Consider the following 72,089-nt stretch of genomic DNA (forward strand, 5'->3'; position numbering starts at 1 on the left):
GAATTCTACCAAACATTTAAAGAAGAATTAATACCTTGTTCCAAAAAATAGAAATGGAAGGAAAACTTCTTTATATGAGGCCGCCATTACCTTGATCCCAAACCAGACAAAGACCCCATCCAAAAGGAGAATTACAGACCAATATCCTTAATGAACATGGATGCAAACATTCTCAACAAAATACTAGCCAATAAGATCTAACAGTACATTAAAAGGATTATTCACCATGACCAAGTGGGATTTATCCCTGGGCTGTAAGGTTGGTTCAATATCCGCAAATCAATCAATGTGATACCGTACATTAATAAAAGAAAGAACAAGAACCATATGATCCTCTCAATAGATGCAGAAAAAGCATCTGACAAAGTACAGCATCCTTTCTTGTTCAAAACCCTTCAGAGTATAGGGCTAGAGGGTACATACCTCAATATCCTAAAAGCCAACTATGAAAGCCCACAGTGAATATCATTCTCAATGGGGAAAAACTGAGATCTTTCCCCCTAAGGTCAGGAACACGGCAGGGATGTCCACTATCACCACTGCTATTCAACATAGGATTAGAAGTCCTAGACAGAGCAATCAGACAACAAAAAGAAATAAAAGGCATGTGAATCGTCAAAGAAGTCAAACTCTCACTCTTTGCAGATGATATGCTACTTTATGTGGAAAACTCAAAAGACTCCACCCCAAAACTGCTAGAACTTATACAGGAATTCAGTAAAGTGGCAGGATATAAAAATCAATGCACAGAAATCTGTGGCATTCCTATACACCAACAACAAAACAGAAGAAGGAGAAATTAAGGATTTGATCCCATTCACGGTTGGACCCAAAACTATAAGATACCTAGGAATAAATCTAACCAAAGAGGCAGAGAGGGCGCCTGGGTGGCTCAGATGGTTAAGCGTCTGCCTTCAGCTCAGGTCATGATCCCAGGATCCTGGGATCGAGTCCCGCATCGGGCTCCCTGCTCCTTGGGAGCCTGCTTCTCCCTCTGCCTCTCTCTCTCTCGCTCTGTCTCTCATGAATAAATAAATAAAATCTTTAAAAAAAAAAAAAGAGGCAGAGAATCTGTACTCAGAAAACTATAAAATACTCATGAAAGATATTGAGGAAGACACAAAGAAATGGAAAAATGTTCCATGCTCATGGAGTGGAAGAACAAACATTGTGAAGATGTCAATGCTACCTAGAGCAATCTACACATTCAATACAATCCCTATCAAAATACCATCCACTTTTTTCAAAGAAATGGAAAAAATAATCCTAAAATTTGTATGGAGCCAAAAAGAACCCTGAATAGACAGAAGAATGTTGAAAAAGAAAAGCCAAGCTGGCGGCATCACAATTCCGGACTTCCAGCTCTATTACAAAGCTGTCATCATCAAGACTGTGTGGTACTGGCACAAAAACAGACACATAGATCAATGGAACAGAATCGAGAGCCCAGAAATGGACCCTCAACTCTATGGTCAACTTATCTTTGACAAAGCAGGAAAGAATGTCCAGTGGCTGGGGGTGGGGCGGGGAAAGACAGTCTCTTCAACAAATGGTGTTGGGAAAATTGGACAACCACATGCAGAAGAATGAAACTGGACCATTTCCTTACACCACACACAAAAATAGACTCCAAATGGTTGAAAGACCTCAACGTGAGACAGGAGTCCATCAAAATCCTAAAGGAGAACACAACAGTAACCTCTTCAACCTCAGCCACAGCAACTTCTTCCTAGAAACATCGCCAAGGGCAAGGGAAGCAAGGGCAAAAATGAACTTTTGGGACTTCATCAAGATAAAAAGCTTTTGCACAGCAAAGGAAACAGTCAACAAAACCAAAAGACAACTGACAGAATGGGAGAAGATATTTGCAAATGACATAGCAGATAAAGGGCTAGTATCCAAAATCTATAAAGAACTTATGAAACTCAACACCCAAAGAACAAATGATCCAATCAACAAATGAGCAGAAGACATGAACAGACATTTTTCCAAAGAAGACATCCAAATGGCCAGCAGACACATGAAAAAGTGTTCAACATCGCTCGGCATCAGGGAAATCTAAATCAAAACCTCAATGAGATACCACCTCACACCATTCAGAATGGCTAAAATTAACAAGTCAGGAAACGACAGATGTTGGCAGGGATGCGGAGAAAGGGGAACCCTCCTACACTGTTGTTGGGAATTTAAGCCGGTGTAGCCACTCTGGAAAACAGTATGGAGGTTCCTCAAAAAGCTGAAAATAGAGCTACCATATGACCCAGCAATTGCACTACTGGGTATTTACCCCAAAGATACAAATGTAGGGATCCAAAGGGGTATGTGCACCCCGATATTTATAGCAGCAATGTCCATAATAGCCAAACTATGGAAAGAGCCAAGATGTCCATCAACAGAGGAATGGATAAAGAAGATGTTGTATATATATATATAATGGAATATTATGCAGCCATCAAAAGGAATGAAATCTTGTCATTTGCAACAACATGGATAGAACTGGAGTGTATTATGCTGAGCGAAGTAAGTCAATCAGAGAAAGACACGTATCATATGACCTCACTGATATGAGGAATTCTTAATCTCAGGAAACAAACTGAGGGTTGCTGGATTGGTGGGGAGCGGGAGGGATGGGGTGGTTGGGTGATAGACATTGGGGAGGGTATGTGCTATGGTAAGCACTGTGAATTGTGTAAGACTGTTGAACCACAGACCTGTACCTCTGAAACAAATAATACATTATATGTTAAAAAAAAAAGATAGCAGGAAGTGAAAAATGAAGTGAGGGAAATCGGAGGCGGAGACGAACCATGAGAGACTATGGACTCTGAGAAACAAACTTAGGGTTCTAGAAGAGAGGGGGTGAGGGGATGGGTTAGTCTCATGAGGGGTATTAAAGAGGGCACGTACTGCATGGAGCACTGGGTGTTATACACAAACAATGAATCATGGAACACTACATCGAAAACAAATGATATAATGTATGGTGGTTAACATAACATAATAAAAAAAAATAAAATCACATGATAAAAAAAGATATATAAATACCTGATCAGAGAAGTCATCCGACAAGGCACCTTGCCACAGCCTTAGTGATAAAGGAAGAGGTTTTATGAAGCAGATATGCAGTAGTAACAAAGGTAAGCTTTCGATTTAAAAGTCCACATTTTCATGGGCTTTTTCTAATGAAAATGATTGGTCATTTTAACACATACGTCAAGGGAAAGTGCTCAAGTGAGCAATAATTTGTTGTGGTATTATTGTTACTATATAAAAATATAGTGCTGAAATATAATGCATGGCTGAAAGAAGTGAGTTTTCTAAATTATAATGAACAAATTATGTTGCTTTGGTGACTATGATGCAAATGTGGATGTTATACAGTTATAATACATGCTCAAGAAGAACATATTTTAAATGTTTGCACTTATTGAAGGAGAGAATATTCTGAAGTTAAAAGAATGGAGTCAGAGTTCTCCTACTTAACTTCCCAAAGCAGAATTTGGGTACCAGTTAATACCGGCCTCACAAAATTGTAAAAATCCAATGAGATTGTGTATTTACAAGCATTTCCAAAGCCTCAAAAATCACTAAAATTTATTATCCATATCAATGGTTTTTGCAACGTCAGAGTGGTTTTATGTGATGACGCACAAGTAAAAGTTTTACAGATTTTATCTTTGTCCTTGCCTTTCAAGTAAAGCACAAACTAGAATTCCTCTAATGTAAAAACTGTGCAATTTTGAAGTATTTACACATTGTTTGGTTCCCTTTTAAATGCTTCTACCTAACTCTCTGGAGCCACATTACTTTGTGAAAACAAACTATATCACTTTAGCATCTAGGACTATTTTTCTCAACTTAAAAAAAAATATTATTATTAACATCCCCTAGGAGATTTTTCAGACATTTTTTTTTCCTAATTGATCCCCATGAAATTTCAATACCACAGATATACTGTGGTATCTGTGCTTTGCACATGAAAAGAGTAAAACCTTCTACCTTTTCCCCCAACAACCAGTTTTTACCCCTTTGGAGGCAATATCTCCCCCTTCCCCATTACAAATACATGGCCTATGAGAAATTCCATTTTAAACGTATGTTTTTCCATAAATTTCCATAAATTTCAGTAATCACTCAAGTTTTAAATTTCTAGCAGTATTTGTCTAAATATGTTCATAGTGGGGAACCCAGTTGTGAAATCAAAACTCATCACACAGACAAAAAATATGGAACACTTCACAAATTTGTGCACCATCCTTGCTAACCAGCCAAGATAATCTCCTCTGTATTGCTCTAATATTAGTATATGTGCTGCCAAAGCCAGTACTCCTCCTGTCTCTTGTTTATTTGTTTGTATGTTTGTTTTTGTGTAGTAAGAACACTTAAAGGGAGATCTAAACTCAACAAATTTTTGAGTGCACAACACAGAATTGTTGACTCTAGACACTGTGCTGTACAGCAGATTTCTTGAACTCGTTCATCTTGTGTAACTGAAACTTTCTACCAACTGAGCACATTCCCATTTCTCTCCCCTCCCCACCCCCCGTCCCTGGCAACCACCCTTCCACTCTTCCACTCTCTGCTTCTATGAGTTTGACTATTTTAGGTGACTCATGTAAGTGGAATCACACAGTAATGGTCCTTCTGTGACTGATTTAATTCACTCAGGATAATGTTCTCCAGGTTCTTTCGTGTTGTTCCAAATGGCAGAACTGCTATTCTTATAACCCCAAAACCAGTTGTTTGTCATTATGTAGACACCATCTAGGCACATCTAAACACCTGCTTATGAACTAGCAGAATTTAACTAACTGGAGTTGGTTGAGACAGTATGGGCCACAGGTCCCTGTCTGGAGGGAAAGATATGTCATGTAGTATAATATTAGCAATCGAGAACTAAGCTCATGATGAATATGGAAATAAAAACTCACCTTAAAATTACAGTGACAATCCATGTGACAAAACTCATTCATTGTATTTGTGAAGGAAGTCCCAGGTTCTTCTTTAGGTTCTCCTTACTCATCCTTTTACCATGATCTAACATGCTGTGATCTCAGGAAGTAGGTTGTAAGTGGAGTGACCAACTGCCCCAATATCCCAGACCTAAGGGTTTCCCAGGATATGGGCATCCAGTACTAAAACCAGGAAACCAGGGGAAACTGAAGTCAGTCACTCGGTTCTCAGCCATTCTCAGTACCAGCAGGAGATGGAGGGTGGGTAGAGGTCGAGGAAGCATCAGCATGAGCTGAAAGAAGCCAACACAGGTAAAAGGCTAGACATGATCCTTGCCAGCACAGCAAACGGGGGCCATGTGGTACAGGGGAAGATAGGCTTTCCCTCTTTACATCCTGGAGGATGTCCTAAACTACAGCAGAGCACAAATATTGATAGCGTTTTAGTCAACAATGTAGGGAAATACTAAATTCATTTATAAAGTGTCCATTCAAATAATTAACCAAGTTTAGTTGTTGTATTGAAAGGATCGCTTTCAGTGGTTTGCAAAATTGTCACATCAAAAAGCACATTTTCCAGGGATGTTAGATAAATGAGGTGCAACTGTCACATTATATGCTAGGGGTCACCTGCCACCAAACTGTTATTCCATGCTTTGGGGACACTTGCAATTCTTCCAGGCTTCCACTCGTGTGGGATAACTTATTAAATAATATCTTTGTAGTGACAAAAGAAAAAAAAAAAGTTTTCTTCTCCTTCAAGAGTGCCCTATTGACCACATCAGGTTCATTTACTCAGCAGTAAAATCTGCTCTTGCACATGATTTAAAAGCGAGCAATGGTAATCCCATCTGGTAGAAAACTGGCACACACCTTGTCAGTCAGAACATACATGGTGTGGGCTCTAAGAATAGCGCAAGGAGTCTAATTTGATACTTATCCTATTTTTAAATTTTAAAAATAAACCCATTTATGTCCAAAAATTTTTTTAAATGCTCAAATAAAGCCTTTAGAATATTTGGAATAAAATATTTTCAGCTCTGTTGATAATTTTATTTTTGGTAATGACATATTTTAATGGCAATTTATTATTTAAAAGACACCTCATATACTTTACTTCAATCCCCATCATTCTATGATAGATGTTTATTTTATAATGCAGGCAATCATTCTTGAAAGAGAGATAAATTATTTAGTTCCTAGTGCATTTAACAAGCTACTATTTTATTTAATCCTTCTAATAACCTGAGGAGGCAGAAATCACTAATGCTATTTATAAATGAGAAAACTGAGATATAGGAAATTCCATTCCTGACCTTTCAAAATTCAAAATCCATATTTCCCCTGTACTTTCCTCTCCTTCTGAATAACTTGTCAGGGAGGACTTGACAGGTCAGTGAATTTCAAACAGATACATTACTAAGCCCACGGATTAATTTAGCTGTTAAACTATTAATTTTCTAATGATAATGAGCATGCTTGACTTGCAATTACAAAAATTTTGTTTAAAAAAAACACAAATTTGGTTTTCCGCAGTGAAACATACATAAAAAATGAACTGGTTTGGCAAACTGTCAATTATTACATAACAAGCACAGTTTAGCAGAATAGCCTGGTTTCTCAGATACATCACCCTTAAATCTGTCATCATGGTCATTAGAATTACACTTGATCTGTTTTGTCTTATAATAATATGTAATTATGCATTTTATCCCCTTAACAAATATTTATTGAGTACCAACTATGTGTTGGGTTTACCCTAGAATTCAGCTTCAAAGGTGAGGGAAACCCTGAGTCCCAGACCCAGGGCTCTCACAGTCTAGGTGGGTGTGGTTCCAAATTGTTGGCTCCTCCTTGTGTTTATGTTGAGAATCCCTGAGTTTAAAATCTGACAGTATAAGCAGCCAGCCAGGGTTACCTGGGGATGACAAGGCAATGGAGGGAATCAGGTCTACCATCTGGAGACACTCACTGCCAAGAGTTTTAGCTAGAGCCATTGTTTTGTTTTGTTTTGTTTTGTTTCAAATCCTTGCCATGCTTACCTTCCCTCCCCAACTAGAGCCATTTTTATGTGAAAAAACAAAAATAAAAGAGAAAGATGGCTGGGGTGATAATTCTGTTGGGCACTGTATTTATCATTTCATGGTCACACACCTGTGAGAGACATATTATTACCACCATGTTACAAGATAGGGAGATGGTATAGATGGTAAGTAGTGGAAATAAGATTCGAGGGACAGACATTAACAATGGATTATTATAGTACATGGGGAGAAGTTTTGCAATAGAGCTACACAGAGATTGTTATGGGAGCTTAGAATTTGGAAAATATGATTAATTCGACAAAAGCTGATTTCCAGGAGCCTTATACTGCCTACAGTAGAGACTAGGTCTTACTCAGGTAGAAGGACAAATGTGGAAACATGTCAGTGTGTAAATGAGCATAACCATTGTTAAATGAATAGATGGCTGATTCATAAAGTTATCTGTTGTAATGCAAACTTTAAAGTTTGAGGAGATCTATCTGCAGTGTAACTGATTAATATTTTCGATCTGGATTTGATCCCAAGAGGCAAACCAGGAGTACATTAAACAATAATTATGCACAGTCCTCAGGCCTAGAGAACTATGTTTTGATGACCCTGGCTAATATCAAAGATTGATTTTATTCCTGTTGCAATCAAGTCAGTGCTAATAGTATAACCAGTTTTAAATAGTTCTGAAGGATATTTTGAGTATAGGAAAGCTCATTCTAACCATCCCAGAAATTATACAAGCTCATTGGAACCTGGACCATATAAATTAATGCTCAAGTTGATAAATTGATGTCCTTTACTAGGAGAACTGTGTTTTGCTAATAAAGTGCAGCTGCATAGTGGATGCTTGATAACATCAGGCAAATGAATACAAGCTGCCACCGCTCCTGCTACCACAGTATTGAAACCAGGATAAATTCTTCTAGCACCTTGAGCCTTTCTTTGTGAAATACTCATGATTTGTCAACTACTTTCCATCGTATAAAATATGTAAATTCGAGAAGGATAGGAACTTGTATGCATGGTCAACACCTGTATTGCTAATACTTAGAATGAGGAAGTCACTCAGTTAATATTTGTGTTATGAATGAATGATTCTTTCACACACGTCTTTCTTGGAATTGTCCATAATTTTGTGAAGATGGATTGGAAATGATATTTTTTCTCTTACAAATGCAAAAGCTTAAGTCAAGAAAGTATACACATTCGTCCCAAAGCATGCAGAAAGTGAATGTAAAATCCAGACTTTTCCCAGGCATGACAATCACCCTCAGATGAGGGGCAACTTGCACCATGCATATAATAGATGTCCCATCAATGTTTGCTAAATGCATCTCTGTGTGTTCTTGGCATGCATTCTCATCAACTTATAAATCTGGGCCAGCTGGAATTTTTTCTTTCTTTTTAAAAAATTTCCCCTTCTTACTAATTCTATCCAAGGCACAGGCAGAAAACTGTGTTAATGTTCATTTCATGAATTCATTCAGCATAAAGGCTAGAACTTCTTTCAGATGATTTTAATCAGCACTATGTTTGTTCTTTAAAATGACAATTTTGTTTTCACAATTTAAGTGAAATTTCTTTCCACATTGAGTGTAATATATGGATGAAACATTCTTGAAGGGATGGGAATAAAGCATTTTCTGGAACTGAGGTTGATTACTTTACATTTATTATTTTAATGGTTTCTCATACTAGCCAGGACATTTAGGCTTTGTTAGCGCCATTTTACAGAAGAAAAATGTGAGATTAAATGTCTTGCTCCAAGTAGTTGGTGAAATTGGTGGAAAAGCTATTTGGGCTCAATTTGGCTTAAATGTCCTTTGCATTGTGTTTCCACTCATCCTAGAAATGGCATTGTGTTAAAAAAAAAAAAGCAATGAAAAAGAAAGTAGGTATAAATAGGATTTGCCTTGATCTTGAGTATTTACTGTGTGCTGGGAGCTCAGCTAAGTGCTGGTGGTACATCAATGAAGAGAACAGACAAAATCTGTGCTCTTTAAATCAAGTCATGGGGGAGACAAGTTTAAAATCTAGTGCTGGAGATAGAAGATGCATTAAGTAGAGAGGGAGACAAACCCTAAGAGACTCTTAACTCTAGGAAACAAACAGGGTTGCTGAAGGGGAGGTGGGGCTAACTGGGTGATGAGGATTAAGGAGGGCACTTGATGTAATGAGCACTGGTGTGATAGGCAGCTGATGAATTACTGAACTCCACATCTGAAACTAGTGATACACTATATGTTAACTAATTGAATTTAAATAAAATAATTAAAAAAGAGAAGATACATAAGTAAATGCATAAATGAACACACCATTAACCTTGGGCCAATCACTCTGAAGGACATGACTGGAATGCAAGGACAGAAAACAACAGTGGGATTGCTCAGACAGAGAAGCCATTGACATAAACCTGTGCATAATTTGAACAAACAAAATGTTAACTTTCCCCATTGTATTCACTCTCTGGTCACTAGTCAGACTTTGAGAAAATTATCTAAAATTTTTCAGATTCATTTTCCTCATCACACTTTCTTCACTTTCATAAATATTTTAAGAGTTAGATAATTTTGGTAGTAAAAATGCAGCACATTCTAGACACATATTAAGCTTTTAACTTCACTTAGTAAAGTGTTTACACATGTATACATTCAATGAGCGTTTATTGAACACTTACTAGATCCAGAAACTGAGGCAAAGTGCTCAAAATACAAAGATGAATGTCACAATCCCTGAGCTTGAAATTCATTCACTAGAGGATTAAAAAAAGCCATAATTGGAAGATTATATTACGCTGTGATAAATGAAATAGACACAGAAGAGGAACATCTAACTCAGCAAGTCTTCCTGAATGATAGGACATTTTTCCAAGGTGTCAAAACCTTCCTGGTAGAGGAAACGATGCAGAAGAGAAGATGGCAATGGGATGCATGATGTGTTTCTGGAAGGTGAAGGGTGGCCCTGAGCTGGAGCCTGGATGAACTGAAAAGGGATGGATAAAGGATGGCTCTGTGTGCTCACTATTGTCACTTTCATCTCCTCCATCAAGGAGACTGAGACAAGTTTGACATATTATCATGGCTCTTTTACAAATTAGAAAACTATTTAACAATGAAAAAACCCCTGGATTCAAAGAAGATAGGACTGAACATTTTGGATTAGAGGATAGACACCTGTGAGTGAGGTGAGTGTTGCAGAGGAAACAAGCAGAAGAATCCCAGAATGGTGATCACAGTGCAGAAAGGAGAGAGACTGGGGCAACTGACAGATGCACGATCAAGGGAGAGGCTTTTCTTTCTTTCTTTCTTTTTTTTCTTTCTTTCTTTCTTTCTTTCTTTCTTTTTCTTTCTTTCTTTCTTTCTTTCTTTCTTTCTTTCTTTCTTTCTTTCTTTCTTTCTTTCTTTCTTTCTTTCTTTCTTTCTCTCTTTCTCTCTTTCTTTCTTTTTCTTTCTTTCTTTCTTTTCTTTCTTTCTTTTTTCTTTCTTTTTTTTAATGTTCAGTTAGCCTGCATGTAGTACATCATTAATTTTTGATGTAGTGTTCAATGATTCATTAGTTGCTAATAACACCCTGTGCTCATCACAACAAGTGCCCTCCTTAATGCACATCACCTGGTTACCCCCTCCCCCCAGCCCCTCCCTTCTGAAACCCTCAGTTTGTTTCCCAGGGTCCATGGTCTCTCATGGTTCATCTTCCCCTCTGATTTCTCCCCTTTCAGATTTCCCTCCCTTCTCCTATGGTCCTCCGTGCTATTGCTTATGTTCCACAAATAAGTGAAACCATATGATAATTGTCTTTCTCTGCCTGACTTATTTCATTTAGCATAATCCCCTCCAGTTCCATCCATGTCGATGCAAAATGGTGGGTATTCATCCTTTCTGATGACTGAGTAATATTCCATTGTATATATGGACCACATCTTCTTTACTCATTTGTCTGTTGAAGGGCATCTCAGTTCCTTCCACAGTTTGGCTATTGTGGACAGTGCTGCTGTGAACATTAGGTTCATGTGCCCCTTCTTTTCACTATGTCTATATCTTTGGGGTAAATACCTAGTAGTGCAATTGCTGAGTCATAGGGAAGCTCTATTTCATCAAGGCAAATGATGATTTAGGAGAAAAGAACCCAGAAAATAAAAATATCAGGAAACAGATGAAGGATTAGTCTTAATAACAATAACAATAAAGCTAACATGGGTTTACTACTTATTATGGGAGCCTGTTGTAAGTACATTAGACTTATTGTACAGTTAACCTTCCCAGTATGTCTATCGGGTATCATCAGCACCACCATTTTATAGAAAAGCATACAGAGATACTGAAAATTAATTTGCCTAAGATTACTGAGCTGGTAAGTGCAATAAATGGGACGTATACCCACCACTAAGCTTTGTAAAAGTACAAACAGGTAAAATATTCCTCAGCTGGTGGTTTGTGACATTCTTATGATACCACCTGATAAGTTATGTTTCTTCATGAGTTCTAGATGTCCATGTGACATAGTTTAGATCTAATTAACAAAGGTGTATTGAAAGCAAAATTTCAATCCCTGAAGTACAACTGCTATTTTTTTCCTAGTAAAATGAAACACAAGATTAGCTCAGGTGACTTTTAAAAGCACTTAATTTTTTTCCTAGATAACATATGACATATTCCTTATATATTATATATAACATAGCTCCACAGGTCCTATGAAAAAGTTGAAAAATATTTTCAAATTTCAGGACACAAATTCAACAAGAGGTTGTATTTTCTTTTCTTTTTTTTAAGATTATTTTTTTTTTTTAGAGAGAGAAAGTGAGAGAGCACAAGAGTGAGGGAAGGAGCAGAGGGAGAGGGAGAGAGAGTCTTAACGCAGACTCCCTGCTGAATGCAGGGGCCAAGGGGGGCTCCATCTCATGACCCTGAGAACATGACCTGAGCCGAAACCAAGAGGCAGATGCTTAACCAACTGAGCCACTCAGGAAACCCAAGAAGTTATATTCTATTTTCTAGGAGCATGTGTCTTTTGAAAAAAAAATTTCTTCGTGATTGTTTCTGATGCTGCTTTTACTGAAAATCGGCTTTTTATATGAATAAAATGGTTGGTTTCTTTAGACTCAAGAACTGTATTATAATGTTCTTGTGCTCTCATCTCACAATGATGACTCTTGCTAATTTGAGTCCATCAGAATATTTTGAGACTGAAGTTCTCTATTAATGTACTGAATTAGTTTCAGGAGAATGTTGAATTGAATTATTTAGTAAATCTGGTATTGTGGTATTAACTAACTATCCCATTATAGTATTCACCCAATACTTGCCATTTTATTGGTGGCTTTCAGTCATTCATTTACCACCAATAATATCATCATCAAACTGTTTTGCACAAGTGGGGTAAATTGAAAAATATAGGAGCTATTTTCTTTCCTGGCCATAATGGAATAACAGAGTCCAAATTATTCTTTTGACACTTAGTGCTAGAAAACTAGATAAAATACATGAAACAATTATTTTCAGACATTGGAAACAAGGCAGCAAGTGTCTGGGGTTCTTAAGAGAAGAACAGTCAGATGTAACCATCCTGGCATTTCATCTGGAGGCATATGTCAGACCATGAAGCTGGGAGGAATAGTGCAAGCATAAAATATTGGTCTCATTGAATTTAGGTGACAAAAATTGTAGTTCAAGGAGGCTGAAGTAAATGAATTCTGCAGAGTTTCATGAAGGGGGGAGCTAAACAGGAAAGAAGAAAGAGAAAGAAAGAAAGAAAAGAAAGAAAGAAAGAAAGAAAGAAAGAAAGAAAGAAAGAAAGAAAGAAAGAAAGAAAGAAAGAAAGAAAGAAAGAAAGAAAGAAAGAAAGAAAGAAAGAAAGAAAGAAAGAAAGAAAGAAAGAAAGAAAGAAAGAAAGAAAGAAAGAAAGAGAAAGAAAGAAGATAGAGAGAGAGAAAGAGAGAGAGAGAAAGGGAGAAAGAAAGAAAGAGATAGAAAGGGAGAAAGAGAGAGAGAGAAAGGAAGGGGTGAGGGAGAGAGGAAAGGAAGGAAGGAAGGAAGGAAGGAAGGAAAGAAGGAAGGAAGGAAGGGGAAAGGAAAAAGGAAAGGAAAGGAAAGGAAAGGAAAGGAAAGGAAAGGAAAGGAAAGGAAAGGAAAGGAAAGGACTCCAGAAATCTGTATAGGGATGCTCACTTGCTAAACACCAAGACACACAAGCATAGGGTGAGACTCCATGAAGAAGGGCAAGGAATACAGGTATCAAATGGTTCCATAGTACTAAGTACTGATCGGTACTAAGTACTGCTCGCTCAGGGCATTCAAGAGAAAACCCAGAAGGGCTACACATCTTATTAGTGTGAGTAAACAGTCCCTAAAATAAAGACTAATTCAGATCTGTCCTAACTATGGTTAAAGGCAAGCCTAGGAACTCACACTGAACTGGAAATAATTAACAGTTTTCAAGGACAAAACCCAACATTCAGTAAATAAAAATAATAAATCCCAGACAATTTACAATGAAACATCACAGTATTCAGAATCTGGTCAAAATTACCAGACATGCAAAAGAGCAAGAATAAATAAACCACAACCAGGAGAAAAAGCAGTCAATGGAAGCAGACAAATGAAAGAGACAATGGAATTAGCAGAGAAACAGGTTAAAGGGACCAGTATATAACTATATAAGATTATTTAAATGCAGACAAGGGAAGATATAGAAGATAAAAATAAACAGATAGAACTGTCAGAAATGAAAATATATGAAATGTGAAATTAATAGTAGGATGAAAAAATGGGATGGGATTAATGTGGGATCAGGCATGGCAGAAGAAAATATTAGTGAACTTGGAAAATAGCAATATAAATTATGCTAAAAAGGAAGGAAGAGCAAATAAAAGACTAAAGAAAAAAATCAGCTGGGCATCAGTAAATTACAGAACAATATCCCACATCCTAACATACAATGTAACCACAATACCAAAAGGAGAAATTGATGGAAAAAAATTTTTTTTGAAGAAATAGCCAAAGATTTTCCTAATTTGATAACATTTATTATCCAAGAAACTCAGTGAATATCAAGTGAGATAAATACAAAGAAAATAATACCAAAATGTGCCATAATCAAATTGCAGAATATGATTCATAGGAAAAAAATCTCATATCAAGCCAAACACATAAGCTATATTTAAATAAAGATACAAATGAGCAGTCATCAGAAACTGCAAGCCAGAACTAATGCAAAGATATTTTTTAAGTACTGCAAAAAACTCTCAGAATTCTTCATCCAGTGGTAATATTCTTCAGTAATAAAGATGAAATAAAGAATTTGTCAGAGAAACAAAAGCTGAGATAATTCATTCCTAGGAGACCTACACTATAAGAGGTGTTAACAGGATTTTTTTCAGGGTGTAAGAAAATAATACCAAATGAAATTTTGGATGAACACAAAGGAATGAAGAACACTGGAATATTTGGTTCAATACAAAAAAACTTTTCATTCTCATTTTTTAATTCCTTTGAAAGGTAATTAACTGGTGTAAGAATAATAGCAAGGTAGTATGGGGTTTACAGAATATATGAAGTAAAATACATGAAACAATTTTCTGAATGACAGGAGGAGGAAAAAGAAGTATATCTTAATAAAACTTTTACTGTATTTGCAGTTAAACTTTGGCAGGTTAAATGCTAGAAAAATCACTAAATAACACAAATAAATATAGCCAATAAGGTTAGTAATGGAGATAAAATTAAACACTAAAGAAATAATCAACTCATTCAAGAAAAACCTAAGAAAGAGAAAACAAGGAAAACAGAGTAGATGAATCAAAGTAAAAAAAAATGAGATAGTAGATCTAAACAATATCACAATTATATCAAATTTAAATTATCTAACAACAACAAAAAAAAACCTCCCGAAACAGACTTTTAACTATAGAAAACAAACTGGTGGTTGTCAGAGGGAGGCAGGTGGGGGATAAGTGAAATAGGTGATGGGGGTTAAGAGTACAGTTATCAAGATGAGCACTGAGTAATGTACAGAATTGTTGAACCACAATATTGTACACCTGAAACTAATACAACTCTATATTAATTATACTTCAATTATTAAAAAAGAAAAAATATTGAAAAAATTTATTATTATGTTCAATTAGCCAACATATAGTACATCATTAGTTTTTGATGCAGGGTTCAATGATTCATGAGTTGCGTGTAGCACCCGGTGCTCATCACAACACGTACCCTCCTTAATACCCATCACCCAGTTACCCCATCCCCCTATCCCCTTCCCTTTTGAAACTCTCAGTTTGTTTCCCAGAGTCCAGAGTCTGTCACGAAAAGTTTTTTTTTTTTTTTTTTTTTCTTCTAAGTAGATTATCAGGGCGCCTGGGTGGATCAGACAGCTAATTGTCTGACTCTTGATTTCAGCTTAGGTCATGATCTCGGGGGGTGGTGAGATCAAGCCCCACATGGGGCTCTACACTTAGCCACCAAGTCCGCTTCAGATTCTCTCTCCCCTCTCTCTGCCCCCATTTGCACACGTGCATGCATGCACACACTCTCTTTCTAAAATAAATAAATATATAAAACCTTTAAGAAAATAAAATTAAATTAAAATAAAAAGTAAATGATCTATACATTTCAATTAAAAGACAGAGATTGCCTGACTGGATAAAAGAGCAATGCCAAAATATATTTGTCTTTAAGAATCCTTTTTAACTATAATGTCATAAATAATTTTTAAAGGTAAAAAAAATTGGAAAAAATACAAACCATCAAACATTAATCTTCAGAAAGTCTCACTAGCTATATTAATACCAGATAAAAGAGATTTCAGAATAAAAAATGTTCCCAGAGTCAAAAAGGTGTATTTCAAAATGATAAAAAGGTGAATTTATAAAGTATAACTAATATTCATAAATGTGTATGCACTTGATAAAATGCTTCAAGTTATATGAAGCAAAAACTGATGGAAGCAAAAGTAGAAATAGATCAAATCACAATTATGATTGGAAATTTCTCTCAGTAATCAATAAATCAAGTAGGAAGAAACTTGCAGAGACACAGCAGTTTTGAACAAGACTATCAACCAGCTTGAACTAATTGTCTTTTGCAGGAAGTTAACCTGACTACAGAAAAATAAATATTTGTTGCAAGCACAAAATGAACATTCCTTAAGAGACCATATACCTGACTATGAAACTAGTAGTAATACATTTCAAAAGATTTTGTAAGTTTTCAATAGAGTGAGTCAATTTTCTGACCACAATTGAATTGCGTTATCATATGGTTTCACTTATTTGTGGAACATAAGGAATAGCAGGGAGGACATTAGGAGAAGGTAAACATAAAGGGGGGACGTTGGAGTGGAGACGAACCATAAGAGACTATGGACTCCAGGAAACAAACTCAGGGTTTCAGAGGGGAGGGGGGTGGGGATGGGTTAGCCTGGTGATGGGTATTAAGGAGGGCATGTATTGCATGGAGCACTGGGTGTTACACGAAAACAATGAATTATGGATCACTACATCAAAAATTAATGATGTACTGTATGGTGACTAACATAACATAATAAAATTAAATTAAATTAAAAAATAAATAATTTTTTAAAAAATCTAGGAAATAGCTAATATTGGGAAATTAAACAACACACTTCTAAATAGCTCTTGAATCAAAGGAGAAATCAAAGAGAATTCAAATAAGGCTTGGAAACTGTAAAAAAATTTTAAAAACCTATATTATATGCATGAAAGCAGTGTTAAAAATGAAAGTCACAGCTTGAAATGCACATACAAGATAATAATAAAGGTGTAAAATCAGCTACCAAAGTACTATGATAGGGAACTAGAAATGTAGAGGGAAGGGGATAAAAAGTAGGTAGCAGGAAGGAAATAATAAAAATAAGTACAAAAGTCAATGAAACAGTAAGCTAACAAATAATGGAGAAAATCAATGAAACCAAAATTTGATCTATTGGAAAGACCAATACATGATTAAATTCTGGCTAGACTCTCTGGCTAATGAAGGAAAAATAAAGGAAGAAGAAACCAATTGCCAATATCAGAAATGAAAAGGAAATCACTATAGTTCTTTCAAAATCAAAGTGATCATAAAGGAATAAAAAGAAGAAAGTGATATCAGTTATTTAGTATTAACAAACAAAACATTCTTTGAAAGACACAAATTCCCCTAACTGATCCAAGAAAAAAATAGAAAATCTGAATATCCCTATTACTATTAACAGCATTGAATTCGTAATATTAAAAATTCCTACACAAAGGAAACCTCAGTCCCAGATAGCTTCATAGGTAAATTCTATACAAACCTCTCAGAAAATAGAGGACAAAAGAATCTTTCCAACTTAGTTTGTGACACCATCATTAACTTAATGCCAAGATACCAATACCTGCCAAAATCATTGTAAGAAGAAAAACTGCAGATCTGCATCCCTCAACATAGACTCAAACTTCTGGATATGTATTCCAAAGGAATCGGGATTTCAAAGAGATACCTGTGCTCCCACATCCACAGCAGTATTATTCACAACAGCCAAAATGAGGAAACAGTCTGTTGACAGTTGAAACTAAGTGTCTGTTGACAATTGAATAAAGGAGAGGTGGTGTGTGCAAGTGTGTGCGTGTAATGTGTATAATATATATATGTATATATATATATATATATATACACACATTTTAGATAGATGATAGAGATGATAGATGATAGATAATGAAATATTACTTAGCCTTAAAAAGAAGGAAATTCTGCCATTTGTGACAACATGGATGACTTGGAAGAAATTATATATATTAAGTGAAATAAGCCAGACAAAGACAATCACGGCATGATCTCAATTAAATGTAGAATCTAAAAGGGTCAAAGTCATAGACGCAGAGGGTGGGATGGTGATTGCCAGGGGCTGTAGGGAGGGGGAAATGAGGTTATGTTGGCCAAAGGGAACAGAGTTTCAGTTATAAAAGATCAATAAACTCTGGAGATCTAATGTATAGCATGGTTACTGTAGTGAACAATCCTGTACTGTATACTTGAAATTTGCTGATCTTAAAGATCTTCACTGTTCTCATCACAAAAAGAAAAGCAAAGAAAAAAAGAAAAGAAAAGATAAAGGTAATTATGGGAGCTGATGATCGTATTAATTAGCTTGATTGTGGTAATCATTTCACAACACAAATGTGTATATCAAATATCAAATTTTATAGCTTAAATATACACAATTTTTATTTCTTAATTATACCTCAATAAAGCTATTACAAAAATATTTTTAACAAAAGTATTAGGATATAAATCTGGCAATAAATAAAAGCATAATAAAGCATTATCAAGTTTGGTTTATTCTGTGAATACAAGGTTAATGTCACATTTCAAAAAATTAACTTAATTCACAACATTAACAGAATGAAGGAGAAAATAATACGATCATCTAAACCTTCGCAGAAAAAAAAAGATGGATGAAATTCCACACCTTACAAGACTAAAATGAAAGAAACAAACCATAAAAGACTCAATCTCAGGAAACAAACTGAGGGCTGCTGGAGAGGGGGTGGGTGGGTGGGAGGGATGGGGTGGCTGGGTGATGGACATTGGGGAGGCTGTGTGCTACGGTGAGCGCTGTGAATTGTGTAAGACTGATGAATCACAGACCTGTATCCCTGAAACAAATAATACCTTATATGTTAATTAAAAAAAAAGAAACAAACAAGAAAACCAAAAATACAAAAAACACTCAGTGCGTTAGGAATAAAAAGGAACTTCCTCATTCCAATAAATGGCATCTACCAGAGAACCTCTAGCTAACATTATGCGTAATGTTGAAAGACTAAATGCTTTCCCTTTAAAATCAATAACAAGGCAGTATGTTTATTCTCATCATCTTTCTTCAACATGTATTGGGGGAAAATAAAAGGCACAACAATCAGAAAAGAAGAAGCTAAATAGTCTACAGAAGACTTAACCATCTATGTAGAAAATCTAAAGGGAGCTACAAGAGCTACTAGAAGTGACAAGGGATTTTAGCAATGTCGTTTAATCTAATTGATAATGTCTTGATTAATAATGATTAATTTTGTTTTTATAAATTGGCAGTGAAAATTTATAATTTAAAATAAAAACACAGTATATTTTAAAAAGCATACAAAATGTGAAACTAACAAAATAGGTTTAGGTCTATGTACTGATGATTGTTTTAAAAAATGCTGAGAAAAACTGAAGACATAAAAAATGGAGAGAAGTAGATATTCCAGAAATAACTCATATCAATATTGTCAGTTGATTTTCTACCAAAAAAATACCAAATAGAAACACCAATAAGAATACATAAATACATGGTTCTGGAACAACTAAATATCCACACGGTGAGGAAGGGTGATCCATCTCCGTGTAAAAAACCTCAAGAAATACTGGCTTCATTTTTCCTGCCATGTACAATTAGTATAACCATGTCAGGTCTACTGATCCCTGGAACTTACACGGTAGCAGGCAGGATGCCAGTAAGAGGAAATATCTGAAATTGTAATTGTCGTGAGTCAGTAAAGATGGAGAGATGGTTGTTTATGGAATGAATATTGGAAATGTTATTGTAGTGCGGTTTCGTTTTGTTTGTTTGTAATTTAGGAAGGAAAAGTATCGATCCACTTTTAGCTCAGAATGCAAGCAAGAAGCGAGTCTTTGTATCAAAATGATTTTAAAGTGCCCCTCTCTGCTGGAGTGAGCAGAGAATGCTGAGTGCACCAGCAGAAGATAGTCAACGGAGAGAACAAAATGGTGGGGGAGAGTCTGGTTCAGAAAGAGGGCTTGCTGAAATACGCTGTCATTTTGGTTCGGCAGTGAAGCCAGCAAGCAACATGCTACAGCACATGTTGAAATAAGACAAAGTCTTCCCCAGAAATAAATATTCTGGTCTTCAGGATTTGTTTTGAACAAAGGCCTAAGGAAGAGTGAAATTTTTATTTGATACGTAATGTGCATGTGCATATGCGTGCTTAGGTTTTGCCAGGACACTGGAGGACAAAAAAAAGGCAGTATGAAACACTCTGAGGGTCAACCTAAAAAATACGAAATAAGAATGATTTTGTTATGTCTATTACGACATCTGAAACATCACTTTTTCAAACTTTTTCCGCGTGGACGTTGTATACCTACCACAGTGTCTGGAAGCCTCAGTTTCCATGTTAGCAGAAGAAATCCATTAGATCAAAGGATCTCTTTAGCTCGTTTCAGCTTTACCAGTCTCTGTAGCATCCGCTTCCCTCTGAAAGAACGCGCTCTCTTCTTTGGGAAACCGCAACCTAAGCTTTACACTACCCTTCACAGAACAATGTTGTATGGGCCTCTTTTCACTTAAAAAAATTAAATACTACTATTACTACTATTAGTAATGTAATAGTAGTTAGAAATAATAATAATAATAATAAAATTTGCTTAGTATGGGAAAATGTTTACAGTCTATCGGGTGATGATCACGAGAGAAGAAATTTTTTTTTTTTTTAAAGATTTTTATTTTGTTAAAGATTTTATTTATTTATTTGAGAGAGAGAGAGAGAATGAGAGATAGAGAGCACGAGAGGGAAGAGGGTCAGAGGGAGAAGCAGACTCCCTGCTGAACGGGGAGCCCGATGCGGGACTCGATCCCGGGACTCCAGGATCATGACCTGAGCCGAAGGCAGTCGCTTAACCAACTGAGCCACCCAGGCGCCCCACGAGAGAAGAAATTTTATAACCTCCCTTAGAGAACTCTTAATGGTCTCCATAGCCACCCGTCTAAAATACTCTGAAACACATCTGCCAGATGTTTCCCATGACTCTGGATTTCATACAAATAGAGTGAAGCCACATGAGCCAGATGTCAACCCCATCTAATCTGCTGAGATATAAATCCATCCCAATAAGGGTATTAGAAGAAGGGAGAAAACAGGTTTTTATGGTCTGTAGAGAAGTAATAGTTCAGGAAATTACTTGAAATGGACTCAGGGTTATGGGTGGTCCCTGGAGAGCTGGAAGTTCCTCATAAACTTCACTCAGTCTTTAGTCTTCTTTAAAGTGTCCTATGAGTCACTAGAAATGCCACTCCTTTTTTTTTTTCTTTTTTTTTTTTCATAACTATTAATACTACTACTTTGTTTCGTTTGGTTTTAGGGCTTTTATACATGTATATAAAAGTCTGTCACAGTTGTTCATATGGGAATACTGAAGATCTTAGGTCCAATTGAAATTGGTTTATCACTAGCTAATAGTAACACTTGTTCATCAAAAAGGGCACCCTTTACTTTGCGGGTCTGTATGTGTTTGTATCAGTGACCCATCCTCAGGAGCAAAATGCCCTGGTTACAAGAGCTAGCTCAGTAGGTTTAGAATCATCTGCTTCTGACCACATCAATAAGTCCTTCTGCATTCTTTGCAGTGCCTTCTACACCGGCTTGGATTCTTCTGCCTTTAAATCTGATCAGATCTCTCTCTCTCCTTCTATTTTTTTTAAAGATTTTATTTATTCATTTGACAGAGACAGAGACAGCGAGAGAGGGAACACAAGCAGGGGGAGTGGGAGAGGGAGAAGCAGGCCTCCCACTGAGCAGGGAGCCCAAAGTGAGACTCGATCCCAGGACCCTGGGATCATGACCTGAGCCGAAGGCAGATGCTTAACAACTGACAGCCAGGGGCCCCTCTCTCTCTCCTTCTAATAAGTGTAGTGATAATATTTCATTAACAGAATTACCCTATGGAATATTATTCTCAAGGAAAATCACCCTGCCCCTTCACCACTATTTGTACATATGTTGTACACTTAGGTTAACAGACTATTTGTTATTAGCCTCAATGGACAAGAAAAACACAGAGACATCTTAAGAGAAAGGTAGGGGAGGAGGGATAGTCTCTTAGCCCTGTTTCGGTGCTGACCTTGGGACTGCGCGTGTGTACATAAGCCAAGAGCTTCTACATGGAGAACAGAAAGACTAAAAGGTAGTTCAGAGGTCACCATTCCAACTGAGCCACAGTCAAATGAAACACCGTCTAGGAATCAGGGTTAGGGCCAAGCATTGAGGGAAAGCCAAATTCTAGGTGTCTGGGCATGAAGTGCAAAGAATCTAGGGCAGAAGATAGAAGTTGGAGTCATGGATGAGAACTGAGGGTCAAATCTGGTAATAGAAAGAAATAAAAAAGTAGGAATCAGGCCTGGGATGATGAGATCTGGCCTAACTTCAGGAAAAGAGCTCCTGTTGGCAAGGGATTTCCATAAAGGGCCAGACACCCAGATTCATGAAAAAGCAACATTCAATCTCCCGAAGGTGCTATCTGGTAGCCAAAACTAGGCTTTTCCCAATGCTTGCTTTCGGAGTCACTACCTTCCCCTCATTAGGGTGTTTCCCTGACTCATGACTCAGCTGCATACAGCTTGTCTTACCCAGCCATTTTGCAAAATGAGCAGCCATCACTACATGGTTCCTACTTTACTGACTAATATAATTGCAGTCCTATCTGGAAATGGTCCGGTGGTTCACATATCAGTGTGTTTTGAGGATTTCTCTAACTCAGAGATTTTTTTTAATGGTTACTGAAATCCAAAATTTCTAGACATAAAAATGGTTATAGAGACACACAATTTCTATAGATAGAAAACAAAATTTTGTTACCTTCACTTTTACCAGGAGAATTGCTTAGAGTACAGTTATCTTCACATTCCTCATGGCTGCCTCAGCATGCCTTTCAAGGGTGCTTGAGATCCTCTTCTCTCCCAGTTCTGTGCTTTGTCATGATCAGAGATAGTAAAAAACATTTTCCCTTAGACCAAACTCCTGGGCCCCTCACCCTCACAGTGAAGTGAAACAGGATGTCTTTCCTCTCTAGGAATTACAGAGATTTTAGTGAGAGGTCTTTTGTTTCTAAGACCTCTTCTTCTCACATCCAAAGTCTCTGGAATGTGGGCATGGTGGGGGGCAGGTAGAAGGCCAATGGGGGTGGATAAGAATCCTGTGACTCCCCCATCCTTCTTTGTCCATTCACCTCCTTCTACTTTAAAATTCTGGCTCCCTATTCCTTTAGGATAAGTTCTGTCTATGGATGTCTCAGACCCCAACTTATTGCAGAGTCCTTTAACTTCCCATCAAGGCAGAGGTTCCTGAATCCTAGAATAAATGGATTTCTATGGCAAGGCATGAAACACTGTGGCAATAGAAGCAATGGTGGTCTCCAGTGTTGAGGTAGACACGTGGATCCAAACACACCTTAAGGCTTTAAGGATGCTTTCAAAATGCACTTAGAGTTTTTAATCACAATCTCAATGCATGAAATAAGCAACACTAGACCTTGAGGCCATCTGGAACACAGGTGTTTTTCCTAAGCCCTGTATCCCTCTCCATTAACCAGTGAGAACTTAAAAAACTTCAACTCAGTCATGACATTCTCCTGAAGATCATCAAGAATCATGAAGTATCACCTTATATATTTCATGAAGACTTAGTCATCTTTCTTCCAGTGAATTTTCAGCTATCACCTATTTATCTGAACCTTATCTTTTTATCTACCTATCATCCATATGAATATTACTACCACCATTTTGCTCAGAAAGGTTCAACAATTTGTTTAGGGTCAGACAGCTATCAAGAGACAGAGGCTGACTTTGAACCCAGATTTATCTCCAAAGCTAATGCTCTTTTCTTTGCTCACACTGCCATTCACTTCTCTGAGCCTCCCTTTTTCTCTTTCCTTGGTGCAAATAATGCTGATCTCTGGGGACAGCTGTATAGATTAATTATACAATGTGAAAGCACCTGACACAATGTCGTAGGTACACCCAGGGGCCTAAAATACTATTTTTACTTGAATTCATCCCTTTGTTTTTAGAATTTCTCATTCCTTTTCAACAAAAACCACTCAATCAAGGTCTGCAGGGAGCTAATCCTTTAGAAGTGCTTAGTATACTATGGACAAGAGAAAGGAATTCTTCCCTGGAGCAGTCAGGGAGACGCTAAGGGTGAGCAGACAAGAAGGCGGGATCCTGACGGAAGGACTAAAGAGAAGTTTGTGAATGAGACTGAGAAATATGAGCAAAAATAAGAGGAAAACCAAGAGGACAAGATTTTCTAAAGGCCAAAGAAGCAAATATTTTTGAGATGTTAAACCATGTCAAGGTGATAGGTCATGTGTAATTATAATAGCTAAGCTTATATAACTCTTTATGTGCCGGTACTATCTTGTGTTCCATATGTTATTATTGCATTGTTCACAGCAATACCCCAGGATGAATACTACTGTCATTTCTATTTTGTGGCACAGGGAGCCAAGGCATAGAAATGTTGGCTCCCAAAGTCACTGTATTAGTTTCCTATGCTGTATAATGATAATACTACAAATGTAGCAGCTCAAAACAAACAAACAAAACAAAACAAACAAACAAAAAAAACCCACGTATTTATTATCTCAGTTTTGTGGGTAAGAAGTCCAGCCACAGCTTGCTTGGGTCCTTTGCTTAGAACTTCACAAAGTTGCAACCAAATTTTGGCTGGGCTGTGTTATCTGTAGGCTCAAAGAGGGAAGATTCTGCTCCCAAGCTCACTCAGTTCTTTGCTGGCTGTTGGCAAGAGGCTTCATGCAATTTCCAGAGGCTACCTCCAGTTCTTTACCATGTGACTTTCCTCAGTGTAGCCGTTTACCTCATGTAGTCTGCAAGAAGAATCTCTAGAATGAGTCTTCTAGCAAGACATAGTCTTATGTAATGTAATGCAATCATGACCACCCATAACTTTAGTCATATTTCATTGATTAGAAGCAAGTCACAGGTTCCACCTGCAGCCAAGGGGGAGAGATTATAGGGGGGTGTCATTTAGGGTCTGTCTATCACAATCACCCAGCTGTTTGGCGTCAAACAGGCAGTCTGACTCTAGGGACTCCTCTTAAGCACTTTGCCATTGAGTTTGTCAACATGGGTATCAACAGAGACTCGAGAGAACAGTTTTACAGGGGTGATGAGTATAAACCCCATTGCTAGGGCAACAGGCTTGTTCCATTCTTATATCCTTGATTCTTTTGTTCTCTCCTTGATTTGTTTTCTTTTTTCTATTTTTACTTCTCCTCCTCTTCTTCTTTTCTTTCCTCTTCCTTCCCTTCTTCCAATTCCTTCATCTCTCTCTTAAACAACCAATTGCTGATATTATACTCAGTCACAGATAGAATGATCCAAAGCCCAATGTTTACCAACCAGATGGCCGGTGAAGGGGCAGGGGTGCTAATGTTTAATGGGGGAGAGCCAAAAGAATACCTTGTAAATAGGACTACCCTTTGTTGAGCTCTTGCTATGAGCCAAGGATCCTACCTTTTTCAAACCCCAGCAGCACACCATGAAGAACAGGGTTCCAGCCCCTCACATGAAGCTCCTGGAGCTTGTAGAAGTTTATGGCTCTATAAAAGCATAGTATGTCTGTTGTATACTATAAAATATCTCCAGCATAATTACATTAACATTTCTGCTCTCACGGGACACCTGGGTAGCTCAGTTGGTTAAGCGACTGCCTTGGGCTCAGGTCATGATCCTGGAGTCCCAGGATCAAGTCCCACATCGGACTCCCTGCTCAGCAGGGAGTCTGCTTCTCCCTCTGCCCCTCCCCCCATGTGCTCTCTCTCTCATTCTGTCTCTCAAATAAATAAATAAAATCTAAAAAGAAACTTTACCATTTCTGCTCTCACATTGTGAATATTGAGACAAAGTGTGACAAATGATTACTTAAATAGTTGCATGTCAATTCAGAAAAGTTTTGCTGCCAGAAAGAACTTTTGTCCCAAACTTATGGGAAAATTTTTTTTTCATATTTTAGGACTTTTTCTGGATTTCAGAATTGTGGAATAGGGATTGTGGACTGAAATTTGCATTGTCACTTAATAGATGAAGAAACTAAGACCCAGAGAGGTGACATGACTCACCAGTATTCACACAACTGAGAATCATGGCACTGAAATTTGAAAATGAGCATGACACTCATGCTCCCAGGGAGTCTGGGGGCCAGAGGAAGGAGAAGTCTGAGCCTTGCTGGTTCTTGAGCCTGTTGAATGTGTCCTTTCTATTCAATTTATAGGGGACTGTGGACACAGGGCCTTTCAATGACATAGGCTTTCCCCAATTTTAAGGATTCCAGGATACTAAAAGATAAAAAAAATGTCAAACTGGATTATGAAAAATACACACAAACACACAGAGTGCTCTCTATTTATAGATAACATTAAAAAATCAAAATTTTAAGATCTTTTATGAACATGTATGGGTGAAATGGTCCAGTCAACCCCCTTTGCAGAATCCCAACCCTCACAGAAACAGCTCCTGTTGCTGAGCACCAACAGATCTGCACTCTCAAGAGGCATGTGTCATGGCTTAACAGCCTTAGGATCAAGAGAATTGATGACTAACTGAGAAAGTATTGTGTGAATTATAAAACATAATATGTGCACACATCATCATCATTATGAATAAACACCTCTAACCTGTGCATCCACTATTTTGGCTATAATTCTCAGAATTAGATTTTTCTGCCATTTATAAGTCTATTGCTTTGGTACATTCCATGTAGGAATATCTAATACTGTCAACACAGCAATGTTCTTTACTCACATATTAGCTCTCACATAAATTGGAACATGACCATATTAAATTTTTGATTAAATAAAAAACATGCCTATCCCTCTTAATACAGTGTCTAGTGCACACTACTACCAAACCCTCTGTTCTCTACACTACTCAATTCCCAGTGTTTTTACTTATTTATTTATTTTTAAAAATTTATTTATTATTTGGGAGAGAGAGAGAGCACACGTGCACACAAATGGAAGGGGAGGGACAGAGGCAGAGGGAGAAGCAAGCTCCCCGCTGAACAGGGAGCCAGATGTTGGGGTTCCATCCCAGGACCCTGGGATCATGACCTGAGCCAAAGGCAGATGCTTAACCGACTGAGCCACCCAGGCGCACGCCCCCCCCCCAGTGTTTTTTATATTCTTTATTTGATCATAAAGAGCATAAATACAGTGACATTTACTTATCTCATTGGGCATCATAATTGCTGGCACATAGCTTGTTGAAAATCAACTATTCAGCAAGCAATGAGTACCTACTCTGTCTTTGACATCCTGACAAACACTAAGAATGCTGTTACTAAGTAGACAGTCTCCTGTTGTCATGGAGATGTCAGTCTAGTGCAAGAAACAGGTAACAAGCAAGGTCTACTAAGTAAATATTAAGCTTACAATTGTGTAAATACTGTGAAAAAAATGTTCTCTGAGAGCTCATAAAAGGAGGGCAGAACAAAAACTGGGTCAGAGAGGGTATTTTTTTAAATATTTTATTTATTTGACAGAGAGAGAGAGAGAGAGCAAGAGCAGGAACACAAGCAGGGGGAGTGGGAGAGGGAGAAGCAGGCTTCCCGCAGAGCGGGGAGCCCGATGCGGGGCTCATTCCCAGGACCCCGGGATCATGAACCGAGCCAAAGGCAGACGCTGAACGACTGAACCACCCAGGCGCCCCAGAGAGGGTATGTTTTGAGACCGAAGAAGAGGGAGTCTTAGAATGGAATGTGGACAAGATCATCTCAGACAGGCTACAGCACCTTAAGACCCTAAGGCAGAGGGGGGTTGGCATATTCCAGAAACTAGCAGAAGGTCAGTGGGGTGGGGGGCATGCACAGTGAGTGAGGGTGAGTGTTGTGAATGAGGCTATATAGCGAGGCAGGGGTGGATCCCACAGGATCCTCATATTATGATGCACCTGCCCTGCCTATGAGGACTGCCGCTCTGTTCTTGGCGCATCTCCTTCCTACGGAGAAGTCACTAGTTGTCTCAAGCTGTGTAATAAAGACACTCTGTATTGGGCACTGCTAGAAATGATGCATCCAGTCGAGGAAGACATGGCCCCTGCCTCCACGGAGCTTACAGTGTAGGAGGAAGCAGATGAGCGAGGAAATCAATCATTTCAATGTGAAGGTGCCTTCTGGCACTGTTTCCAACTGCTGCCGAACTTCACACTTCCTTCTAGGTATCTCACCAAGTCTCTCTGGTCTCCAATGCCCACCTAGAGAGTCCCACTCAGGTGTCATAGTCTTTCATGTGGCAACATAATCGCTCTTACATTCTTTATCCCAACATCAATTAAATTAGACCAGCAAACTATTTAATCCCCAGTGAGGTACAGAATGTGCAGGTGTATACAAGGGGAAATCTCAGTATCCCCTGGAGAGCTTTGTAATATTCTTGGGAATTCAAATATAGTACCTTTCACAGGTAGACTAAAATTTGGTGTGGTTGGCCTAGACACATAGAGTGGAGTTCACTTAAAGAGAGGGTAATGAGAATTATGATGCCCTTCACAAGCAAGAATTATGCTTATATGTTTCATTGTAAACATGGTCTTAACTTGAATTTAAATCCCACCTCTGCACATACAAGCTGGTTGATCCTAGAAAAGTTACTTAACATTTTGAAGGTCCGTTTTCTAATCTATAAAATTAAATTACTATGATACTCTCACATGTTATTGCAAGGACTAAAATTACACAATGTAGCAAAAAATGCCCAGTACAGTCTCAGCTGTTGCCATTAATCTTCCCAAAATGATTGGCTGCTGCATGACCCATGAGGTTTGTTTGAGATGCAGAAAGAATAAGTTTATCCTGTTATGTACAGGTTTTTGAACAGATATTCCTATTTATTAAAATGCTAAAGGCAGTGCTTGCTTCGGCAGCACATATACTAAAATTGGAATGATACAGAGAAGATTAGCATGGCCCCTGAGCAAGGATGACACGCAAATTCGTGAAGCATTCCATAAATAAATAAATAAATAAATAAAAAATAAATAAATAAAATGCTAAAGGCAGTGGAATGAGAGGAAGGCATCCTCCTCCCCTGAAATACTCCCATCTTCTCTGCCCTCAGGACTCAACACAGAGACCTTTACCACACGGGTCCTGCAGAGGTCAGTATTCTGGGCTGAGAGTGGGGAGAGAGGGGGGGGATGCTCTATATCAGGTGGGGAGCTGGGATAGGAGGGGAAATGTCCCCTCAACTCTTGGCCCCATTGCTCTCTCCTGTGACCAGTCACTGGAGTGGGCTGACAGACAGAGCTCTGCAACAATGGTGAGAACTGCCCTTTCAAAGAGCCTGGTGAGCAAGAGTGAGGACGGAGGGCTACCTCCTGCTGAAATGGTGAGCCATTGAGAGCTTTAGAAACAGGGTGGCCAAATTTAATTTTGAACAGATGACTCTGAACTCAGTAGAGATAAATGGATCTGGCAGCAGAGAGCCCAGGTGGGTGGCCGTGACCACAATCTAAAGGACATATGAAACCTAAACCAGGGGCGTGGCCAAACAGAGGTAGACAAGGGAGATCAGAGAAGCAGACAGGAGGATCTTGCAACTTAGATAGCTTAACTGGTGGTAGTCGGTTATCTGCCGCATACTAGGTGCACTGGGCAGACCAGGTAGGAAACATCCAAAGAAAGTGAAAAGGGTTGTCAGATATTTTCTAAGCTCTGAAATGAGAAGAAGGGCACTTTATTTGCAAGTGTTTGCAGAGAATCCCATGAAATACTGTCTGTGATAATACTCTTTAAAATATAAATTATTATTTATCTGTAGGTACTCTTAAAAGTCATACTAGTGCTGGGCATAATTTACATTTGTTAGTTCATTTAAGCTTCACAATAGCCCTGTGTCAGCTCCATTTATGGGTGAAGAAACCAAAGTATTTCTGCTATTGGATTACGCCAACCAGGCTGTCTAATTACTGTGAAAAGTCTTCTTACCTCTTAATGTGGATGATAAGAACAGAGCTAATACCACAGTACAAACCAGTAGGTCTTTTTCTAAATTTTGGTGGCATGTGCTGCATGAGCATAGGTGAACAGAGCTTGACCAGCAGGCACTTAGCTGTGTCTCCATTCACCCCTCTTACTCCAACTTGCTGAACGGAATAAATGGTGGATATGTGAAAGCATGGATGGGTGGTTGGATAATGAAATAATAGATCCATCTCAACATTTGACTTTTGAAAGTAGGTGAACCCCCTTGAACCCCTATAAGATCCATGTGATAGCCCTTAAAGAGAAGCCAAAACTTTCATGAGTGTCTGAGACACCCACCAGTGTCTGGATATATTTCCTGTGGGGTTTCATCATCAGGCTATATTCTCTCCTTTGAAATTAGTGTTTAATTCAGCCTCTGGCTTTTAAACTTGGCTCCCCTTGCTTAGACCTTCTTGGACCACTTGTATCCCTCATTCGGGACTTTGCAGCCAAGCCCCAGTCCAGTGGCCAGGGCCTGAGCATGTCTAACCCATCTCCAGAAACAGGGGAATAATTCAGACTAGATGGATAAATGAACATATTAGCAATTGGACCTTATGAATTATGAGATTAGTGATCACTCTTGGGCTCAGAAATGTATCCCTTGTTCCTTAACACTGTTTTATTTTTGTTTCCACTTTCTACAGTTTGTCTTGGCAGGGTAATTTTTAACAGATTAATTCTAATTGACTATCTTGTTTATTTTAAAGCATTGCTACATCTGTGCCCAGAGCAAAAGTTATATAATGCTTCATTGGGTAACTGGGAGTTCAGCAATTAATGACAGGAGCATCAAGTCAGGAGATTTTCCATTCTCTGTAGGGTTGCCTGTTTGTATAACTTTGACCCTTGAAGCTTTTTGTGAGATACCAGATTTCATACTTCAGTGTGTCCCTGCCCTCAGGATTAACTAATATGTCTTTTCCTTATTAGAGCAGATTCTGTTCTATTTTACTTGGAATCAAAGTATCTCTTACTTAAGGGTTTGGTTTGATTTCATACACCCATTATCTGGACCTTTAATCTTTTCCTACTTAATGTTTTAAAGGAATATCCAGATTGTCTTCAGTTCTATCATGTAATCAACTGCTTCAGAGTGGGAATCAGACCGTAGATCAAGGGAAAGCCAGATTCTAGCAAGACTGAAGCACCAGGCATGGCTAGGATACCCTCTGAATTCCTAGTTCAGTTGAATTGGCTGCTTTATATATCTTATACCTCCAAAAGAGATTTAATCTCTCAGAGAGATTGTATGGTGTAGTGGAAAGTTTGTTGGCTTTGTTAGGACAAAAGTAGAAAGTTAGGGACACCTGGGTGGCTCAGTTGGTTGAGCATCTGCCTTCAACTCAGGTCATGATCCCAGGGTCCCTGCTCAGAGAGGAGTCTGTTTCTCTCTCTCCCCCTGCCCCTCCAACCCCCTCGTGTTCTCTCTGGCTCACTCTCAAATAAATAAATAAAATCTTTAAAAAATAAAAATTAAAAAGTCGAAAGTTATAAGATAAACCTCAATTTACTCTTTTTAACGTTGTCTAGTTTCCCTCACTCCCTCACCCCCTTCCTTTTTTCCTTCCTTCTTCCCTTCATTTCTTCTTACTTTTTTTTATTTATCTTTTTTCTTTCTTCCCTTAAACACAAATTTACTATGCAGTGACCCTACTATGTGCAAGGCCCTGTATTTGCATGAGAAGGAAACCCACACAGTCCTCATTATAGATTCTATAAGTTTAGAGCATGAGACGTTAATATCTTTGAGGGAGGGTGGTGTTGAGGATTGAGGGAGACAGACCTACTCAAGACCAATTTATATGAAAACCTCCTTCTTTAAACTCCTCCTCCAGGGTAACTGACATTCTTTTAGAAGGTCTCTCCCTTTTGTTGAGATAAACTGAGTGTATTTCTACACTAATATCATCTTGCTCAACTTTATGACTAGATTGGGTTTTATGAAGTTTTCCATTTTGCGTTTGTTTTAGACAAGGTAGCAAAAGAACAGTAGTAAATAAAGCCATTGCAATTGGTCTTTATGTGTCAAGAGATATGATGTGAATTCATTCCATCAACATTGAAGAAACCATTTTTGAGGAGCATTTCACATGAAGACCAGGGCAGTTCAGAAATTAATAAGCCACTGTCCTTTTGTCCTGGAGGAAATCCTAGATGGGTGGAGAAGGACATGTAAATAGATAATCACAATTAAAATCAGTAGACTGTGATGATATGATGTGAACGATGACAGAAGTATGTACCCGAGGCAGAAGAGGCCTCAGAAAGGGATTGGATAAATCTGATTATAAGAAAGAAGAGTGATAGGTCACAGGTCACACAATATTTGAGGTAAAGCAATGGTTTCCTGCTAAGTCTGAACACTTCATTACCAGGCAGAGCCTAAGTGAGTGGACTAAACATCACAAAGGAAATTAAAGTAGTTCCAAAATCCTCTGGGGCACCTGGCATTTCCATCCTTTTATAGGGAAAATTGTTATTTGTGTATACTTATCCTAAGGCTATGCTTTTAGAAATATATAACCATTAAAAATCATTTTTTAACTATAAGGTTTGGACACTTCACCAGGAAAAAGGAAAAGGAGATCTTGGGATGTAACACAGTGACAACAAATGTTTCCGATAATCTCATGGTTGAGAGTGGGGGAAGGTCAGTTGTTCTGGAACTGGGATAGCCTACAAAATTGTCCTGAATTTTGATAAGGGGGCAGGGCTTTTATATTTCAGCATTAGACTAGTCACTGGATAAATGATGTGCCTGGGAAGGGGTTATGATGTTATGTGAGGTGGATTTCTTCATCTGAGGGACAGCCAACTCTTGAGAGAAACTCAAATGCAAGCTATGACCTGTCAATGCTTCTTTCACCCTGAGGGAATGAGCCTTTCCTCCTTGAATTGGGACCAGGGTCTGGTAGCACATCTCCCTATCACAGTTCTTTGACAATTTTATCAAAGTGAGATGGGAATCCAGATGTGTACTTCAGCCCATAATTACGCAGCAGGTGAACTGGTAAAAGTTCTAGCCTGGAACATCACAGTGTTGGCTCGGATAGGCCTGGAGCTGTGGTTATAGCCACTTTCTCCTGGCATTGACTGCAAGAGCTAAAGGAGGCTGTTCCCAAACATCTCCCGGGTCTATTATTTCGTAGTTGCAACAGGAAATAATGACTGGTTAATAATCTGAAGTAGAGTTCAGTGAGGAGGTAGGCCTCGGGGCTTGGGAGACAGGCTTAGCTCCGTGAAGTCATTCAAGGACCCAAACTCCTTTCATCCTGTAGCTCTATCCACTTCAAGATCCTCAGAGCTTTCTTTCTCCCCGCCCCCCCCCACGCCCCACCATCAATGGAAAGGAACAGGTGCTCTTAAAGACCAGCTTTGGACATGGCTCCCAACACTTCTGATCACATTGGCCATAAATCAGTTTCCTGGGTTCACCTGAGCTGAATAAGAGAATCTAGAACACGGATTCCAGTGGTTTGTGCATGAAAGAAAGTAGAAACCAATATTTGTACACACAAGTGGGGTCTTTGCCAAACAGTGGAAAGACTCAGGAAGATTTTGGTTCATGTGCCCGTTGTGACATAATTAGCTATGTACCATAGGACCAATTGTCTAACTCTTCTGAGCTTCATTTTTCTCACCTATAAAATGATGACTATTGTACCATCCTCAACAGATTGTGGGAAAAAATCGAATGGGTGAATTTAATTTCACAGAAAGAATTTTCCTTTCCCCATTCTTTTTAATCTCTGTACAAATGTGGTCTCACTAATATTCAGAGCTATCCAACCAGGTGTGAGAGCTGGTAGCCTACCTGAATGTTAGTTGCTGTGGAGAGGATTCTTGCAGGAGGTGGTAGATGGGCCTCATTGACCTCAAAAGTCCTTCAACTCTGTAGGAGCCTCTGAAATATTCATTAAACACACACCAGGTTGAGCCAGAGTCAGACTGGGCATTTATACTGGAACCAGACGCTGGCGTGTGCTTAGTAACCAGAGCTTTTTTTTTTTTTTTTTTTCTGGAACTAAGTCTTCTCAGCAGAATATCGACATCTGTAAAGCTTTCTGACTTGACTTTTCATTTCTCCTCTTTGCAGAACTGTGCGTGTCTTGGCCTTTTCATCTCGACATTTAACGGAGAAGAATTTCAATTGTTTGCAGTCAATCCCACAGTGCTTTTCCAATTTCCCTTTATTTTCTTTGGGATTTTCGAGAAACCTCACGTGCCCTACATAATTCAGTTATGATTCCAGAGGAGATTGGTGCCTCAAAGTGACAGATGATTTTTAAAAATATTTCAACACCTTTGTATTAGAAACAGCATCGCATTGAGAACCAAGAGGCCAGAGCTAGACCCCAGGCCCTGCCATTAATTACCTGGGTGACCTTCATTAAGTAATTGGTGCCTTTCTCAACTAAATAATGAGGGTGAGCTGGATCAGTGGTTTATAAATTATGTTCCATGGAATTCTGGGGTTTCTTGGAGATATTTCCAGGAATCAGGAGGTGGCAAAGAGAAATATTTGTCCTGCTCAACTCTGCTTTTCATTTAGTGGAGTTCTAGTAACACCTCACTGACAAAAAGATTTCACTAATATATGTATTTTTTAAATCACTCAATTTAGATGATCTGTGAGAGTCAATTGTGCTTCTAATTTCTTGAATACTGTGATTTGACTGATGAATATGTGTTTTTTTTAAATATATTGTGAAATGAGAAACTAGCAAAATCCTCAGTGTTAGAGGAATCCAAGTTAAGTCAGTTACACCATTAAAAGGCACTTAAACTGGTTCAAATAGAAGGTCTACCTTTAACTGCCCTCTGGCAAAATATTTAAAATCTCTAGCTTTAAGGCAGTCATTGCAATCTGGGAAAGAAAATGCTTGCCTTTGCAGGGTTTGAGTATTAAAGAGGAAGATAATGTTGTGTAGTGCCTAGCACACATACTCCTGGTTCCTGCTTCCTCCTCATACACACACAGTTAACTCATTCATGCCTGACTTCTCTCTGAGCCTAGGTGTGGCTCCAGAATCCTTCCCCTCCCAGGCTCCAAGCAGCCAGTACCCATCAGAGGGAGTCAGCATTAGGCACAAAGCACTGCTGACATCCTGTCACATCCTGATTCTCTATCTGTAAAAGTGGAATTATTAAGGACTGAGTGTTGTGCCCGCCCCCCAAATTCATATGCTGAAGCCTTAACTCTCAATGTGACCATATCTGGAGAAAGAGCCTTTACCGAAGTAATTAAGATTAAATGAGGTCTTAAGGTTAGGGCCCTGTTCCAATAGAATCGGGGCTCTTATAAAGAGAGACACCAGAGAGCTTACTCTCCCTCTCTCTTCTTGCCATATGAGGACAGAGTGAGAAGATGATGCCCATGCTGTTACCCTGATCTCAAGCTTCTACCTCCCGAACAGTGAGAAAATAAACCTCTGCTGTTTAAGACACCCAGTCAATGGTGTTTTTTTATGGCGGCCTGAACCTGAGTGATACAGGAATGCCAATGCCTTCCTCATTCATTCAGTCAGCATCCTGGAGTGTCCACTATGCATGCAGCTCTGTGAAAGAGACTCATGTGACAAGGGTCCCAGTCCCAAGGACTGTCCTGAAGAAGGTATTCATAGACTATCAATGTTTGAAAGAAATTACAAAGTGCATGTTACCTTGCAGGCACACACACACAATTCTTCTTAAAACACACATGTCAGTTAGACATAAATAATATTCACTGAAACAGTTGTTTAACAGTGAAACTTGGGGGAAAAAAAACCCTCTAATTTATATTAGACTCTAAGTTCTGGAAGGTCAGATTCAACTCTCCACCACTAGCCTCAGCACCCAGCATAGAATGGGGATTTGTAAATATTTGTGGAATATGCGTGTGAACTGGTATTAAAGTGCAATATGTCATACATAATATGTATAACATGAGCCACATGGGAGATGATAAAGGGAAGAGATACAATAACTTCATAACAAGTTATCCCCATGGTGCTTGAACACATTTTTTTTTTTTTTTTTTACAGAATGAAATTAAGGCTTTACAAACCACAAAAGAAATACACTCTAGGTAACCTGCTATCGACTGAACTGTGTCCCTCCAAAATGTGTTATGTCTCAGCCCTATCCCGCAATGTGATGGTATTTGGAGATGGGGCTTTGGGAGGTGATTAGAGCTGGTGGAGGCTACAAGGGTGAGTCTCCCATGATGGTGACCATCTGCAACCAGGAAGAGAGCTCTCACAGGAACCAAACTGACTGGAACATTGATCCTGGATTTTCTAGCTTCCAGAAATGTGAGAAATAAATCTGTCGTTTAGGCTGCCCAGTCTATGGTGACATGTTATAATAGCCCTAGGAGACTAATACATAGCCCAAGGATAGTTTTCCGTACAGGGATTGAGAGGCCCACATGCAGTTGGGATGGGCAGGGGAGTGGGGCTCTGGGAAAGAGCCTCTGGGAAACTTCTGGATTAGCGGGAGGACGCTGCAAATGGTCTCCTTTGCTAAGTTCACCACCACAGCAGTGGTTCTCAAGAGCCTCCACAGAATCTGCTTGCAGCTTCTCATCTGCTCTGTGCCCACACACCACCCACCACTGCTACTGGATTCATCTGGAATGCAAAAGTCCTATTTTATTCATGGTTTACACACAGCACTTAGTATAAGATGTGACACATAGAAAATATCTCATAAATGGTTGTTGAGTAAACTGTCCATTCATTCTGACAACGGATCAGGGAAGTGGGTGCTATCCAACCCAATGACAAAAACTGGGAAGAGTCCGAAATTACAACACTGCAATAAGGTAGAATATTATACAATGGTCTACAAAATTTTAATGACGTGAGAGAATGTTCATGATGAAATCTGGCCTTTACACACACACACACATGCACGCACACACCCCAAAGTATTATCAGTGGTTATTTCTGAGTAGGAGAATTGTATATATTTTCTTTTTCCCTGTTCTTTTTGATGTTTAATTAAAATAAATTATCTCCCAACCATTTTTTTACATTAAGCTTGTATTATCTTATGAGAAAAGAATGTTACTAAAAATCAATCCTTATATAAATGCGCCACCATGTTAGTCATTAATATTTGAGCGTGGATGCGCAACGATCAGAAACTTCAGGAGAAAACCAGGTATTCCTGAGGTCAGAACAGCGGCCGCCATTCCTTATGGTGTCTTTGAAGAATGTTCCTCTTTTTAGTCATTATTCTTCAGAATTCAATCTGCCACTTGCAGAGTCTCAGGATCTCAGTCTCAGCTCAGAGCAAGCTTGCCACTCTGTGCTGGAGAGAAGCTGCCTCTCTGAGTTCCCTGGCCCGCAGAGTGCTGTATCCCCATGGCAGTTTGGTGAGAGCCCAGGAGCTCTTAAACACCAGGGCTGGAAGGTATGTGATACTCTCTGCTTTGAATCTGTTGCTATGTCCAACAGAACAGGGGTTCTCCCCTCAACACTACTGACATTGTGAGTTGGATAATTCTTTTTTTGGGGGGATAACCTGTGCATTGCAGAAGGCCTAATAACATCTCTGACCCCTACCCACTAGATGCCAGGAGCACTCCTGCCCCAAGACATGACACCCAAAAATATTTCTAGATACTGCCAAATGTTCCCTGAAAGCTATTGTAAGATCTTTATTCTAACCGCACTTGAAGCCATCAGAGGGTGTTAATCAGCGGAGAGAAACGAGCTGATTGGATCAAATGAGCCCCCTTGGATGGGGCCAAGGTCAGAAGCAGGGAGGCCAGTGAGGGGTCTTTCCCAATGGTCCAGGTGACGTATGATGGTGGCTTGAATAGGATGCGATATGCTTAGAAGGCAGTGCCATTAGGATGCTCTGACGGGTTGAATTTGGGGTGTGAGGGAAAGACAAGGATAATTCCACTTTCAACGGGGCAAAATATTGCATTGTAGTTAAGAGCTGGAGCTCCAGAGGGAGACCACCTCACTGTGTAACTTGTGTATTATCCTGGAGTGAGGCATCTGTAAACTGGAGGTGGTGAAAGTGCCCGGGGTTTTTGTGAGGAATGCATGAGTTAATATGTGAAAAGAGCTTAAGAGCATGGCTGGTACACAGTAAGAGCTCAATAAATGTTAGCTATGGTAAAACTGGAGAAGAACATGTTTAGGAAAACAAAAATTTTTTTGCCCTTGAACATACATTTATCTTTTCTAGCAATGCAAAGAGCTCTATTTAAGAATTCTGTGTTTGTTACATCAGCTTCTTACCCCTCACCAGCTGGGGAAGCAGAGGCCTCTTACTGGATCTATATCCATGAGATAAACTCAGCTTCTTATCTGTGTGTTTTCTATTAAAAATCACTCTTTCTAAATCTGCCTAAAGTCCTTAAAATAGACATACACATATGGAGAGAGAGAGAGAGGTAATATGTACATACAGTGATTGTAAATGTGTTAGTTTTCTATTGCTGAATAACAAGTTATCACAAAGTTAATGGTTTTAAACAGCACCCATTTATTATCTTACTGTTGGTCAGACATGTGGATGGGGTCAACCTGATTCCCTACTTAGGGTCTCACAAGGCCAATATCAAAATGTCAGCCAGGCCAGGCTCTTGTTTGGAGGCTCTGGGGAAGAATTCACTTCCAACTCTTCAGGTTGATGGCATAGTGCAGTCCTTGTAGCTGTAGGTCTGAGCTCCCCATATTCTTGCTGGCTGTCAGTCAGTCCTCAAATTCTAGAGACCCTCTGCGTTCTCTGTCATGTGGCCTTCTTCATCATCAAAGCAGCAAAGGTACCTTAAATCTTTCTCATATGTCAAAGCTCTCTGATTTCTCCTTCTCTTGCCAAATGGAGAGAACTCTATGCTTTCCAAGGAATCATGGGATTATATTAGGTTCACCTAAATAATCTCATCTTTGTCCTACACTATAAGGAAATCACGGGAGTCACACCAGAGACAAAGATCATGATGTTTTCTTGAAATTCTGTATACCATGCTAAGTGTACAATTTGATGAGTTTTGACCATTTTTATACCCTTTCACACCACACCAATCAAGATTCAAACCATTTTCCATCAGAAACTTCCCTTATGCCCATTCTAGTCAATCCTCAACCCCACAGGTAAACACTGTTCTCATTTCTATCGCCACAGATTGGTTTTGACTTCATATAAGTGGAATCATATGGTGTGTACTCTCTTGTGTTTGGCTTCTTTGTCTTATAATAATAATTTTGAGATACATCCATGATGTCATGTACATCAGTAGTTTGTTCCATGTCATTAAGGAATAGTATTCCTTTATATGAGCATACCACAATTTGTTTATTGATTGAAGTGTTGATGGATATTTAAATTGTGACTATTACAATAAAGCTGTTATAAACATTCTTGAGAAATGTTTATGTGATGATAACTTCCTATTTATTTTGGGTAGATAACTAGCTGTGGGGATTTCTGGGTTTTTAGGTAGATATATGTTTGACTGACAAATAGTATTCCAGATTGGTTGCAGTATTTTACATATTCATTCCAACTTCCTGGTAATGTATGAGAATTCCAGTTTGTACACATCATCACCGACATTTTCCATCATTCTTTCTAATTTGAGCTATTCCAGAGAATATGTATTGGTATATCTCTGTGGTTACAATTTGTGTTTTCCTGACGGCTAATGATCCTAAGTAACTTTTTATATGTTCATTGGTCATTTATATATCTGTGTGTGTGTGTGTGTGTGTGTGTGTGTGTATGTGAAGTGTCTGTACAAGTAATTTGCCCAATTTTTAATTGGGAAATTAGTCTTATTATTTATTTGTAAAAACTCATTACATACTCTAAATATATATGTGTGTGTGTATATATATATATATATACACATATATACTTTTTTCAGGTATAATGTATTATATATTCATTATAATATACATAATTGAATATGTATATAAATGAACATTCAAGAAAAGAAGAGATAGAAAAGGACAGAAGATAAGGGGAAAGAGCTCTAAAAAAATGCCAAAAATTCTAACTCGCTGATTTACATATCTGTTTCTTTCTAATCCCACAGATAAAAAAGAAAACTTACATTGATTGAGCAAAGTGTTGCTAATGTGTGGTGTAGAATATTGCATTGTATCCCTTAAGAGTGAGAACTTCCTAGGAGCAGCCATTCTATGTTTATATTATCCATCTTTATATCACTCCATTTATTATGGTATCTGACATATTGAAGATGGTCAAACATATTTGTTGAGAGAATGAGATAATAAGTTAATTGGCTGATAATCTCATTTAATTATCACAAAGGATAACCAATCAATGAGCTTGGAAAAAATAAAACCACCACCAATAAAAGCAACATGTATATCATATATTGATCGTGCTTGGCTTCACCCGAATGAGGGATAGGCACAGTATGGAAACAAGATAAACAGGATGGAACACACATCCATAGTTCCTAGATGTCCATAAATCCCTTTTAGCCAAAGGCTAAGAATCAAATCACGCACCAATGTTTCTGGACATAATCAATTTCTCTCTCATGCATCATGACTCATTCTCTCTCTCCTGGATCAATCTTATTAGCATTCACACATTTTTTTTTCTCCTTTCACAGACCCTTTCTTGACCCTACATTCTCCTCTAGTATTCAAAAACAAACAAACAAAAAACTTTCTGAGAAAGTTGTTGACATTTGCTGTCTCTTCCTCCCAGTCTACTGTTTACTCTTCCCACCTTTCCTATCTGGTTTCTGCCAACCACCATGCCATGGATATTCCTCTTGTTAAGGTCTCCAGAATGCAAAATCAATGGGCAGTTCTGTGTCTTATTCTTACTTGGGAATCTCTGCAGTACTCAATAGGATTGAGAAAGTCAGTTAACAGTGTGGTTCCTATGGGATTTGAAAGCACACTGCATGAATTTGAATCTCAGCTCTACTGCTTATTCTGACATCCTCCTATAACCATCATGACATCTTTGCTCTTCCTTGAAAGTGGTAGTTCTCATTTGAAGCCTTTGCACTTGTTCTTTCTGTTCAAAATGCTCTTTTCCCAGCCCCTTCCCATGCTTCAGGTCTCAGCTCAGATTTTCTCTCCTCATAGATGACTTCTGTGTCCCCCTTTACACTTAAATGGCATTCTCCCTGTAGTTCCTACATCTGGTTCTAAAGCAAGATTGGTAAGTGTCCTAGTTCGGCTGAAGACTGGTACTATGACCTTGTTCAAGTGTATACTTTCTTGCACTGCAGTTTCCTACTCTGTAAATTATGGATGATCATGACACCTACTTCAACAGATTGCTGTGAGCAGCCAATCTGTAATGGGGGGTAAACTACTTAGAATACTGCTTGGACATACTGAACTTTTGTTTTTAAAAATGTCCACATTCACCTTCCCCTTTCCAGGTAAGCCTAAAAGATACAGTGTGGCTCATATTGCCCACTTTCTTCTTTTAGAAAAACACCCCAACTAATTGGAATAGACTTACCATACCCACTGGGAGAATAAAATCAATTTAAGATGGCCACACTAGAGGCAGGATAGTGGTGACTAGGTCTCCAAAGAAAATGTAATGAGCCCTCCCCGTGTTTTTTAATAGAAGTGTTATTTAACTTTTATGGGCATGCCACAGAGAAGAGACTTGTTTCTGCTTGATGAGCTTACAAACAAAATAAAATAAACAGAGAAGGAGGTAGTGGGCCATTTGATGAGCCTCCCCAGAAGACACACAGCAATTGGAGAATCAAAATTAGCTAGCTGTGTTTATCCAGTTTTAACTTTTGTTTGAGTTGAGCTTTCATTTCTGCCTGAGCACATGCTATCTTTCACTGTGTATTATAGACTTTTTTTCTAAGGAAACACCAAACCCAAACTCTCCTTTGTTCACTAACCCCCTCTCATCTACATGTTCTCCTTGTACTGGTGATCTGAGCACATGAAAGGGTACATGAAAGACAGCATGGCATGGTGGCTAAGAAAAATTGCTTCAATCAGATAATTGTAGCTCTGTCACTTGACCACTGCCTGACCCAGAGGAATTTTCTTAATATTTTAAGCCACATTTTTTAATTAAGGAAATAAAAGTCACCTGACTCATGGGATTACAGAAAAGTTTAAATAAGATGATTCATGTAAAGCCCTTAGAAGTTGCCTGGTCTGGAATAAGCAATGGTCCAATATTAGACTGATTCCCACCTCCCAGAATCACTATTACTACAATTACTACCACCATTATTATTATTAGGAGCAGCACTCAGGTGGGCTGTCTCCTTGTCCCTGTCACTTACCTTTTCAGTCTCTGACTCTTCATGATATTTAGATGGCCATACTTCATGGAAGACATCCACGGAGAGACTGGACTGCTCTTCTCAGGGGTGTTAGAGAATGGGAGTTGTACCACATATGTTTGAAGGCCCCCTCCATCTCCTCAAGTCAAGGACAATATAAATCAAAATAACTGTGACAAATGCACCCACCATTTATAAAGCTGCTTCATGTCTTGGCTTCTTCCTTCATGTAAATTCTGTGCTCCCCCTAACTAGCCAAGTGACTCTAGGCTAGTAGAAAAAGTTGATATTTGCCCATTATAAAAAGGAAGAAGGAAGGCAGGCTAGATCATCTTTAAAGTTCATTAGCGCACCAAAAACCATGATCCTCATTCCTTTGCAAACAAATAAACAAAGCAACAACAAAACCATATGTTGGTGTACTCTTCTTACTGCTTCTATTAACTAAATTCCCAAAATACGATAAACCATACTTTATTTTCCTGCTTTCATCATTCTCTGATTACTTCCTTGGTGATGGAAGTGCCTGCATTGCTCCATCTCCTCAGAATGGAAGGAGCTGGACTTCTTTGCAGGTCCTCTGTACCAACCCAATTGCCTTCATGAAGGCCCAGGGTCTTTGGGTGATAACAGTTGCTCAGAAACAGAACTGGAGCAAGACTCCAACCGCATATCAGAAATGAGAGCCATCATTACTGGATGAGTTCTCTAGGCAGAGCCCGGTTTGAAAAAAACCCTCTCCAACTGATTGGACTCTTTCCTGATTAACGCTGGATAAATATGGAGACTATTGCTTAGATACCACATGCCGGGGAGCAAACGTGATAATTATATCTGTCAATCGCAGAACCCCCTGGTCTCAACTGGAGTGAAATGCTACCATTTCAATCTAATCTGCGAGAGAGGCAAATGGAGAGGGGCCGATAACTGTGGAGAACACTGAAAGCACCCCAGCTGTCAATATCCGTGTGGGAGGCAGCTGATGGTTTGGATGTCATCACATTAGCAATCTCTTCAGTGAAAAGGAAGTCTGGCTGCTTTGTGCCTTGAAAAGGAGCAGCAGTTGAAAACATTAAAATTAGTGCCATTTTACTGAAGATCATGATTATTTAAAATGTCAGTTGCTTTCCCTAAAATTATCATTTATGATGGAACATAGGGAAGAATATCAAAACAGCGAGAGACGGAACCTGCAGTGAAGGAAGATGCGCCATTTCAGGTGGCGTTGAGGAGTGAAAGAGGTAGAGGGTGTGTTTGGATGTACACATGTGCATACATGTGAGCACTTAGGCATTCCCAATGCCACTCGGAATTTTCCTCTCCTGATTGGCCCAAAACCCAGGCTGGGGAAGTTAGTGGGAGACTGTACATGAGTGAAGAGGAAGAAGGGGCTCATGGAGACACAGTGAAACACCAACAGTGTCCCCAAAGATAGAGCCCCAAAGGAAGAGCAGGAGCCTATATAATGATAATGATGGTGTTTATAACAATAATGGCTAGTATTGAAAGGCCATCAAGTATAGGACTATTTTATTTATGCTAAGCCATTAAATACAATAGACTTATGGATTGGAAAATATTTTTAATCCCCATTTTACAGATGTAATCTGAAGCACAGATAGGTATAGTAGCTAGCCCAAGATCAAGTGATGGTGGGAACTATGGGAAATGGATCCAGAATTTATGCTCTTATCTTCTAAGTTGGATGCTTCTCAGAGTGATGGGTTGGATAAGCACAGGGACAAGCATGTAGTATCTGTTGACTCATACATAGGAAATGGTTAGAGCAATTACTTCAAAAAATACCTGGGTGTAATGTGGGGGTAAAGATGGAGCTGCCATATATAAAAGGCCAGGTGGAGTCTAACAATATTAAACCTCTGCAGGGAGCCAGGCCAAAATGTGCAGGTGGCACTGAGGAGCCACCCTAGAATATGTCTAGACCATGTGTGAGCATAGATTTCTAGGATGCATATATTTGTTGAGACATCTTGCTCTTTTTTTTTCTTTAATTTTCCAATGCTCTAAAGCCCCTTTCTGCCACAGAGTCTTCGTACATGCTTTTGTCTCCTCCTGATATGTTCTTCCCCAGAGGAAAGGCTGTCTCTGACCCCCCAAATTATGTAGTACCATACCAGCCCAGTACCCCCTTCTGCTTTACAGCACTTAATACCATGCCAAAGTATATGATTTTTAATTTACTTGGGTTTTTTGGTTTTTGTTCTTGGGTGTTTTTTTTTGTTTGTTTGTTTGCCTCTTCTACTAAAATAAAAGTTCCTTGAGGGCATAGGCTGTCTTTTTTCTTAACTATTGCATTTCCAAATCCTGGCACAGGTAATGGCACATAGAAATACTGCCTAATAATCACTTTCATGAATACTTTCTATGTAGCAGATTCTGTTCTAAATGTTTATTTGTATTATATTTTATATTCTCGCCATAACTCCATAGGACAGGCAATTTATTATTTTTTATAGATGAGGAAACTGAGTCACAGAGAATTTAAATCCTATTGATTGAAATGGTAGGGCCGAGTTTTTTGTTTTTTTGTTTTGTTTTGTTTTGTTTTTTTAGTTTCAGGGGTAGAATTTAGTGATTCATCATTTGCATAGAATACCCAGTGCTTATTACATCAAGTGCCCTCCTCAATGCCCATCACCCAGTTACCCCTTTCCCCCACCCACCTCGCTTCCAGCAACCCTCAGTTCGTTTCCTAGAGTTAAGAGTCTCTTATGGTTTGCCTCCCTCTCTATTTTAATCTTATTTTATTTTTCGTTCCCTTCCCCTATATTCATCTGTTTTGTTTCTTAAATTCCATATATAAGTGAAATCATATGGTATTTGTCTTTCTCTTAATACAGGCATTTGGGCTCCAAAATCTACTTTCTTTCACCGTACTTAAATAACTGTCTCTTCTATAAGTCCTCAGGTAGGATTTATTGAATGAACAAATAGGTTGATGAGAGGCCAAGATAAAGTCTTCTGAGGTCTCATACCTAAGACATCAAGCCTGAGGGGATAAAGGTCTGAAAATTTATAACTGTCCATAGAGGAAGGAAGCAGATTCTGCTTCTTAGTTAGATGGGATTGAGGTTGAGAGGGTCTGAGGGAAATCTGAGAGTAAGCAGGATAGAGGTATCAAGGGCCACCACTCAGACAGAACACAAGATGATTTCAGTGTCGCTGCTCTTTTACCACTTGGCACATCCTGTTACTGAAACCCAAGTTCAGTTGCCCATGGCGTGAAAGGCCAATACTTCAGAGATGAGTTTTGATTGGAAGGGAATATGAACTTTATTCAGGAGGCTGGCTTCCTGGGGAGAAGGCAGAGTCTTGTCCAAAGGCCAACTCCCAGTTTTCTGTCGGGGCCCACAGATTTTTAATGGGGTTTAATCAGTTAAGGGAGTACAGGCGTCTGTGACATTTCTTGCTTACATGCAGACTCCATAGTGTCAGCTACAGAGTTATCTTGGTACTCAGAGGTTGTGCAAAAAGTTCTAGTTCCTTGGTGCCCAGGATGGGGGGGGTGGGGGGCATTGGGGGGAGGTGTGCAGGAAGGTCTGATTCCTTGGTACCCAGGAGATAAGCAAGAGTACTCCGTTCTTTCTGCAAAGGAGGGCAAGGCCTACAGATGCCCAAAGGGAGGTCAGTAAAATCATTTGTGTGACCTTAAAAAAGAAAAACATTTTGCTAAAAGATTGTTGAGCTAATCAGAAAACTAAGGGGGCTTCAAACAGACTTGCTGGCCTCTGTGGCCTGGGAAAGTTCTGGTCCTTCATTCCCCAGGGCCAGTGGTCTGCAAATCTCAGGGAAGTAAATAAAAGAGTTCTGTTACAGATCAAGGACCTTAAGTCAGCAGGCAAGGAGTGTGTTACCTTGAAGCATGTTAACCCTTCAGACCAGCTCAAGTGCTGTTATAGGTCTAGATTTTTTTTTGGCTTCAATTATTAAGGAACCAAGGGAGATCCCACACATGGCTGATACTGGGGTGTGGATATGTCCATTAAATTAAGCAGAGCTGTGATCATGTTGATTAATCTATCCATTAATCAAATCAATCTCTCAAAAACTCTGTCTGAATCAGAACCTTTATGAAGCAGACATCAAGACAGGATTAGATGTACAAGAGATTTATTGGGGAAATAAACCCCTCCACAGAAACACCTGTGAAGGATAAAGAGACATGTGTGCAGAGGGGGAAGAGCCTTCAGACTATGATGTAGGTCTTGAACCCATGAAAGGGAAGAAGGAAGGAAAGAAGATGAGATATAAGAAACCTTAGACTACATTGCAACTCTGAGAAAGTTTCAACCTGGTCAAGGGGAGTCTGGGAGCAAAGTTGCTCAGGAGAGGAGTCCCACACTGGAAAGAAATTGCCTGGCCCTAGTAGCCCCATTCTGTTCAGTCACTGGCTGGGAATCATGGCTTCAGGTGGAAGCTATATGGATTCAAAGATAGGTATGGCAGCTGGAGGCTGTCAATCCACCTGCTTTTTGTGGCTGGTTCTCTTGAAAGGAGCTCTGAGTCATGCAACTGCATGGCCTCTACACTACCAATTCTTTAATGCTTCATTCATTTGCCACCTCCACTTTGAAACTCTTTTTATTCACCCCACCTGCATAACTTCTTCCACTAACACCCCTGGAACTTGTATTTTCTCTCTGTTTCTATCACTCTGAATTTTAGTTTAATCATGCATGGTATGGTATATGGTGGGGGGTGGGACTTTGACCTACATGCTTATCATAGTAATCCTCGGAGAGCAGAGCTCTCAGTGACATCTGAACACCACACCTTTGCAGAGAAAACATGATGAGAACTTTGGTAAAGGAAAGATGAAGATGCTTTCGAGGGCATCTTAATGAGCCCTGTTCTTGGTGTCCTGAGTAGACAAACAAACTATAGTTTGCTGAGTAAAGGTGGTTCAGAATTGGTCAGGAAGGTCATTTTTAAGTGTCATAGTGTTGCCACTTAATACCCTCTGGGGAACTTGTTTTTATTCCTTGGCAAACAAGATCACACTGGAAGGACCAGTTTCCTTTAAGGTCTCTAAGGAAGTAGTCAATTATCAAACTGACCTTCAAAAGCTGGCCAAAAGAGCTCACACAGCTTAAGATTTTTCCTGCCTCATGTTAGGATTATACACTGCCTATAGAAGGAGGAAACGGTTGAAGAAATTAGTCAAGAGGCTGAGGGATTACTCAAAGTTGAGAAAGGCATGGGTACTAGCTGGTATTAACCTACCGGCTTCAAGCTCAGCCATAAAGAGGGCAGTTTTCCTTCTAGCCAGTTTCCCAGTTCAGATACCAGCCTCCTGAGTCTACATACCTATTCTCTGCTCAGTTCGCTGATGTCTGCTGTGTTTCCAACTGCCAACTCTGCTGGTTCCCCAGTTCTCTCTCCTCGTCAGGGAATTGAGTGTTGCTCCTGACCAGCTAAGGTATTAGATCTGCTACTTGAAAAACCTCACAGGAACCAGCAACTTGTCCCTCTGTGTTTCTGAGTGAAATTACCTAGTCTCATTCCAGATCAGCAGTCTCCACCCCCTTGCCCTTCTCCACCTCTTCGCAGACCCCTATTATCCCACATCATGACTGGGATGAAGACACTCCTTCCGTACCATATCTACCCCACTGGATCTCTGCTGTTTTTCTACAGCAATCTGAAATGGGGTAGAAGAGACTGGTTTTAGGAAGCTATCACTAAGTTCAGAATCAATCAGCATCCCTATCATTTGTTTTTATAACATCATGCCCAATTCTTGTGTTGTACATGTCACAATTTTAATTATTGTTCTAATTATTGGGTAATATCTCCCCCACTATAATGGCTTCATGAAGTCTCGCTTTCTTGTTCATTGTTATGTCCCCAGCTACTGGCATAGTTCATGGCACATAATAAAGAAGCAATTAATATTGAGCAACAAATGAATGGATAACTTAATTAATAAATGCAAAAGGAAACACTGAGATTAAACTTATTCTTTGGAATAAGAAATCTCTGCTTTTATATGGGTTATAGTACCAAGCTACATGCTACAAATTCTAGAGGATATGGTGTGTCCCGATAGCTTCAGGTTTCTTCTTTGTAAAAAGATTTAAAAAATAATCTATAACATCTATCACCACAGTAAAGTGTAGGTTTATTTAGTCTATTGAACCAACTTGCTTTATGCCAGTGTTAGTGTGATATGTTTTGTTTTGTTTTGTTTTTTTCTCTCTAACATTTCAAGAGTTTGAAAGCAGTTCCTAGACCAGGGCTTCTAAATCAGCTCACAGATAACCTTTGTAGTAGAGCAACTGGGCTTTTTTCCAGATTGGTTTCTATTTTGGGTCCTATGTGAAATATTTGTGTGGACACAAGTACTTTTTTGCTTTAGAAAGCTTTTAGGCTATACTTAAGCATTTGCCTAAAATATAGACTTTAAAGACTGAGTCTCTGTCAGTTGACCTCCAAAATACATACATGCATACATACATACATACATACATACATACATTTTAAAAGGCTCTGCTTCTCTTCAACATGCTGGCTGTTGCTGTTAATGAAAATGAAGATGGTGTTCTAGCTCTCTACTGTGCTGGTCGGACAGTTTTGTATCTACAGTCAGTCTGTATAATTTGCTTTTTTTAATTTGTTATGGCTTTGGAGATATTTTTACTACCTCTCTCACATTTTAAAAACTTTTTTTTTAAATTTTGACATTATTTTAAGCTGACATAAAAGATGCAAAAAGAGTAAAGAAAATTCCTGTATCCTCTTCATTCAGTTTCCTCCAATGATAACATCTTCATTTACGATGGTAACCATTCACACCATAATAATAACCAAACTACGGACCATATGCAGAATTCACCAGTTTCCATAGACACTAATTTCTGCATTTGTGTCTGTGTATGTGTATGGTTCTGACATTTTGTTACCTGTATAGTTTTGTAAAACCACCAGCATAATCAAGATACAGGACTATTCCATCACCACAAAGGAAATCCCTAATTCTCCTTCTTTAAGAAATATTATACCCTCCCTCTAACCCCTGACAACCAGTCATCTGTTCTCTTTCTCTCAAATTTTGTCATGTTGAGAATGTTAAATAAACAAAATCATAGAGTATACAACATTTTATTTAAAGATTTTGTTTATTTATTTATTTGAGAGAGAGAGCATGGCGGGGGGTGGCAAAGGGAGAGGGAAAAGCAGACTCCCCACTGAGCAGGGAGCCCAACTCAGGGTTCCAGCCCAGGACCCAGGGATCATGACCTGAGCCAAAGGCAGGTGCTTAGCTGACTGAGTCACCCAGGCACCCCTGCAAAAGTTTAAATTGGCTGTTTTTTAGTCAGTTATTTTGCTTAAGAGCCATCAAGCTGTTGTATGAACCAATAATTTGCTCCTTTTCATTGCTGAGTAGTATTTCATTGTATGGATGTACTAGAGTTTGTTTAACTCTTCACTCTCTAAAGGACATTTAGGTTGTTTCCAGGTTTTGGTCATTGCAAATGAAGCTGCTATTTTTAATTTTTATAAATGAAGCTGAACATTTGTGACAAGGTTTGTGTGCAAAACTATTCATTACTTTATGGTTAATACCCAGAGATGGAATTGTTAGGCCACATAAGAAATGCATTCTTAACTTTATTAAACACTACCAAACTGTTTTCCAGGATAGTTGTACCATTTTGCATTCTCAAGAGAAATGTATGAGCAATCAAGTAGCTCCTCATCTTTAACAACACCTGGAATTGTCAGGTGTTTTTCTTTAATTTTAGCCATCTTGACAGGTGTGTACCTTATTTAGAAATAGTCACTTTTTTTTTTAAGAATCTGAGATAAAATGCATTTTTCCATTAGGCAACAACATAACACTTCCAATGTAATACAATTAAACATGTCTCTGATAGCTATGACAGAAGAAATTAATGTTTTCATATCAGATGTCATGGGCATCCAAAGATACTTTATAAATTATAAAACACTACATCAGTGAAAGCTGTTCTTGCTTTAGCACTATTAAAAAAAATATTTAGGGAGGACTTAGAAGATAACTGGCTACAGGAGTCCTTGAGTGGCAGGGATGGAATATGTTCTCAACTTTGTAGACAACAAAAATTCATCAGGACAGTAATATAACCAAAGCTAATGTTTTGGAAGATCCACATAGTGTCATCGTGGAGAATGAAATGAATGGAAAGGATGCCGGAGGGGAGACCAGGTGAGAAGCATTAGAGAAATTTTGTAAAACTGTGTACAGTGCCAATGGTAGAGGAAATGGAATGAAGAGAAAACAAAGACAAAAGAGCATATTGTGAAAGAAGAGCCCATATAACAATGGAATGATTTGATTTAGGATGACTCCAAGATTATTAAAACAGAAATAAGAGTCAGAATTAAAATATGACCTAGCATATAAATAGAGTGGTTGTTATCATAATATCAACGAGCATTACTAACAAGTGGCTGTGCTGTGTTTTATTTGAACCATGGGATCCTGACACTAGCCCCACAATACAAGGACAATCAGCTTCATGTACAGACAAGGAAACTAAAGCTCTAGAATATAGGGACTTGTCTGGTATCAAACTGGGAGCAGAATTCTGGTCCAATCTGTGAAATGGGACAGTAATAATATCAAAATGAGCATTGAAATACTTAAATAAGATCATATCTGTAAGCTTTCAAGGGCCATATGAATGTTACCTATTATTTTTGTTAATAATTCTTCTCCAAAAGTTGAATTCACAAAAGAATCCCAGGATTTTAACAATGGGCACGTTCTACAGAAAATATCTATCACTGTTTAAATGCTTTTTATATCCAAAGTACAAGCTCTATGGGCTTAATTCCATGATCTCTCATCAGAGTCCTTAATTTAAAAAATGAATATGAGGGGAGCTCAGAAATCTTTTAATTTTCTGTCAATTATGCATGCATATAAATGTGCATACAAGCAAATATTGCAGGACCAAAATAATATTTTATCTCCATTTTTCTAAAGAATGTCAAGAATGATAAATTTGAGTATTTGTGGTAAACACTCAGAGAAATGTCAGAAACATTACTTCCGCAAGACATTGTCTCATTGTCAGCTCTTTGTAATCAGTTTAATTTTTATTGAGGAAAAGCAACAATCACAAATCAGCCTTCTTGTGTCCTTTGAATTCTTATGGCTGCAAATGAGGCTTCCAGCCGCTTCAGTTTCGTTTTGCAAAGGCACCATGTTGAATCATTAATTACCTAAGAAGGTACTGCATTCTCATCTCCTTCTGGTAGAAAAATATATAAATCAGATCGGAACCTGGGGCTGTGAAGTCATTTTTTCTTAAAATGCCATCTGCCAGGTTCCATTTCAGAACATCCAGAAATCATTAAAGGTGAGGGAAGGAGGGAGGAGGGAGGCTTGTGAAGCATCAGAGTGTCAGGGTGTCTTGTCATAGCAGTCTGTGTGGTCACACCTCCACCAGCCTTCACCAGTCCCCCACCCCACCCTGATTACCGACACAGCCTCCTAACTCTCTGCCTGTCATCTGTCCTATCCACCCATCAATCTGGGCAGTTAGAGCAGTCACTCTCTAATGCCCATTTCACCATGCTTCTTCCCTGCTCATAATCTCTCAAAGCCTTGCTGTCCCTGTGATAATGTTAGAGGTCTCTGCATGACCAGCAAGACCATTCACACGCAACCTCCACATGCCTCTACAGTCTCATCTCTCAACACTGTCCATCTGATTAACCATACTCCTGCCATGCTTAATTGTTAAAGTCACCTTATGTCCAATCTTAATGCTTTGGTAACCTCTACCTGAGGCAGAGTTCAGGACTCAGTTCATGTTTTACCTTTTCGAAGTCCCCCATAACCTTCCTTCGACCACCAACCACCATTACTCATTCACCTCAGCTAGCAGACTGGCTACAGTGCCCAACAAATGGGCTTCAACAGCCTTCAATAATGATCACATGCTGTTATAAATGTCCTTTGCCTTTTCTCCATCTTCTAATAGATCATAAGATGCTTAAGGGCAAAGATCATGTTATATTTGCCAGCATAAGTATGGTACCAACATTATAGATGTATCTGACAGGGAAAGAAAAAGTCATCTGTGAAGACATTTGAAATGAAAGAAAGAGGGGAAGGAAGAAAGGTAGGGGCAATAAAGAATTTGGAGTGGAGTGAGGTGTGGTGAGCTGCATGACCAATTCTTCAACTATATGGATACACATTTCTGTATCTGTACAATAAGATTAAAGAATCCCTAGGGCACATTTTAATTTGAAAATTCTGATTCTATGATTCAGTGTCAGCAGTCCCAGAGTGATTTTAGCATCAGGAAAAGGTAGGACTTCTGGTGAAGTTGAGCATGCCTATCCTACCTTGGGAGCTCAGAAACAACCTCAACAAACAGCCTTCATTTAGATCTAGCCAGGTACAAAAACCTTTATAAAAATCTGCAAGCTAATGCTGGCATCCTGGATGTTCCACACCTGTCACCATTATGAAACACAATCCAACCTTTTCCAGGCCTTTTCAACACTCCAAATGTCTGAATGAGACCACATCTGGAAAAGAAGGAGTCCTCTGGGAGCTTGGCATTATACCATATTGATCCATTCAACAAAGACTTATTAAGAACTTATTTTATAACTACCACTATACTAGGCATGAATGATATAACTAAGAAAGAAACCTAATTCCTTCCCTCCTGAAGCTTTAGTTTAGTGTTAAAGACAGATACTAAACAAGTATGATGATTTCTGTAACATGCCAGAAAACTCAGCTCAAAATGGATAAACAAAAGAAATACAGTTGACTCTTAAACAACATGAGTTTGAACTCTGTTGATCCAATTATATACAGCTTTTTGACAAATGCAATACAGTATTATAAATGCATTTTCTCTTCTTTATGACTTTCTTAATAACATTTTATTTTCTCCAGCTTTTTAGTGTAAAAATATAGTGTGCAATATACATAACATACAAACTATGTATTAATCAACTGTTTATTTTATGATAATGCTTCCAGTCAACAGAAGGCTGTTAGTAGTTAGGTTTTGGGGGAGTCAAAGTTTACATGGATTTTTTAATACACAGGGGATCAGTGTCCCTAACCTCTGCATTGTTCACGGGTCACTTATATGTTTGGTATGTAACTGAAGATATTTGTCACATATTTAAATGACAATCATAAAGAAGACACACACACACACTCACATTTCCCTTTCTCTTTCTTTGCTGTAAGATGACTACTCTAGCTCCAGCTTCTATATCTTTCCTGATTTATGTCCACAGGAAAGAGGAAACTACTTCTCTAATCATTTTTTATGGCCCAGAATTGAGTTTCATTTGGCTACACTATTCTGATTTGAGAGTGAGAGAGATCTTTGAACTCATCTCCATGAGCAGAGGGCTAGAGTTTAATGATTGCTTTGTTCTACGTCATGCAATCCTGTCCTGGAGCCTGGGATTAAGTCAGCTTCACCCAAACCTCCTGGATTCTCAAAAGCTAAATTCAAATTATCCTGAACCAAGAAGATTCTGGGCAATAAAACTCAAAAATATGCTCCACTATTATTTAGATGTTGGTAAGTTATATGAAAGAAACAAATTAGTGAAGAAAAAAACATTGGAGAAAATGTTAACTCTGAGAGCATGGCCTGGGAAAATCTCCCCAAAGAAATGATCTCTCAACCACAGGGAATTTTTCAAATGGCAAGAAGAAAACAGCAGATGGAAATTCATGGGAACAATATCCCAGGCAAAGGAAGTGCACAAATGCCCCGAGTCTGGGAGGTACTGGCCGTTTGTGGACATAGTAAGACCAGTGTGTCTACACACTGGTGACAGAGGCAAGGACTCTTGGGAGTCTGGGCTTGTGCCACTCAGAGCATTTTAGTTGTAATCTAATATTATAGGAAGCCACCTATGGATTTATTCCTCTTATTCTCCAGTGTTGCCAAGATAATTTTTCAGCATATCTTTGTGTTTTATTTATTCAATAATTGAAGATATCTGGGAGCAGGCCTGCTTCTAGCTTTCAAAGAATCTTTATAGTCTTTTCAACATCTGAAGAGTGGGAGAGACAAGGCAACATCATGGAGAAATAAAAAGAGGAGTGGTCATATTTGGGTATCTGCCAGATACCAGAAACTCTGCTAGGCATATTATCTTCATTTCCACTAATTCTGACAACCAATATACAAGGTGAATGTCATTTTTCAGAAAGAGGACACTCAAATATCTAAAGGCTAAGAAACTGTCCTCAAGTCTTACCCAGGGATTACGTGGTACAAATGGGATTTTGAATTTAGGCCTGGCTGAGTAATAATTAAGCAGTCATTGACATAGAGCTTCAGCTCATTCTCACAACAATCCCACAGTCAACAGTACCTTCTCTTTAATGATAAAAGTAATATGGACTCAAATAAATAAATGTATTTCCAAGGTCACAGAGCAAGCATGTGGCTCAGCAAGATCTCAAAACCAGGGTCATCTGGGTTAAAACCAATGTTCTCTCTGTCCTGCCACAGTGTTCTAAGATCCTTAAACACAAAGTGCTTTGCTGATTCAGAAAATATAGGGGTGCATTTCCAGCTGAAGAATTAAGGGAGGCTTTTTATTTGAGCAGTAACTTGCTGGTGAGGCATTAAATGAGCCTGTGAAATCTCAGAGGGGGTCCCTTTAACTGTGAGGAGCTCAAGCAGTTTCTAAGTCCCCTATCTCCTTAGTGTGTCCTGAAGGACAGAAATTAAACATATACCCCCAACAGGCCAGTCTTCCCAGATGGTCTCATGATGGCTGGCCTTGGCAAGCCTCCTTTCCCTCCCTCTGGGCCATCAGGGAAAGGTGGCTTCCAGTGAACAAAGGAAAGTAGGAATCTAACGATTTTGGCCTCTCCACCTAAATGCTACACCAGCTCTCACAGTTTACTACTCTGTGCTCTGTGCACCCACTGTCTGGTTTTCCTCCTGCCAGAGATACCCACAAGTACCAACGGGGAGATAAAGTTGTTGTAAGACTCATTTTTTCAGATTAGTCCTTCAAGAAGCGTGTTTTTGTCCTGCTTCTCCACGCGTATGCTAATTAACTTGCTTTGAGCATCCAGAATAGGCCATACATGGGGCTGAGTGCCCTGGGGACCAAAACAACAGTCCCTGACTAGTTTCTCAGGGCTCTTAGCCATGGGGAAGAGGGGGCACTAAAATTACAATTCAGTGTGATTATTTATTTTTTATTTTATTTTTTGGAGGCAAAGTGCATTATATCCATCAGCAACGCCCAGAGGAGTCTCAAGAGAGCCTTGAACCCAGTCTAATCCCTGTGTTTTCACCTCCACTGAAACCTCAGGGGACACAATGTCTTCTTTAGAGTTTGCCGAGAGTGTAAATGAAATAAAAACCTTAAGGATTTATTTCCTTGAACTCAGAAAGTACCTGTTACAAGAACAAATATTAACGCATTGTGTCTTGCGCAAAAGGCAGCTGGAATAAGGGAAAGACAAATCTGGTGCCTGGCACATAGTCACCCTCCTTCCTTGGCTGTCCCTCCAGTGCTCAAGGGCAGAACTTGCAACTTCTCAGTTTGCCTACAAGCCCTTCTGTCCTTGGATCCTGGTCTGTATTTGCAGTGTCACTTGCTATCATTTCACCCATAAATGTGCTTCACCAGGCCCCCAGCAGAGACCACAGCTCCTACTTAGACTGCCTTATCCTACCTTTTTCAAAATTGGGTTGTTTGATGATCCAGCTCAAATAACATCACTATGCAAACTGTGCCCTGAATGCCTATTGGCAAAATTGATATGTCTTTGCTTTTTGATCCCAAATTAAGCTGCTAATATGACACTTATCAAATTATAGCCCAGATAGGTGTATATGTGTTCTTCTTTGTCATCTCCATACCCCAAACATAGAGCAAAGTGCCTTGCCTTGCATGTGGTAAGTACATGACTCAATGATTATATTCATGATAATAAGGTAAGATCATGAATTTAATAGAAGGTCAGGTTGCAGAAAAAAAGGAATCGGCACAGTACACCTAAGCACGTGCAGGTGTGTTTGAGAAATCCCCAAAGAAAGCTGATTCAGTCCTCTTTTCCTATCTCTACTATGGTTGGAGGTCAATTCCTCAAAAAAAAAAAAAAAAAAAAAGCACACAATGACAACAACAAAATACAGAGCAGAATAAAAATTGAACCATGTGGTTTGGGTATTAAAAACATTTTTATCACAAATGTAGCATATGTTCATTATAGTAAATTTAGAAAATGCAGAAAAGAGAAAAAAGTGCATTAATTGCTCTATAGAGAGATAACTGCTATTAATAATGTAGTGTAAACTCTCATGTTTTTTGTTGGTATGTAGTATCTAAACTCTATCCTTGATCCTTATTTCTTCCCTCTTCTTTCTCCCTCCTCCTTTACCTCTGTCCCCCTTTCTCTTTTTGTACATATTAATATAGGCAGTTCTCCAAGATATGAGATGATAGCTAGTGAATACAGTGTCCCCCCTTTTGTGTAAGAATGAGGAAGAGAAGGATATACATTTGTTTTTGTTTATATTTCCATAAAGGACCTAGGAAAAAAGGAATGAAAGTGCTTACCCGTTGGAGAGAGCTGAGGCAAACCAAAAAGATGAGGGCAGATATGGAAGGAAGGAGTCTTCTTTTTTACTGAGTATCATTGCATAGTGCTTTGCTTTAGCATTATTAAATAAACATAGTAATTATGGCAGCTCACACCTGCTCTTCTGTCATGGGCTACTGCCACTCCCCACCCACAGGTGAGCCTATTTCCTATGTCCTCTGTGTCCTTTTGAAGCCAGAGGGAGCCTGTGACTGCTTGTCCCATAGAATGTGGTGGAAATGATGCTGCGTCCACTCGTTGCAATCAATTGGCCTAGAAGCTTCCACTTCTCGCCTCTAGGAAGCTAATGGCTATTGAATAAGTGTAGCTACCTATAGACCACCATGCTGTAAGAAGCCCAAGCCTAGTGCAGATGCCAAGAAGTATCAGAGCCTCTGACATATTGTAAACAAGCCACCAGGTGTCCACTCCAGCCACACCTTCAGCTATGATCTCACTGGAACTTCATGGCGGACCCCAAGGTAGCCTTGCCCAGTTGACCCACAGAAACCTGTGAGTCACAATAATGCATTTTATCTTAAGAAATTGCATTTGGGGCGCCTGGGTGGCTCAGTTGGTTAAGCGACTGCCTTCGGCTCAGGTCATGATCCTGGAGTCCCGGGATCGAGTCCCACATCGGGCTCCCTGCTCAGCAGGGAGTCTGCTTCTCCCTCTGACCCTCTTCCCTCTCGTGCTATCTCTCATTCTCTCTTTCTCTCAAATAAAAAATAAATAAAATCTTTAAAAAAAAAAAAAAAAAGAAATTGCATTTGGCATGGGGGTGTTGGCATGCAGTAAGAGATAATCTTAGCAGAAACAATTAAAAAAAATTAAGTCAACAAATATTTACCATACGCCTGCTGGGCAGCATGAGGGTTAAGAACCCCAAGATCAGGGGTAGGCTGCCTGTATTCATATCCTGCCTCTGACTCTACTATCTGTGTGACTTTGGACAAAATCTTTACCTTTCTGTGTCTCCACCATTTTCTATAAAATGGAGACAATAATGGGGGCGCCTGGGTGGCTCAGTTGGTTAAGCGACTGCCTTCGGCTCAGGTCATGATCCCAGGGTCCTGGGATCAAGCCCCACATCGGGCTCCCTGCTCAGCGGGAAGCCTGCTTCTCCCTCTCCCACCCCCCCTGCTTGTGTTCCCTCTCTCACTGTCTCTCTCTCTCTGTCAATTAAATAAATAAAATTTTTAAAAAAAATAAAATAAAATAAAAATAAAATGGAGACAATAACACCAACCTCAAAAGGGTGTTATGAGGATTAAATAACATTTAGAATAACACCTGGCATATAGTAAGTGCTCATTAAGCATGAGCTATTATTATTATGTGCTAAGAATTGCAAAAAGAAATTGTCAATTTATTTCTTTATATTAAACTATTTCTCAAGTAAATATGGGTATTATTCCTGAAAATATTGCGATAAATTTCCTTTGTAATTTGTGTGTGTGCATGTATAGATTTGAACTCCTATGTTCATAAGTGGGATTGGACTGGAATTTTGTTTCTGGACTGTCTTTTGCAAGTTCACAAGGTTATGTTTACCTCATAAAACACTTATAGTCTGGAATAATTTTGATAACATATGACTTAACTATTCCTTAAAAGTTGGAAATCCACTATAAAAACGCCTGGGGATATTGGCTTTGAATTTATTTCTTTGAAAATATGTAATGAGTTTGTAATTTATTCTAACTGCATTGGAAGGAAATAGAAGGTTTTTATATAGATGGTGTCATGCTTGAATCATCTGAATGGTCTTGTCCCATGTAGTAAAGAAAGAGAAAGGAAAAAAGAGACCCAGATAACTTTTGGAGGTATTGGATGTTTTAACACCTGGATGGTGGTGATGATATCATGAATATTAGCATATGTCCAAACTCATCAAATTGTACACACTAAACATATACAGTTTTTTGTGTATCAATTACATCTCAAGAAGGCTGCTAAAAAAAATAAAGAAAAGAAAGTGTAGATCAGGGCGCCTGGGTGGCTCAGTTGGTTAAGTGACTGCCTTCGACTCAGGTCATGATCCTGGAGTCCCAGGATTGAGTCCCACATCGGGCTCCCTGCTCAGCAGGGAGTCTGCTTCTCCCTCTGCCCCTCTTCCCTCTTGTGCTCTCTATCTCTCATTCTCTCTCAAATAAATAAAATCTTTTAAAAAAAAAGTGTAGGTCAGAGCATTTCTATCATCTCAGAAAGGTCTTTTGAGCAGCACTGGGCTAGAGGATTGGGTCTGACCTTCCACCAACCTCTTGACCTCAGCCCAGCCAGCCCCTAGCTCTTTTTTTTTTTAATTTTTTTATTGTTATGTTAATCACCATATATTACATCATTAGTTTTTGATGCAGTGTTCCATGATTCATTGTTTGTTCATAACACCCAGTGCTCCATGCAGAACGTGCCCTCCTCAATACCCATCACCAGGCCAACCCATCCCCCTACCCCCCTCCCCTCTAGAACCCTCAGTTTGTTTTTCAGAGTCCATCATCTCTCATGGTTCGTCTCCCCCTCTGACATACTCCCCTTTTCTTCCTCTCCTGTTATCTTCTTCTTTTTCTTTTTTCTTAAAATATGTTGCGTTATTTGTTTCAGAAGTACAGATCTGTGATTCAACAGTCTTGCACAATTCACAGCGCTCACCGTAGCACATACCCTCCCCAATGTCTATCACCCAGCCACCCCATCCCTCCCACCCCCAACCACTCCAGTAACACTCAGTTTGTTCCTGAGATTAAGAATTCCTCATATCAGTGAGGTCATGTGATACATGTCTTTCTCTGATTGACTTATTTCACTCAGCATAACACCCTCCAGTTCCATCCACGTAGTTGCAAATGGCAAGATCTCATTCCTTTTGATGGCTGCATAATATTCCATTGTGTATATATACCACATCTTCTTTATCCATTCATCTGTCGATGGGCATCTTGGCTCTTTCCACAGTTTCAGCCCCTAGCTCTTGCTCTTACATCCTAAGGGCATTAGTGAGCTTATAGTGGACACACCTTCCACCTACTGTCCTAGTGGGCTTCTACTTACTTCCCACATAATCCTGTAGAAACTCCTGGGAGATGGTCTTCTTATCTTGCTTCCATATCATAAAACATTTTTCTAGTTTAGTGGAACTTAAAGTATGTTGCCATCCAAGAGGTCAGAACTGAATATGGATGGGTATCAAGGAGGGCACATATTGTAATGAGCACTTGGGTGTTATACGCCAACAACAAATCATGGAACACTACATCAAAAACTAATGAAGTACTGTATGGTGACTAACATAACAATAAAAAAATTTAAAAAAAAAGTGAATGTGGAATTGGATAATCTGAAAAATTCTCCTGAGGGAATTCTGATGTGATCCTTCTCTTTAAGAGTCTCCTAGAAAAATGCTCAGTGTTATTCCAGGTGTCAGCATCCCAAATGCAGTTTAGAAGACAGAATAAAAATTGAGGTAAACTTGAAGAGGCCAGTTACTCTAAACACTGCCCTGGAGGCAACACCTCATCCCACAGATTAGTCTGCAAGGAAGAAAGAGGGGACATCAGGGCATCCTGGCAAATCCTCTGGTTGAGCTAGACAAGAAAGCTGGAGTTCAAAGAAGGGCAGTGACAAACACAGGGCAAGTCTAGGTCATAGAGCCAGCAGCTCCCAGACTCCCGGCCAGTGTGTCTTCCCTGTGCCAAGCAAGGCTGAAGAGATGGGCTGAGGCCACATGGTAAAAAGCTCATCTGTCCCATCTGTAATTTAAATGACGTGGGCAGTTGGTCATAATAATGATAATTTTAATAAATCATGTCCCTTTATTCCTTGCAAAGCACTTTCACATCTATTCCGTCATTTGACCCTTAATACAATCTAGTGAGGTAAGAAAGGCAGACAAGACTCCCCCTATTTACAGATGAGGAAGTGAGTGTCAGAGAGGGTGTGTGAGTTGTTCCAGATCATAGGACAATGGAAGGATGACAAAGAATGAGCACAGACCTGATGCAGACCCCTGAACTCTACCTCGGCCAGCCTTCCATCTTTACAAAGAAGAATGACAAAACTGGCTGGGAAAACAGAGGAAGGGTAATGGGGGGGTACAGAAAAGATATAAAGGAATCTAGGAAGCAAAGCTGGCAGAATTAAAAATTGCTACACAAGGGTTTTCCCCATGTAAAACTCAGAAAGTAAAAACATCAAGAGGCAGATGAATGGTAAGGAAATAAGTGAAGACAGCCTAAAAAATTGGAAAGGAGGGAGGATTATCTGACTGAATCAGGTAAAATCTTCACCATTTGGGCATCTCCATACGCACACAAGAAGCAGATAAGGGTCTAATTAGCCTCTAGAAAAACTGTGCGATTCTCCTTCCTAGGTTTTCATTTAGGTTTTTTAAGGGTGTTTGGGGAGGAGAAAGAGTGTAAACATTTCCCTAAACCAGTGTTCTCACTTTGGGGAGATTTGCCTTCAGATCAAATGTCTGGAGACATTTTTAATGGCCTCGACTTGGACTTGGAGGAGGGAGCTCCTGGCATCTAATGGGTAGAGACCAGCGAAGTGGCTGAACACCCCCACGATGCATAGGAAAGCCCCCAACAATAGGAATCATCTGGCCCAAAATGTCAATAGTTCCAAGTTTGAGAATCCCTCACTTGAACTGATAAAACCACATTCGTGATTGGAACACTCTACGGGAGCTCTAATTCTGGCTGAGTCCAGGCCCTGACTATCTTAGGCAGCCTCTCCAGAGAAGGGGACACAGAAGGACACTGAGCACAACGGCCTTTCCCCAGCAACCTGACTGTAGCAGCTCCATAAGATAGGTGCCCCTACAGAACCAGATGTGTCAGAGACTCTGGCCCTCCAATCCAGTTGGTGCTGGGACTGGATACTCCCGGAGAATATCCAGGAGAAAGCAGAGCCCACTGCATAGGTCTGAAGAACCTGTGGTCAAAGCACTGAGCCCTCAGGGGAACCCTGGTTTGGGAGTTAGAAGGGCCATCTCCTCCCTCTGTCCCCAGTGACCTTCACGTGGTTGGGGTGGGTAGATTAAAGGGTACCAGTTGTGGGGCAGATGGGGCTGCCTATCTCTTGCTAACTCTGTGGCCTCAAACAACTCTCTACCCATTCTGTTTTCTTTTCTGTGTATGTTGAAAATAGTAACAGCCTGACAATTTTGAAGGGAACATGGAATACAGTAATTCACATAAAGTTCACAATACTAATTCCTGGTGACTGTTATTCCCATGCCCTTCCCACCCTACATCTTCACTGAGCCTCAGGTTCCTTAATGATGGAGCCAAATTGTTGAGCTAATTCCTTTCCAAAATCCTTTCCAGCCTTAAAAATATCCTGACTGTAATGAGGCTCTCCTGGAAATTTCAGGCTTCTAAACTGCTGATATTTGGCATTGTCATTCAAAGAACCAGGACTCTCTATCTCCTTGGGCAATAGATTTTTTCATCAGCCTTGAAATTTTGCCCTACTCCAATTTGCGTGTTCTGATGCCAGCCTGCACGCCTAGCTCAGGCATGATCTGTCCTCATCGCCCTGTCCTACCTCTAGTCTGGTGGAAGGACACACTACTTCTCTCTGTTCCACCACACTGGAGACAGCCAGCTGAGTACCTAATATATTTCTAAAAGGAAGACATTATGTAACAGGAAAAAAGTGGGTGATTTACTATATGAGAGTAATTTTAGTGGAATGAAGTTTTCACTTTGATATTTAACATAAATAATTATTTTTATTGTAGAAAATGCACATAAGTAAAAAGAAAATGAAACTGTCTATAATTTTACCATCTAGAGGTCACTAATACTTAGGCATAATTCATTTCAACTGGTAGATAGACCATTCTGTACAGTTCTATAATCTGCATTTTCCCTTAGTAATACATCATGGACATTTTCTATGTCAGATCATTTGGCTCTGCTATCACCTTATAAAAGACTGCATAGTGGTCATTTATGGAGTGTGAAATAATTAATTTATCCAATCCATATTATTGATGGCATTTGAGTTCTAAATTTAGCTACATCAAGTATATGGGAAAAAATACCCTTGCACCTATATTTGTATATTTGTACAATCATCTACTAAGGATATATTCCCATGAAAATGGACACTGCAGTGAAAAGATGAGAGGCTTAAAGAACTTGTCCATCTTTTTATCCCCAGTATCTAACTATAGTATCTATCATGTAATACAATCTCAATATCTATTTGTTGATTAAATGAAATTTTCTTGAAGTGGAATTATTGAGTCAGAAGGTATGCATATTTTATATTTTAACATACATTGTCAAGTCATACATAGAAAAAATATACAAATGTATAACCCCATCAACAATATCTGGAGGTGCTTGTTTCTACTTTGCCCTTGCTAATATGGAACATCACTACTATTTCAACTTTTGCTAAATAATTATATACTCATCTCTTAGATCACTTGTGCTGTGAAATTTCTTTGCTTATATTATTTGTCTTCCATATATCTTTGTATCCGCTTTGTATTCTTTACCCATTACTGTATTGAGGTTTTATCTTTTGCAAACTGATTTGTAAGTACTTTTATATATTAAGGATATTACCACTCAGTTTGTCATTCATGTTAAAGATTTTACTGAGTGCTATTTGTCTTTAAACTTTACCGTTTTATTTCATATTTACGTACACACATTGTTTAAACTAAAATATTTACATCCATTCCTTTATGATTAAGAAGAGAGTCACACAAAATCAAATGCCTTCAGGAGCCAAGCAGGTAACAGATATGTGTAAAAGGACTATGTATAAGACCACCTAATATTTTATTACTGAGACAATCAGGGATGGTGTGTCTTTGAGGCTTCCACCTCAATTCTTTTCTTTCCTTTCCTTCCTTCCTGCCTTCCTTCCTCCTTCCCTACCCCCTCCCCCTTTCTCCCCTCTTCCTTCCTTCCTTCCTTCCTTCCACTGCCCCCCTTATTTCCTTCCTTCCTTCCCTCCTTTCTTCCTTGAAATCCCTCCCTTGGACAAGATGAATATATGTGTTGACAGTACTGAGCAGGTATCATCAGTTTGTGATGTCTGCCTTCACAACTTCTTAGATGTCTATATATCTCTCTACATCTTCATGATATGATTTTTAATATATGCATTTTTAGATTTATGTTTTAAATCCATCTGAAATCCTGAAGGTGCAATGGATGGATTTGACTTTTTTTCTGATTCCCTTTGTCTCACCATTTTTCAAGTTGTCCCTCTTTCCCCAGGAATTTTGAAAGACTGATATCATCGTATGCCAATTTCTTGTATATGTAAAAGTCACCTTCTGTATATTCTATTCTTTCAATTTATCTGTCTCTATCTCTATCCATGCCACTACCTCTCTATTCTATTTTCCATATTTCTGCAGCAGATCTCTGGTAGAAGAATCCCCTAAGTCATCCTATGCAGCTCCCCCACCATTATATTCTTTCCCAGATGTTTATTAGATGATATTGTGCATTTATTTATCTCAATAAACAATTTGGCAAGTAGAAATTTTAACTGCAATAGGATTAAATTTATTTTTTGAAAGAACTATAAGTTTTATTATCTAGTAACATAAATAAATATGTTAAGTTTTCCTTCATACACTTGGGTACAATTAACTCAAAATTTTGCATCTTTCTTATTCATTAATAATTATGTATTTTAAAATACTATTGCTATGGAGAGCCTCAGTGGCTCAGTTGGTTGAACACCCAACTCTTGGTTTTGGTTTAGGTCATGATCTCATGGGTCATGAGATCGAGCCCCTCGTCAGGCTTCACACTCAGCAGGGAGTCTGCTTGAGATTATCTCTCCCCTTCTGTCCCTCCCTTTGCTCTCTCTCTAAAAATAAGTAAATATGTTGACTAACTGAATTTAAATTAAAAAAAGAATAAAAATAAATAAATAAATCTTTTTAAAAAATAAAATTCTATTGCTATTTTGAATGAGATAGAGAAATATATATATTATATATGAATTACAAGAATGAAGGCATATATACACACACATGATTTTATTGCATTTTGCTCTAATCTTCCCAAAATATTGAATATTAATATTGATGCCAGGCACCTAATAACTTTCTTGTACTGGATTTTAGTGGAAGTTGCTTGTAATATTCATAAAGGTTTATTGCATGGTAAAGCCTACTTGGAAGCCAGTCCGCCTGAGTTCAAAGGACAGCTCTTTTATAACAGTGATTAGTAGGCACGATATTTACTGTTAGATTCTGACACACACTTTATCATCCTACAGAAATATTATTCTCCTTCATTATTAATATACTAATTTTTTAAATCAAGAATAGATATTTAATTTTATTAATAGACTTATAGCAACCTATCAGATAATTCAAACCTATTTTTTCCTTTTCTCTCTTATTGCAATAAATGTTGACTAATAATTTCTTAATATTGAACCATCCTTGAGTCTGGGAAAAACCCTTCTGGGACATATTATATTATACCTTTAACACATCAATAGGTTCAATTCATTCTTATCTTGCGTGAGTATTGTGCTATTCAAATATTTTACTTCTTTGTGATTAAATTTTAGCAAATATATTTTCCTAGAAAAGTATTCATTGTGTTGAGCTACTTAAATTTGTTAGCATAAAATTTAACTATATGTCTTTTTTAATTTATAAATTTCCTGTCCATATATATTATTTACCACTTTTAAATTTCTGTTGCTATATATTTGTTTCCTGTCCTGAATAAACTGAAAATAATGAGTTTATTTATAACACAACCTGGATGACTCTCCTTAAGATTCACTCATTTATACTGAAGCTTGTTCAAATCAATCTTTTTAAAAGATCTAATGATTTTAAAATCTGTAAGATTTTAAAAATTGTAAGATTTTTAAAATTAACAGGCATCTAGAGCCTCTTAGCTCAGAACTTTAAAATGAAAACTAGCCATTTATTGAGTACCTACTACATGCCAGGTATCTAAAATACATTCATCTTACTTAATCATAATCATAATGTATTATTATTCTAATTAAACAGGTGAGAAAACCTAATCTCTGGATAGTCAAGTGAGTTGCCTAAATTAACAGTTACTAGGCAGCAAAGGCGGGATTTGAACCCAGATCCTTTCCTAACACTATGTGCCTTCAATAATAAGCTTTGTTGTCTAGATGAGCAATGACTTGTGTTCTGATTCAATGACCAAGGGTAACCTTGCAGTTGCTAAAACTATACATGAAGCAATCATTTCACTTTGACCCACAATGTTATCACTGCCTAGCATCTGGCTTGTTGGTTAAAAGATCAGTCAAATGACTTCATCATTAAGCTTCATCTAGTATACCCAGCTCCCTATTTTCCAAGAGTGAAGCTGCAGTTAACTCCACCTGATACTCAAACAAGGCTCAGCACCAGTTGTTCTTCTTGTCATTAAACCCTTGTGGGTCTCACTATCACCAAGTCTCATCAATTGAGGAGAGTATTGTCCTGGCTGATGGAGAGTTCCAGCTAATGAAGCATTGGCTGATTGAGAGCTGATTGCACTCTGTAGACACAAAAAGCCCACAGACGGAGAAAATTGATACTCTTAGTGCTGATGGGAACACAAGAACAGTTTGATCAAACTGAGCAAAATTATAAATATTAAAACACTTTGATCCTTGGAATTCCTCTTTGAAGGATTTACCTTATAGATATCTCACACAAGCATGAAATCATATATGTATTAGCTTTGTTTGTAAAAACAAATACTGAAAACAATTAAAATGTTCATCAATAGGAGCAGGTTAAATAAAACATGATAAATGTCCACAGTCGCTTATCCAGAATCCTTAGGGCCAGTTTTGATTCAGAATGCAGATTCTCCTTTTTGGGGCACCTAGGTGGCTTAGTCAGTTAAGCATCCGACTTTCGATCTCAGCTCAGGTCTTAATCTCAGAGTTGTGAGTTCGAGCCCCACAGTGGGCTCCACATCCTATTAAAAAAAAAAAAGAACACAGATTCTCCTTTTTTATTTTAGTAAAGTAATACAACCCAAGTATGATATGTACTCCTATTTCCAGCAGACTCTGAGCAGCACCCAGCAATAAAATATATTTATACTTCTGAAGCATACCCAATGAAACTAAGTGAGATCACCAAAACGATATGTATTCTCATATCAGCTCAAGGGAGTTTTGCAGCTAGATAGTTTGGGTGTCAAAATTTGGGGTAAAATTAAGTTTCAGGGCCTTTGGGATTTGACAATTAAAAAGGTAAGTGTTCTGGACCTGTGCTATGGAATACTGTGAAACCAGTTAAAAATAAGTGGGGCAATTATACTATTGACATGGAAATGTTTTCCAAAATAAATTGTAAAATGAAAAAGATAATATGTCAGGCTTTACACACACACGTGCACACACTCAAAATCTTGTGTAGTTATGTAAGCTTGAACAACAGATTATCTCTGAAAGATCCCATGTTTTTGTTTTCCCATACAGTTTGGTGTCATCTATGCTGGATGTCCACATATTGCTTTTATTCATTGATTTTTCAGCCTTATATATTGCTTACATGTTTCTCAAAGAAAAGTATTTGGACTTCCACTTCTGGGAGGATGTACTAGATGTAAATTTCTCTATTCCTCCTGCTAAGTACAATCAACAATAAAATACTTGTGGGTAAATTTAGCAAAATGTGTGCAGGAATGGTACGGGGAAACTAAGAAAATGCTGATGAAAGAAATCAAAGAGGTTCTAAATAGAGAGGCAAAGTGTACACATGGATCAAAATAGAAATAGTAAAGATACCAGTTGTCTCAAACTGGTGAACAGGTTTAACATAATTTTTATCAAAATACCAACAAAATTTTATGTAGATATAGAAAAAAAACTATTCTTCCACCTATATAGAATGGCAAAGAAACTACAATTGGTACAATTTTAAGGAAAAAAATGGCAGGATGAATCATTCTACTCAATTTCAAACCTTATTATATAGCCACAGTAATCAAGATTGTATGGTATCTGTGGAGAGATACACACACATAGATCAATAGAACAAAACAGAAAACCTAGAAATAGCTGCACACAAGTACAGTCAACTGATTTTCAGCACTCAATCTGTATAAGAGACTATTAATATCCTTAATATATAAGGAGTACTTACAAATGCAATATGCAAAAGAAACTCAGTGATGGAGAGATAGCGTCTTTAACAGAAGGAACAATCAAGAATTCACAGGCAAAACAAAACAGAATGAAGCAAAAACAAAGAAAAAAAACTTTGACCTAAATCTCAGATCTTTCTTTTGCATGAATCAACTCAACATGGACCATTGAATGTAAAACATAAAACTATAAAAAATTTAGAAGATAATATTGGGAAAATCTTGGACATAGGGTTTGAGGAAGCATTCTTAGACATGACACCAAAAGACGATTCCATTTAAAAAACTGGTAAATTGAACTTCAAAATTAGAAATGTTTGCTCCGTGAAATCCTGTTAAGAGAATAAAAAGACAAGCTACAGATTGGAGAAAATATTTACAAATATTATATATATATATAATATAAATAGCTCTCAAAACTCAACAGTAATAAAACTATCCAATTAGAAAATGGACAAAAGACATATCTTTACCAAAGAAGATATACAATGTAATTAAGCACATAAAGATGTTCAACATCACTAGTCATTAGGGAGGTGTAAATTAAGACCATAATGAGATATCACTACACACCTATTAGAATAACTACAATAAAAAAATAATGACAATACCAAGTGCTGATGAGCATGCAAAAAATGTAGACCTTTTATAAGTTTCTGATGTGAATGTAAAATGGCACAGCCACTCTTGAAAACACTTTACAGTTTCTAAAAAAACCTAAATGCACACCAATCTTATGATCCAGCAGTTGTGTTTCTGGACATTTATCCTAGATACATGAAACCTTTTTTTGTTTTCTGAACAATTTTTTTGTTTTCTGAACAAAAACATTTACATGATAGATTATAGCATCTTTATTTATAATAGCCCCAAACTGGAAACAACCAAAATTTTCTTTAATAGCTGAGTGGTTGAATGTGGTACATCTATACCATGTGCTATGGACTGAATACTCACATCCATCCTAAAACTCATATGTTGAAATCCTAATCCCCATGGTAATGGTACTTGGATATGGGGCCTTTGGGAAACAATTAGGTAATGAGGGCAGAGTTCTTATGATGGGATTAATATCCTTTTAAGAGGAGATCAGAGCTAAACCATAAGAGACTCTTAATTCTGGGAAACCAGCCGGGTTGCTGAGGGGAGGTGGATGGGGGGTCCGGGTAACTGGGTGATGGACATTAAGGAGGGCACTTGATGTAGTGAGCACTGGGTGTTGTATGCAACTGATGAATCACTAAACTCTACTGCTGAAACTAATAATATACTATATGTTAATTAATTGATTTAAAAAGAAGAAGAAGAAGAAGAAGAGACCAGAACCTTGTTTCCTCTCTTTGTCATTTGAGGATTCAGCATGAAGACATCCATCTGCAAACCAGGAAGAGAGTTCTAACCAGACACCAAATAGGCCAACATATTGCTTTTGGACTTCCTAGGCTCTGGAACTGTGAGAAATAAATTTCTGTTATTTAAGCTACACAGTCTTTGGTATTCCATCCATTATAGCAGACTGAGGAGATTAAGACACCATGGAATACTACTCAGTGTTAAAAATGAAAGAACTATTGTGAAACAGCCTGGATGGGTCTCAAGGTCATTATGCTGAGTGAAGAAAAAAAAAAAAAGCCAGTAACAAAGATCACATCGTGTATGATTTCTTTTATATAACCTTGAAATAACATAATATAGCAATGGAAAGCAAATTAGTTGTTGCCACTAGTGGCTTAGGGATCTTGGCAGAAGGGAGAGGGTAGATGTAACTTAATAGGAGAAGCATGATGGAAATCTTTGTGGTGGTGGAATAATTCTCTATCTTGTTTCTGTGGTAGTTACACAAACCCACATGTGATAAAATGACAAACTACACGCACATGTAAAAATATTGTTTTGTTATTGTGCTACAATTATATATAATGTAACCACAAGGAATTTGAGTGAAGGTACCCAGGTACTTTCTGTACTATCTTCACAACTTCTTATGAATCTGTAATTATTTCAAAATAAAGAGCTAATAAGAAAACAATTTTTGAATCTTGACTAATTAGCCATAGGAATGGCTGGCTGTCTGATTCTGCAACTATCATCTCCTTCCATAAACCTGCTCTCTGTCTTTGCTCTGGGGACATTAGCCCCTTTCTCCACCACACACACCGTCTTCCTACTGTGGTGATGGGATTGGTTCTAAAATCCCTTTGGAGAGTACAGTCTCTTTATGTTTGGGCTTTAAACCAAGAACAAATGTGACATCTTCTTAATGTCTGCCCCTTCCTATGTCACACCATTAAAGGGCCCATTTGGAAGTCATGCACAGTGTATAACTGTTAAATTATATCACGTCTAATTCTGCATAGATTACGCTACAGTTTGCTTGTAAAACTCTTGTTTTTTTATTTTTCCTTTTGTAGTTTGGTATGTACTAAAAGAATTATTTGTGTCCCCCAAAATTCTTATGTTGAAAACCTAATGTCCAGTGTGATGGCATTAGGAGGCAGGGATTTTGGGAGGTGACTCGTGAAGGCAGAGCCCTCATGAATGGAATTAGTGTCCTTATAAAAGAGGCCCCAGAGAGGTCCCTGGCCCTTTCTTCCATGTGAAGACACAAAGAGAAGGTGGTCATCTATGAACCACAAAACGGGCTCTCACCAGCACGAAATCTGCCAGCACCTTGATGTTGGACTTTCCAACCTCCAGAACTATGAGAAATAAATGTTTGCTGTTATAAGCTAACCCAAATATTTTTGTTATAGCAACCAGGATAGACTAAAACAGCATGCTATAGTTCTACTATAAAAATGTAAAATTAAATAAAGGAAACATCATAGTTTATAGATAAGAATATTGGACTAGAAATGAAAACCCAAGTTCAGGCATTTTCACAGTATTTTTATATTATTGAGAGCAAGAGAACAACTTGTTTAACCTTTTAAAAAGATCACTCTGAAAGTCATTTGGAGGCAAGACTGGAGGGGAAGAGATTGAAGACAATGAGGGAGTGATGGAAATAGTCCAGCAAGGGTAACACGGGAGCTCCCTTTATCTTTGCTAATGCTGCACTTTCTGTCTAGATACACTATTCCATCTCAGTTCAAATTTAGTATATGTTGGACAATGGGTCAAGCACTACTGGTTGCCTACCCAACAAGAATGACTGATTTTGTTTCACTCCTTCACCATACAGCTCAGAGGCAAATCCTGATTTAATTTGCCCAAACATAGCAATCTTTTTCCCATTAACAGTGATTGGTTTGAGGGAAGTCTGTGACCCAATTTTAGTCAATGAGTTGTGAGGGACAAGCTTGCTGGTGGTCTTTCGTGAAAATTCCATAACCCTCAGACATATAAACAGTGGGAATAAATAGTCCCTTTTCTTACACTGAAAATGATAATGCAGGTTCTAGCCAAGGACATAGTCAAATTAATGAAGATGGTGAAGTGAAAGATGGGGAAAAAAAACTGGGTACTTGTTGGATTGCTGAGACACTGAATGACCAACTCTGTAGCCACATGACCCATAGATATGAGCTAATATATTTGTCCCTATTGTTTAAGTCAGCTATCGAGTCTTCTGTTAGTTGGAATCAAAAGCGCCATTATTAAAACAAACAATTACCATGAACCAGACACAGTGCTGTGAATTAGAAATTGTAGTAAAGTTGACATAAGTCTTGCCCTCTAGGAGCTTGTTATCTGTTGGAAGAGTTCACTGTCTGAGTGCTAAGTGTTAAAATTAATCCCATCCTTCAGGCTGTTGTCAAATTCCTCTGAGTCTCAAAAGGCTTACTCAGATTGAGTTCATTTGTTCATGAATTTTTAATACCTCTTTTATTATGCTTATTCTAGTCTGTCTTGTCTTGCCAGTGAATATACATTCCCGCCACTGGAGGAGAGAGATGAAGCCATCCTGGAAGTAGTATATTATTTTTACTCTATTTTATCTGATTGTGAGGCTGAGGATTCAAATTGCACAATCACATATGGTCTACACATAATCACAGCCCTGGCTCTAACTCTGGTCAGATGATTTAATCTTCTGGCCCTGAACACAGGTCTACAAATATCGTAAGTAAATATTTAAGAGAAGAAAGGCTAATTACTAAGTAAACACTTGCTATTTCAGGTCTCATTTTACCCCCTTGAGGTCAATGCCACAAGGGCACCTTCAAACCTCCCCTTTGTCCCTCTTCATGTTTATATGACACTACCTCTTTGGTGAATGGGAATACACATTGTGTAACCTATTATAAAAATATACATTTTATTCTATTGAGTTCTTTAAAAGAAGG

The 72,089-nt window shown here is 38.6% G+C and overlaps 2 non-coding genes across 2 annotated transcripts; one reads left to right on the forward strand and one right to left on the reverse strand.

Moving 5' to 3' along the window:
• Window positions 1-4,220: 4,220 nt before the first annotated feature.
• Window positions 4,221-4,327, reverse strand: LOC113926099. The gene has a single exon (XR_003521178.1). It is a non-coding gene; the product is annotated as a U6 spliceosomal RNA (small nuclear RNA).
• Window positions 4,328-28,665: 24,338 nt separating this feature from the next.
• On the forward strand, window positions 28,666-28,772 carry LOC113926034. Its single transcript, XR_003521121.1, has one exon. It is a non-coding gene; the product is annotated as a U6 spliceosomal RNA (small nuclear RNA).
• The last annotated feature ends 43,317 nt before the right edge of the window (window positions 28,773-72,089 follow it).

The sequence above is a fragment of the Zalophus californianus genome, chromosome 2 (assembly GCF_009762305.2).
Source record: "Zalophus californianus isolate mZalCal1 chromosome 2, mZalCal1.pri.v2, whole genome shotgun sequence".
Classification (NCBI taxonomy): Eukaryota; Metazoa; Chordata; class Mammalia; order Carnivora; family Otariidae; genus Zalophus; species Zalophus californianus.